General features: G+C 38.3%; 1 protein-coding gene and 3 non-coding genes across 4 annotated transcripts; 3 read left to right on the top strand and 1 right to left on the bottom strand.

The window, feature by feature from the left end:
• Positions 1-18,199: 18,199 nt before the first annotated feature.
• Positions 18,200-56,310, bottom strand: LOC148209761 (uncharacterized). The gene is given in 11 exon segments (XM_088126984.1): positions 18,200-18,256; positions 18,315-18,454; positions 23,038-23,976; positions 35,698-35,836; positions 35,838-36,406; positions 47,588-48,338; positions 48,468-48,895; positions 54,588-55,126; positions 55,658-55,798; positions 56,008-56,089; positions 56,193-56,310. Coding segments are annotated over 11 exon segments (3,903 nt in total).
• On the top strand, positions 26,418-26,524 carry LOC148209764 (small nucleolar RNA R71). Its single transcript, XR_015793331.1, has one exon. It is a non-coding gene; the product is annotated as a small nucleolar RNA R71 (small nucleolar RNA).
• Positions 38,827-38,933, top strand: LOC148209763 (small nucleolar RNA R71). Its single transcript, XR_015793376.1, has one exon. It is a non-coding gene; the product is annotated as a small nucleolar RNA R71 (small nucleolar RNA).
• Positions 52,144-52,250, top strand: LOC148209762 (small nucleolar RNA R71). The gene has a single exon (XR_015793335.1). It is a non-coding gene; the product is annotated as a small nucleolar RNA R71 (small nucleolar RNA).
• Positions 56,311-72,089: the final 15,779 nt, after the last annotated feature.

The raw sequence follows: 72,089 nt of genomic DNA, 5'->3' as shown, positions 1-72,089 counted from the left end.
AGTTGTGGAAGGCTCTCTATTCAACCTGGAAAAACAGAGAAGTGTTCTTCCTAGAAAATCGATTCACTCAATTCCCTTGCTTTTGATTTCATAAACCGTTGCTCCCATAAGTAGGATCGTCGTTCCTAGAGAATAGTGTGAAGACCCGATGATAGTGTTTGTTGCCGATCACTTGAAGAAAGGTTCTTTAAAAGTAAGTTCTTTTCCCATGTATTATCTTTTTCGTTTGTGCGTTTTTGTTCCTAAAAATTCAAGAACAAGGTCTCAGGTTCCGCTGCGGGATTAACGTCCTTTCAGTTACAGCTAAAGATTAATTATTTTGTGGTCCGATTTTATATAAACTCATTGCATAGGATATCCCAACTCGCATGTCTCCACATGAATGATTTGGATTAAGTCGTTTGTAACTGTTACAAAATGGGTCGTATCCATAGTGTTACTAGGATAAGGTACCCAACCTTACCCATATACTATACACCTTTTAGGTTATTACTGGAACATTATGCATTTATATTATCAAATATGTACTGTATATTAAATATATACGTTGTATATCAATTATATGTTGTATATCAGTTATACACTGTTCTAGTTACATGACATAACCTTGGATGTTAGTTTATTGAATTTGGGTTAATGCAAATCTAAAAGGAACTTCAATAACAACCGTATTGAAGAAATATTTGTTTTACATTTACAAACTACTTATCACCTACTAAAAAGATAGATCAATAAATCAGTTTAAGAGTCAACCAAGGTGTTGTAGCACTGCAGCAAAAGTAATTAATTAATTCTTTAATAAGAATCCTTGGTAAGAACGCCAAAAACTTGATACTGGCTAAACAATGCGCAAGCACACACATTCATAACAATGTAATAGTAGGAAATATTCCAAGATTCTCCCCTTGAAGATTCTATAAACAATATTGAAATGTTATTGTAGCAATTCTTAAAAGAAAGAAGGATTGGAAGAAATATGACTTGGTGATGTAAAAGTAAAAATGAAGCAATTGTAAATCATGCAAAGGTAAACAAACAAAAATGTAATATAGAAGATGTTGTTAATACACAAAGAGAAAAGCAAGGTTCAATTGGACGAATCTCCTGTTGTTAATACACAAAGAGAAAAGCAAGGTTCAACTCGACGAATCCCTAATTCCATATATATGTGACCATGGTTGTGGAATGCTATTGATTATGCTAATTGATGTAAATCTGGGCAACTAACTCCACGGGTTGCCTCTATCAAGGACCCTTGGAGTGGTTCCTAAACAATGCCATGTATCTATGTATCATTTTAGTTACCTTCCCATCTACAGTTCCACCCATAAGATTTTATAAACATCAAATAAGCCATATTTCGGTCAACTTATCTAACCTTTATATCAATTAATTCAGTTATATGAACTAGCCCCCTTAGGATCAATTGCGATCTACTGATAACTATCCAAAAGAGAGTTATTATGGCATTATGTTGGGCTTAATTGAGTGCAATTGAGAGTCGTAGCCATAAAAGCCCACAAAAATGAGGAATTAAGTGAGAAATAGAAAGGTCATATCAAAAATCCTTGTTCATTAATGGAGGATAAATTAGCTTATTTTGGTTGTTTTGGGACTGTTTTTAAGAATCTAGAATTATTGGAAGTACAGTAGTAGAAGTAGAAGGATTTGATAGGCCTTTTATATGCTAAAGCGCTTGATTCGGGAGCATCGCTTATTGTAAATATACCTGGGAAGGGCGGTAATATTTCATTTCACGTGAAAATTACACATTTTCATACAATTACTGCAAGTTGCCCTAAAATCAATGAGCGATATAAAAGCTCATGAAGTCCCAGCCGACACAACGGATCCTAAGGAGGAATACTATCCAAAAAGAGTAAAAAAGGCATAAGAAAGGGACATTCCACTTTCGAAGAGGGAGCTAACGAATGAAGCTTGAAGACCACTGGGTTTTTAAAGGAGCTAAAGTTTTTCTATGTATTTCTTAAACTTTTACCAAAATAAGTTGTTTCTTTCTCTTACCCATTGTATTTTCCCTTCACCCATGAACTAAGCTCCATTTCTGGAGGATTACTTGCTATAACTTGTGAATAGTACCCTTTTAGCTCAAATTTACTATTGATAAGTAGAGTTGGTTTTTACTCTTGCATCTCGCTGAATTTGTTGGCCACCATTTTTGGATTGTTATCTCTTGTATGACTCGGAACGGTATATGAAGTGCATGTTAGGTTTTATTTGTGGTTAGCCTACTATTTTTTTAGTAGGTTATGAATGCTTATTAATGAGATTAACCTAACTATACTTGATAAAATGTTCTAATGCATTATTATTTAGCAATGGAAGTTGTGAATATTCTTGTTTGGATATCTCATAAGAGAACCATGTATATTTAAGCATCAAGTAGTTTGGTTTGCTAGTGTGTCAACTGTGAGCACGTTTCCCCCGTGAAGTAACACCCCCTGTCTTCATCTCATTATCTGTACTACCCTATCACTATAGATTTCTTTGTCCCAACATCTTTTATTGACAGTATTTAATTTGTTTCATGCGTGTTACTTCTCTGTTGTTTAATTTTATTTGGTCCTTAGTTGATTATCATTTATTATTATTAAGCTCGATTCACCTAGTATTCTTATGCATATTTCTTAGTAATAGCTTAGTCTTGTGGATTTCAACCTTGTTTGTGCTACAATCGACAATATAGTATGCACTTGCACTAGGTTTAACATGATTGTGTGAGGCCGCTACCAATTTTTGGCACCATTGCTGAGACTGTGTTTTTATACTTTGAAACAATAAACCGTGTTTAAGAGTACGATGCTTAGAGAACTTTATCACTGCATTTATTACTTTTTCTTTTGCAGTAGGTGAATGAACGAATACCATGGTTTGGAATATTTACTTGATAACAAAGTTGAAAGAATCTTCCATTGATGTAGAAATGAGCAATGAATAAACCAAGTAGAGGAAGGTATGAATCAGCAACCAAACCCGCAGTAGCTGGAAGTGAATATTGATAAAGTGTAACAACCGAAAAAAATATATACATATATATTTAAATTATTATTATTTTTTAGTTGTTTTGTTTTATTTTCTCAAAGATAAACCTTTTTGTTTTAGAAATTACTTTTAAAAGATAATTTGTTATTAGAATTTAAAAAAAAAGAAATAGTTTTATTAAATCTTTATCTTTTTATTATCCTTAAGGATTCATTAGGGTTTATTATAAAAGCCCTTAAACCCTAAGTTTTATTTTTCTTAAACTGCTAGACCTAGTTTTCTCTCAAAGAGAAAAAGAAAAGAAAAGAAGAAGAATTTTGGTATTTTCTCTCTAAGATCGGTAAGTTTTTCTTCCTCATTGTTTTAGTTTTATTTTTCTTGATTTGTAGTTCTTTAATTCAATTTATTATGAAAAGTTTTGAGGTCTTTGTTTTTTTAGAATAAAAGATTTTAAGGACTTTTTACCCTAAAAATTTTCCATAATTTTTGGTTTGAATCTTTTTGTTTATAAGACTATTTTTGGGCTATTTTGAAACTCTTTTTGCATAAAAAGTTTACCTATTTTTATCCTATAAATTATAGTTTGTTGTTATGATTATTGCATGAAAAATTATATGTTTTTACCAAGTTTTAAAGGTTTTCTTTACGGTTTTCAGATCTGATTTTCCTATAAAAATTAGTTAATTGTTAATTGTTTTATGGAAAATTCTTGGAAGTTTTATTTTATAAAACAAAAATTTTTTCAGATTTAAAATCCCCAAATTTTCAACTATTTAGAAGGTTTTTAAGCTGGTTTTATTGAGAAACTTTTTGTAAATTTAGTTCGTATTGATTTATATCGATTCTTCTAATTTTAAAGTTTTGTTATTGTTCAATTTAGAGGCTTTTTAACCTAGTTTTCAGATCTCGTTTTGTAGCCCCAAATCCATACTTTCCTAATTATTTTGCATAAAAAAAGTGTTTTGAATGGGAAAATTGGGTAGATAAGATTTGGGTTAGTAATTTGTTGAATTTTAAATCCTTGGATAGGATTTAAGGATTGATTTTGGATATTGGTTGTTTCTAGGCCTATAAGTTGACAACTACCAAAAAAGAAGTTAATAAGATTTGTAGGATTTCTGAAAGAGGTAAGTAATTTACCATATCCTTTCGAAAAGTGTTGTAAGTAATTTGTCATATCCCTTCGAAAAGTGTTATAAGTAATTTTTCATATCTTTTGGAAAAATATTGTAAGTGATTTGCCATATCTTTTCCATAACTAAAATGTATTTTGGATTTGATACGATGATTTGAAATTGATATCTTGCATATGAAATTCAAGTTTTATTATGGATTTGAAAACTAATTTGGCAATTGAAATTATGTTTATTTGCAAAGTATTTGAAGTATTCTTAAATGATTTGATAAAGTTTTGTTTAGATTTATTTAAAGCTTTGAAATTGATATTTTGTTTATTTGTGAAATATTTGAAATCATGTTTTAGAGGATTGATAAAGTTTGTTTTAAATTAGTTCAATGTTTTGAATTAATTTAATATTGAAAGTAGTTTTGCATTTTATTTGAATGATATTTTGATTGATTTGATACGGCTATCCAGATATGCCATGATTTTGTTTTGAGGAACGTTTTGCTTATTTGGGGTAGTAGCCTAATTTGGAATTGATGGATTTCTGTTCTGGCTTATTTGTAGGAAGACACTTTTGTGGTTTGGCATTCCTTTGGAATGAAGATTCATGTGTGTGTTATTCACCCACATGGCCTCACACTTAAGTAACTCTATTCTGGCCAATATTATTTCGACAACTCTATTCTGGTCGATATTAATTCGACAACTTTGATAAAAGCTTCTGATTGTTTGGTGTTACCGACGGGTAACCACATATGTTTTGTAGGCTACCCAAATAATGCAACCTTCCACTCTGATTTTGAAAGTATGAATGAATGTAAGATTGTTTTGAATGTTTGAATGATTTAGTTATTCAAAAGTTTGAAAGTTGTACCAAATGTTTTAGAAGGAATTTTGAAAGTTTTGATTGAAAGAAAATTTGTTTTGAAGGATTTGAAGTTTGATCGAATGAAAGTTTGTTTCGAATGAATGAAAGATTGTTTTGAGTCATTAAAAGTTCGTTTTGAATGAATGCAAGTTTGTTTTGAAATAATGAAATTTTGTTTTGATTGACCAAAAATTTTATCTTATTTGAAGACTTTTGTTTATGAAAATTTAGTTTGTTTTGAAAGTTTTGAAAATTGTATTAAAATTTTTAAAGGACTTTAAAAGTTTTGATCTGTTCGTATTTTTGTTTACGAATGTTATGAAAGGAAAATGAATTTTGAAATTCGATATGGAAATTGCTTATTGAGTATTTTTGTACCATCTTTGTTTTCCTAAATGTTTTTAAGATGAAGGATTGAATGATCATTCTGGTAGAAGGTGAAGTTTAGCATACTGGCATGAGTTTGAAAGTCATCTTCCTATTTAGTTAAGTTAGTTTAGAAAAATTCTGTAAAGAAATTGCTTCCGCTGAATAATTTTAGTTCTTAAGGTTTCTTGAAAGTTACGTTTCCGCATTTTGTCAGAATGACCGTATTAGAAAATACAGGTTGTTACATAATTGAGGATGTAGATTGGCGACATGTTCCATCACCTACTCTGAATGTTGTTTTATTAGCAGATAATACAAATTGTGAAATAAGAGAATACATGGCTCCCGCATTCTATGACCCAATCATATTATTGCGGAGCCCAATACTGAGGCAAACAGGTCGAGCTGAAGTCTGTTATGTTTCAGATGCTGCAAAGAGTAGGACAGTTTCATGGGTATGATTCTAAAGATCCTCATCTTCATTTAAGGTTGTTTATGGGGGTATGCGACACCTTCAAAACTGCGGGTGTGTCTAAGGAGGCAACTAGGTTGAAATTGTTCTCATACTCTTTAAGAGATGAAGCTAGGACATGGCTGACCTCTTTGCCCTCAGAGTCCATTGCTACTTGTGACAAATTGGCAGAGAAGTTTCTTATGCAGTATTTCCCGTCGAGTAAGAATTTAAAGTTCATATCTGACATAAATAACTTCTAGCAGTTGGCAGGGGGAATCTGTGAACGAATCTTGGGAGTGATTAAAGCGCCTATTAAAGAAATGCCCATACCATGAAATCCCAAAGAGCATATAGATTGAAACCTATTACTGGGGATTAATGACGCAACAGAGACTTGTAAATGATGCTTATGCGAATGGAGCATTAATATAAAAGCATTAGGTTCAAGCATTTAACATGCTCGAATGAATCTCATCTAATAACCATCAGTGGTCAGAACCTTGTTCAACTACAACGAAGACAACTAAGGGGTTGCAGGTGTTTTTATCTGCTATTAATTCGAACATTGAAAACCTCACAAATATGATGGTGAAAAATATGTCTCATGTTGGAACATCCAATGCGAAGGTTAATGTGAGCAAATTCAATGAATTTCTTGCTCGTATTGTGACTGAGAGCAGTTCTACGATGAATGCCCTAGAAACCCATCATCTTTGTTTTATTTAGGGAACCCTCAAGGTTACAGAAATAATCCTTATTCTAATACTTAAAACCCTAGGTAGCGAAAAAACCAAATTTTAGCTGGGGTGGTAATCAAGGAGGGCAGATACAATCTGGAAACCCAAATGCACCAACGTATAAGCAAAAAGGAACGAATCGTCCAAGTTTTGTAGGACATAATCAACAAGCAACAAATAAGCAGACAGAGGGTACTTCTATGTCCTTAGTGTAGGAACAAACAATTCCTTATGCAGAGGAATTCTGATTTTCTAAACAGTTTAGAAATCTTGAATATACATTGAATTTCTATTTAGAACTAAATTATGAATTAGAAATTAGGAAAATTACATTTGTAGAATCGTCGTTTTTTTTTTATTGCTCCACAGATCTTCCTTGTTGTGACTCGAACAATAGACTAAACGTTGGTGGGAACCTCCTCGAAAGAAATGAAAGATGAACTTTTTTCGCTAAGCTGGCTTAAGGAAAATTATGGAGATATATAATTTTTCTCATAGAAAAGTGTGTCTCTTTGGCTTACCCAAAGGGTCATATTTATAGGACCTATGCTGAATGTTTTAATATCTAATATATTAAAAGTTTGATATTATTTGATTCTCATTCAAATAAGTATGTTATTATTATATCTCATATATTAATAAAATATTTATTTTTCTTTTAATGTTTCAAATACATGAATCATGATATAATCTTTAAATAATATATTTTAATATCTCATATATTAACATCTTATATTATTGGAATCCTACCAAATAAATATTTTATTAGTATATCAAACATATTAATAAAATATAATTTTACTTAGAATGTATCAAATACCTTAATTAGGACATTATCTTTAGCCAAATAAAATCTTTAAATATCTCATATATTAAAATTTTACATGTATTCAAATAAATATTTTATGAGTATATCTTATTTATTAATAATATATAATTAATTTGCTTAATGTATCAAATATATTAATTCACATCCCCTTCATTTATTAATAATATATAATTAATTTGCTTAATGTATCAAATATATTAATTGACATTCCCTTTTATTATTTATTCCACATAAATTAAATAATTAAATATTAATTTGAACATTTCAAATTCAAATGTTTTTTAATATAATTGATCCACTAATGTTCTTGTGAGCTAGCAAGGGGACCTTATGGACCTACAATTTATATGCTCCAATGATACAAATTGAATTATTTAAACTCATGAATTAATTAATCTTCATTCATTAACCAAGGTTAAGCCACTATAAACCGAGAGCTGCACTTTTATGTATTGTAGGACAAGTTATATCCATGGATATAATCACTACATGCAAGTCGACCCTTCACGAGTTGTTTGAAAATTACAACTAGGTCAAAATTTTGTTTTACCCCTGTAATTACATCTTATACCTTAAGTGCCACCGATCCTCTAATGAACAATCTATTTATGATTCAACCATAACTAAGTCCCTCTCGAGACAGTGAAAAGGTGGGGCGTTCAAGTCTCGAAACCAGCACTCTATAGAACTACTCATCTTCTTACCCTATAATGGGAACGACAGAATTCCATCCTGTGATATTATGTTCCAACTCCCTATTCGATCAAGTCCCCAACATAGTAAGCTTAGCTACAAAAGTCATTCTCGACCATGTAAATCAAAGGACATGTCCTCATAGGTAGGAGTTTATAAATCACTCAAGATTAAGATCGAGTTGCATATGATCATCTTGTGAAATACTTACCTTATCTTTTAACGGATTTACAAAGAAAGATTAACTATTTTGCAATCTAGTTTTTTACAAACTAATTGTATATTGATAAGCCTTGATTAAAGGCTAAAAAGTATAGTTTTGCATGCTTATTTGATTGTTATTTGGGATGAAAAATCTATGTTCATGCATATAATTTATGGAAAATGTGCATATTTTGTGATTAATGACTTTGAAATTGGAATTCAGTTATAGGTAAATGAAGGCTAATTTGTGTAAGTATGCTTATTTTCTAAGGAAAAGTGAATATTGATGAACACAATGCGTCAGACACATCGCAGGATCAGAATTTCTAGCTTACTAAAGGAATGAGTCAGCCAAGTTACTTTGAAAGTTCCAGCTTCACAATGCTTCAGCCACATTCGATGCCTGGATTTTCAAAACGGGAATAACAACTTTTGACAAAGTAATTGGCCTAAGATTTGTTATTAGTTCCTAAAATCTCTATAACTTCATTTGGTTCCAACCTCCCATGCATTCCTCAACATCTTGTTACCTCCATGGCCTAAATAAAAGGACCTTCCAAGCATCACTTCAAATCATCTCATTTCCATGCTTTTGTTCTTGCTTTTTACTTTGTTATCAACTTTAGTTTTTATGTTTTTTTCTTCAATTAATTTTTCTGCAATTACTCTTGTTTATTTTATTGCAATTCAACTTGTTACATTTTATACTTTCTTTCCAATTCTAATTAAAATGCATTCTTTTTGTTATCTTCTCTTGTGTTTTCATTTTTTCCATTTCCATGAGTAGCTAAATTATTTCTTCAACCCTCCTACGAATAGTTTAGTTCATCTATGTTAAATTACATCTATCAGTGAGCACGACGTATTACGCTCTCTTTGCTTATCTTGATTGATACAATTTATCCAATTGATTTTCTTGGTGGCCACTTGTTTAAATCCCATTATTTTGAATTTAATTCTGAGAATGTTTGAGTCAAACGGATTTCATCAAGGTAAAACGGGAAGTTACTTAAAAATAAGAACTAGAACAAGATCCTAGACATAGACTATCTTACCCGTTAAACGTAAGTTGGGATTGATTTATTTAGGATTCTAGAGTTGCATAGACATATGTAAACACCAGCTTAAGCTTCTAAACAAACCAAAAGCGGTATGGAATAGGAGTTGAACCAGTTTCCATAAATCGAGCATAATTACAGGCACATTTGGTAGGTGTAATTCATCTCCTTAGAACTAAATTTTAGTAGGGGGATTGGCTTTTTAATTCTTGTGTTTTCAATTCGTGTTCCCAACAAATTCACCAACTTTTATCCCAACTCGATTGTTCATTTAAGCAATTTACGAAATCAATTTTTAAAGAAAACTAGTCCCTGTGTAGACGAACTTCGAATACTTCCATATTATTATTTGTGACAGTGTGCACTTGCACTCTACCCTCAAGCTATTAAGCAGAGGTGCAACATATATGATACCCCCACTTACAAAGTGTGTCGTATCAATAGTGTTACTATAATAGGGCACCCAACCTTATCCAAATACTATAGACTCTTTAGATTATAACTTAAACATGATCCTCTTGTATGTCAACTACATACTATTCAAGAGTACATTTATAACATTGGATTTTTAAAAAAATGGATAATAAAAATTGCATATATAAAAATAATTAAATACTTATTTTTCAAATAAATGATAAAATATTTATTAATTACGACGCTTTAGGGCATAAATCCATGGCCAAGAATGATGCTATTGTCCTATGTCAGGCTGCATTATTGCAAAGCCAAGCAGCATCGCTCAGAAACTTAGAAGTACAAATGGCACAGTTTGATACTGAGCTGAAGAGTAGACCAGATGGAGCATTGCCTACAAACATGGAACATCCGATGCGAGATGTGAAAGAGAAATGCAAAGCTCTTACACTTGGAGTGGCAAGACATTGTCATCTGCCCATCCAAATGCTTTAGGAATAGAAAAGAACGTGCAGAGGCAAGGTAAGTAGAGGATGAATTAGACAGATCAATCAGAGTCGAGATACAAAGAGTGCCAACTACAACGCCAAAAGAAGCGGTTCCAAAAATCAGGAAAACGTGATAGTAGTTGACAGACCATGGAGATACTAGCTGAGGTATTAACAAGGGGAAAAGATAATCCAACAGTAAGTGTAGATCAAGTCTCCGCTGGCGCATCACACGTTGGAGCCTCAGAGGTCCAAACAACTGAGAAGTAGAAGAAATCATAGGTTGAACAGAGAAGTGTGCCTGCAGAATATTGACTGGCACCTCTTTACCATCACAGATTATAAAAAAAGAATTAGGATGCATAATTCATAAAGTTTTAGACGTCATAAAGCATCTTCACATCAATATACCATTGCTGCAAGCTCTATAACAAACCCCTAACTACGTGAAGTTCCTGAAAGACATCTTGACAAAGAATAGGAGGTTAGGAAAATTTGAAATAGTGGTGCTGACAAAGGAATGTAGCACCATTTTAAGCAGCAAAATCACAGCGAAGATGAAAGACTCTGGAAGTTTCACTATTCTCGTGTTTTTTGGTCAACGGAGCGTGGGCAGACACTTTGTAATTTGGGTGCCAGCATAAATTTGATGCCACTGTTAATTTATCATAAACTAGGAATGGGAGAAAAACGTCCCACAATAGTGACTCTTCAATTGGCTGATCATTTCATCATGCATCTAAAAGGGAAATAGATGGCGTCTTGGTACAAGTAGATAAATTCATTTTCCCTGCTGACTTTATAATTTTGGATTATGATGTAGATAAGGATGTTCCAATTATATTAGGGAGACAATTCATCACAATGGGGAAAACATTGGTGGATGTGCACAAAGGAGAATTCACAATTAGAGTTTAGTACGAAAAAGTTACATTCTCTATGTTTGACTCCATGGAATATCCAGGAGAATCTGAAGAGTTTTAAATCATGCAGGTATTACATGAAGTGCTGCTGGAGGAGCTAAGAGAAGAAATTGTGCTAGAACATGAATTTAGTGGCGATGCTGGAGTCCAAGATGCAACCAGCCAAGCAAGTGAGGAGATCACATATCTAAACAGTGACTTAAGTAAGGAATGGTCACTAAAGAGAGCATATGAATTATTAGACTTTGAGGATCGAGCTCACAAACAACTAAAGCTTTCCATCGAAGAACTATGTTGCATCCTCGCAACCATGATAGATAAAAATACAAGTGTACACTATATCCGTCGATTGTAGTACAAAACGAGGTCGGATCCACAAGAACCTAGAGAAATATTTTAAAATATGTTTGAAGATACCAAAAATACAAAACAAATAATAAAATAGTGATGTTAGTGTATAAACAGTAAAAGTAAATATCATAAAGAAAAGCGATAAACAAGTCCAACAATGAACACACTTTTAAATGTTGATAACAAGGAAAAGATTCAGCACAGAACAGCGGAAAAAAAAAGAGGTCAAACAGATATGGAGAAGTGGGGCAGGCTTAACATGCTTTCACTAATCCCAACATTTACTCTAGTACGAAATTACTCACTATTGCTCAACTCGACACGGTTCCCTTCCGAGACACCCAAACATGGATACCCACAACTCCCGTTGCTAAATACCCAAGCAATAAACAGAAGTTTTAAGCATGATTAGAAAAAAGTAGCTAATCATAAATAGCGCAAGTCAACTACCCATAAGCCCTTCCGGGTCATATAGAAGCTACCATACCAAACAAGGTGGCCAACATTGTTCAGTAAGATGAAGGAAATATGCATAACTTTATTTAATAATGAATTGAAAACAGCTAGAGTTTCAGTTGTTCAACAATAACATCATTTAAATGTCCCCAAAAAATGGGGTTTAGCTCAAGGAGGAAGGAGAAAATGATGTAGGTTAAGAAAGGTTACGACCTATTCTAGAGAAAAAAGATGAAAACTGAAGATGGCGAGAAGAAACCTTGTCTTTTCCAACACCAAAAAATATTCTCTCTTGGGGTCTGTGTGTGTCGACTAAGGTATTCTATCTCTTTTATATTGGGTCCCAATTTTAAGGCACCCAGCTGGTGATCGTACGGGCATGGTAAATTATCCCGTGTTTTGAGACAGCTATTGCACTGTGAATCCATGCTCTAGCGATTGACTGCTTAGGCTCATTTATGCTTTGCCTTGAACATGTTTCTCCTTTTTAGGCTCAGCGCTTTCTTCATGCTTTTATTTTCTTTTTCGAACCTGCACATAAAAGCCAATAACAGGAGAAATTAACACAATTTTAAGCTAAAACATTCAAGACAGTGGATTTCAACTCAGAATTCAATTTTCTAAGATTATTCATGATGTTTAAGAGCCAAAATATACACACTTTAACATTTCTTTGCACAAAAATTTCCCAAATAATAACTGGAATAACTCTATTTTTTAGAGTTATCACACCCCCAAACTTAAAATCCTGCTTGTCTCCAAGCAAGAGCATGCATTGCACCCTTTTACACTAAGAAAATATTAGTAGCTTGCGCATCTAACATACAGACCTATGCCCCAGCCTTTTACTTTGATCAGCAACGCTAAAGTTTACATAACTCTACTATAGTACTTCAGCTGGAGAAAAGAAAGGAACGTAACTTAAATTTTGTTCACATTCAAGAAGATGCTATTTTCTGCCCAACTCTAACTTTCTTCTACTTTCCAACCTCAAGCTTAACTTCTCCTAGTGATTTCTTTCTCCAACCCATTTCACTAGCCTAGACTTTTAACCTTTGCACTACCAACTTGCGATTCTTTAACCATGGGCTACTAGTCCTTCCTAATCCTACAACATTTTTTTGCTAACGATGCGAGCTACTAACCCCTCCTTTTGTGATACTTTACTTTTTTTTTTTTAAGGTTGTGCTGGATTACAGGATTAGAAATATTCATGCTTATATACAAATTAGCTACTAAATGTTTGTATACTAAATGTTCACTCCAAAACTTATAAGACTACATTGTCCTAAATGCGGCTGAGGACAACCAGAACAGAATGCTTCAGCATGCCCCCAAACTTAAAGCAAAACTAGGATAAGAAATTTAAAGAGTGTTCGCTAAGAGGATAAGTACGTGTGTAGGGATGACTAATGCTAAAAACTAAGGGGATCTATAAGAGGTCTAGGCTAGCTATACAAAGATAAAACTTGCTTTGGATAGATGGTCATTAAAATTCCTCTCTAAGCTCAGCGCTACTTGGGGCTAGTACTACCAGAGGGATGCTAGGGCATAGGTAGGCAAGCATGAATCAGAAGGTGGACAAAAGAAAGCAGACAAACATTTAAATGCTCTAGCATCAATAGAAATGACTGTGCACTAGCAGGCTCTAGCATCAAGACTACACACAAAGGACACGACAAGAGACAGATGCTAAGGACACAAGACTTATAAAGCTTTCTTTTTATCATTAATTTTATGCACGCTGGGGAAGATCCACATACTAACTAAAAGAAAAAAGAACGAACTAAACTATGCAAAAACATAAATTTAAAATGCATAGACTAAAAAACATATAAATTTAAAATGCATAAATTAAAATTGAACTAAACTAGACTAAGGAAACTAAAAATAACAACAACTGAGGGGGGGGGGGGGGTCATTTGTCAAAGCAAAAAGGAAAGGAACTTCCTTTTCCCGGGTCAAGCAGAGCTTCCTCCAGTGCTCTCTTCCTTTTCTGAAGAATCGCCCGTAGGCTGATCTTCCTCTTTACAGCTGCTCGAATGCTCCAGCAGATTTTTTAGTCCGACATCAGTGGCCGTAGACGACGATGTTGGCTTTTTAGCCCTTAATCTTTGTTAATTAATGTTTTGATGATAACAAACACCCTTAGTATTAACTGTTTTTGGTGTGTAAGAATTATTGTTATAAAGCATAAATTTATTATTAGCTTTAATCATATTATATGATTTATTGATAATATTTATATTTGTTTATTGATAATTTTAGTATTTTAAAGTGTCCACAGCAAAGTGCTCGTTACGACGATTCCAACGGTTATTGAATTATCCAAATCGGAGCTCAAACGAAAAAGTTACAACAAAAAGAAGTTGAAAGAACATGTATGACGTGAACGATGACCAATAACAAGGTGATTTGATTGAAAAAAAAAAGAGTTTTAGCCGTTGGACATGGGAAGCATGGGGAGGTTTATTGTTCTACACCCTTGATTTTTTAACATTTGAAGATAATCCAATGGCTCTAAATCAATTGTGATTTCAAACTATTTTCCCTCTATTTAAACAACTCTTCCCTCCAAAAATAAGAACGACTCTTTCCTACTTTTACTCTCCAATCTCTCTAAAATTTCAATGTTCTTACAATTTTTAGTGAGAGAAATCTTTAATTTGAGAGATCCTTGAGCTTCCAATTTTATTTCTCTTAGCCAAATTGTGAGCTTTATTTGTAAGAAATTTCTTAACAAAATTTATGAGCAAAAAATTGTGTATCCTCTCTTTTTAGAGAGTTTGTGAGATTGTATTCAAATTCCAAATCTTTGTAATGATTGCTCTTGAGTCCGTAAAAAGAGCGTTGTAACGGTTTGATCCAGAACAGTGGAAAGGATCTGGTTTCTTCTTGCTCCCAGAAAAAGGACATTGTATCGGTTGGACTCTAAGCCGTGGAAAGAGTCAAGTTCTTCAATTGAACATCCAAAAGGAGCTTGGGAAGTGGAGTACGTCGATTGTTGCCGAACCACTACAAATTTACGGTGTCATTTTCTCTAACCCTTCTCTATTTAATTTTTGCAATTAACTCTCTTCATCACAAATTGCATGAAATTAATTGTTTGAATTTGTTATTCATGTTTATGGTCAATATTTATATTTGAATTATTTGGGTGGTGAAACTAATTAGGTTGTTTATATTTTTAATTTGTTATTTAATTTTGTGTTAAAATCATTCGTTCATAAAAAGTTTACTTATTTGGTTAAATTGGGTCCACCGTATTAAAAAGTTTATAAAGTTTAATTAAACCCTATTCACCTCCCTCTAGGGTTGTCATACATATCCAACAGACAATGAGGCCTCCGTTTTCAAATGCTCCAGTGCAGCAATGATGCTAGCATCCCTCTTCTTTGCCTATGGGCAAAAGCAGATTGAGCCTCCTTCATATGCATTAGCTGCTTCTGGATCTTCACGAACTGAGCCATCATTTCATTGATGGCTGTTGTATGCAAAGCTCCCCACCTTGTCGGGTCTTGGAGCATCAAGGGCTCTAGCGTATGTTTATCTATCACCAGCTTGTCCTTGATGACCTCCTCGTTGTCAAGAAGAAGAACGTATAAAAGAAGTGGCGGCCTGTCTTATTCGATGCGGCATTGAGCCATCTCCTTGTGGATTATTTGCCCAACATCAATGATTCTGCCCTCCAAGATGCAAGCGAGTAATAGGACTCTGCCCTTTTTAACAGAAGAGTCATGTATGGTGGGCATAAGTTTGTAACAAACGACTGTGCACCCCACTCTTTATGGATCGAAGTTCGTGTAAAATTCGTGAACCAACTTTCACGAACTGCGACATCTCCTCCGGTTTGAAGCCTTCCTCCAAATATAGGTCTCTCGTCTTGGTTGCCTTATAGTTTGTATTAGATGTTTGGTCCACAAATTGTCTGTATGTCGCCTGGTGCGGTAGCACCACGTTAATATTCTTTGACGCACTGGATGATGGTGGGACCTGTAAAATAGCAGAGGGGCGCTTCCCTTTAGATGGGGAAGCGGTCTTTGCCGAATTCTTTTTCAGAGGTGGGGGCTGGGAAGTGTTGGAGGCCTTCTGTTTCTTGGCTGGTTTGGGACTGTGTAGAGAGGAAGAGGGCCGTTTACTTTTTCGGGTGCACGAGGCGGGCCCAGAAGTAGAGGCGTGCTTGGAGACCACTAGCGGATGGATTTCTTCGACGACAATGGGGGAGAAGGGGGTAGATATCGGTGTCAATTGATTTTGAGTGGTGGTGATAGTGGTTTGGGTGGGGGTGGGGGTGGACCATTGTGAAAGGAGGGCGATTTAGGGAAATGAGGAGCGGGAGGGTCGGTCGATTTTGTAGGGCTATCGACTTGAGGCTCCTCGGTGGGAGGGGGATTTTTGGATTGAGCTTGCAGGAGGCTAGTGTTGGAACGATGACTGGAGAACGATGAATTGGTTATTTTTTATCGAACTGATTTTTCGTTCTGGAAGGATCAGATAGTAGATTATCTACATTCCAAAGAATTGGAATTGCCATTAGACAAGAAGCCGGATGACATGGAATTAGCCAAATGGAAAAAGTTAGACAGTAAAGTGTTGGGTATGATTCGCCTAACATTAACAAAAAATGTGCAGAGCAGCGTAGCTAAGGAAACTACCACAATTCGGTAAATGAATGCACTGTCCAACATATATGAGAAGCCCTCGGTAAATAATAAGGTGTATCTTACAACTAAATTTTTTAATTTGAAGATTGATGAAGGTACATATGTGGCTGCCCATATAAATGAATTTGATACGTTGATTAACAAACTGGTTGCTGTGGATTTAACATTTACGGATGAATTAAATGCTATCTTGTTGTTGAGATCGTTACCTAACAGGTTGGAGCCTATGAAGGCAGCTATTCCAAATTCTTATGGAAAAGAGAAATTGAAATTTGTAGATGTCAGATATGCAACTCTTGGAGAGGAGATTCGCATAAAGGATTATGGTATTACGTCTACTTCTAGTACAACATTGAATGTGGACAGAGGAAGAAATAATAACAGAGACTATGGAAAACATGGAAAGTCAAGAAACAACAGAAGCAAGTCTAGAAACAGCATACTAGAATGTTGGAATTATGGTAAGACAGGACATCTGAGGAGGAACTGCAAAGCCTCAAAGAAAGCTGAGGGGAAAGAAGCTGGTGCAAATGTTGTTGCTGAAGAAATACATGATGCTCTAGTTTTTAGAATTGAAGGCGCTCATAACACGTGGGTGGTGGATTCAGGTGCGTCTTTTCACACTACAAAACAACGTGACATTCTTGAGAATTATGTTACAGGAAATCATGGAAAGATGTATCTTGCTGATGGAGAGCCTTTGGACATCATTGGGATTGGTGACGTTAATATAAAAATGGCGAACGGTTCAGTCTAGAAGATTTGCAAGGTACGTCACGTTCAGAATATGATGAAGAACCTGATTTCCATGGTGCAGCTAGATAATGAAGGATGTGAAATATCCTTCGGTCAAGGAAACTGGAAGGTTACAAAGGGTTTCATGGTGATGGCTCGAGGAAGAAAGTTAGGAACTTTGTATGTCAACGACAACGACAAATATAAGATAGCTGTTGTAGATCATTCAAGTCAAACCCAATTATGGCACAGTAGGCTAGGACATATGAGTGAAAAACGTATGAAAATTCTTCACTCTACAAGGAAGCTAGAAGGACTTAAGGTAGTGGAACATAAGTTATTTGAAGGATGCATATTTGGGAAACATAGTCGTGTCAGTTTCTTAAAGACAGGTTAAAGCCAAAGTCTTCAAAATTGGAGTTGGCTCACACCGATGTATGGAGGCCTTCTGAAGTTTCTTCCATTGGACGTTCCAGATCTATATAACTTTCATAGACGACTCAAGTAGGAAGATATGGACTTATTTTATTAAACATAAGTGTGATGTGTTTTCTGTTTTCAAAACATGGAATACTATAGTAGAGAATGAGACAGGCCTGAAAATCAAAAGCTTGAGGTCAGATAATGGTGCTGAGTATGTTAGTAGGGAATTCAAGAAATATTGTGAAGACAGTGGAATTGTGATGGCAAAGACTCTTCCAAGGACACCAACAACAAAACGGTATGGCGGAGAGAATGAACAGAACGTTGAATGAGCGTGCTAGGAGCATGAGAATACATGCTTAATTGCCTAAGATGTTTTGGGTAGAGGCAATCAATTGTGCGACCTATCTGATCAATAGGAGCCCGACCATATCACTAGACTTCAATTTGCCTGAAGAAGTCTGGACAGGTAAAAAGGTAAACATTTCCCATCTAAAGGTTTTTGGTTGTGTATCTTACCTTCACATTGATGCTGGAGACAAGAGTAAATTGGATGCTAAATCCAAGAAATGTTTCTTTATTGGGTATGGTGGAGCTGAGATAGGTTACAGATTTTAGGATGACCAAAACAAGAAGATTATCAGAAGCAAGAACGTGACCTTGAATGAGAAAGTCTTATACAAAGACAGAAATAAAGGTGATTCAGGAAAGATAGAGTTAGATGGAAGCACAGAGAAGACTCGGTATATAAGTCCTCCTGAGATTGAGACTAAAACAACAGAGATTTAAGATCAGAATACGATTACTCCTGAAGAAAAAACTGTGGGATTTGATGAAAAGGTTGTGGAATCTGATGAACCAGTTGTGGAAACTGATCAGGTTCAGAGAACACCACCACCAACAGTTAGAAGATCTAGCAGAACAACCATACCACCACAGAGCTATTCCCCTACATTAAATTACATTTTACTGACTGACAGAGGTGAACCTGAATGTTATGAGAGGCGGTTCTGCTGCAAGACTCTGTTAAGTGGGAGTTGGCCATGAAAGATGAAATTAGTTCTCTAATGATCAATCAAATATGGCAACTTGCTGAGTTACCAAGAGGTAAGAAAGCTTTGCAGAATAAATGGGTATATAGAATCAACCAGGAGCCCGACGACAGCAAAAGGTATAAGGCAAGGCTTATAGTCAAAGGCTTTCGACAAAAGGAAGGTATTGACTTTAATGAGATTTTCTCTCCCGTAGTTAAACTAACTACCATTAGGACTGTTCTATCGATAGTGGCAGAAGAAGATTTCTTCCTGGAACAAATGGATGTAAAAATAGCTTTTCTTCATGGTGATTTGGAGGAAGAAATTTACATGGTGCAGCCACAGAGATTTACAGTACAAAAACAAGAGAAAATGGTATGCAAACTTCAAGAAGCCTATATTGTCTCAAACAGGCACCCAGACAATGGTATAAGAAATTTGACAGTTTTATGTGCAGCAGTGGATTTCAGAGGTGTCAGGCAGATCATTGCTATTATATAAGACTCTGGGTAACTCATTCATCATTTTATTGCTATATGTTGATGACATGTTGATAGCAAGACAAAATAAAGAAGAAATTCTGAAGATAAAGGTTGAATTATCTAAAGAATTTGACATGAAAGATTTGGGAGCTGTGACTGGGCGTTTATGCTGAACGCACGCACTAAGCGTGGTAACAATTATATAGATGCAAGCGCACACCTGTCAGAGTAATATAAAATGGATGGAGTATCCAAGTATCGATCCTCAAGGACTTCTAAATAATTTCCAAACTCTAAAGTTTTAAAGAATAGTGAATGTTGAAATGAGTGATTCTTGTAAAATGGGAAGTGGTCACAAATAATGGTTTTGGATTTGGGATTTGGACTTATAATGATAAAACCTAGCCCGAATTACTTCAAGTTAGCCAACAAAGAATCAAGGACATGCTAAGGATAATATGCATTTTACTTTAGAAACCAACGACTACGCTTCTCACTTGACTTATGTCTAAGCAAGTTCAAAGTCCTAAGACATTCCCTAATATGTCTATTATGAGAGATATCTTAGTTTTAGGATGGAAATAGTCGCAACCTCGGGTTAAGGTCCTATGTCTAGGCTACTTAAGCGGAACCCTTATGTCTAAGGCGCTCCTCTCCTCGGTTTAACCACTCAACAATGCAAATAAGCAACCTTTTCAGTATTGACTTGTTAAGACTTACAGTGGCCTTCTCTAAATCCTAACTTTTTGGGAAAACATGTTGAGCAATGAATGGAAAGCAAAAACACTACTTCTTAGCAACCCTTTTTAGACATAAAAGGCTAACTATCCATAACCGGGCTAGAGACGGGAATTTAGAAAGACATATTGAAGAAAATACAGCAAGTAAAATGGTTGAATGTGGAATGCATGTGTGAAAAACAAAAGTTAACTAACGGAGAGTTTTTATCGGGATTGAGAGCTTCGCCCTTCTCTTTCAAGCAAGGGGGAGTGTCACATGCTCTTTCCTCCAAAAACACAACTCTCTTAACTAAAAATAAAGTAAAGGCAAAGAGAAGAGAAGCAAAGTGCTGGATTTTTATATATTTGAATAAGTAGAAAATAACTAAGTACAAATGGAAACAAAACAAGCTCAATAAAGGAATGTAAAGTGCTCGGGATTTAAAAACCAAAAGTAACTAATGAAAGCAACTCAAAAGTACTTAGAAAGCAACAAAGAAACACTAAAAATGATCAAGAGAAGGAAGCAAGGCTTGATGATTTTGGTGGAGAAGTTGCTGGAATTTATAGCTGTGCAGAATTGGTTAGGTAGGTCCTAAAACGATGGTGAATCACCCATTTCCAACTCTTTTGACTGACCAAATCGTGCTCAAACTGATAGTGGAACACTTCTTCTACACGTATGCATCGGTTGGAACCACCAAAACGCATTGGAAGACGCGTTTCATTAAGGGCAAAGTTGGAAGAAAACCAGTTTTTCTGCAGGCTTCCCAGGCGCCTGGCGCCTCCCATGATGCTTTTTTCGTCTTTTTGCTTCTTTTGATTAATTTGCACTCCCAAATGGTCCTAAAATGTCATAAATACAATATAAGTCAACCACAAACCATAATATATGAATTTTTGCATGAATTGGAACTCAAACGATCGAGAAAAATCCGAAACAAAGCTGAAACATAGTAAAAACAGCATCTAAAACCTTCTTTTTACACATGTAAACAAGCGTAATCACACCCCCAAACTTAACTTTTTGCTTGTCCTCAAGCAAAACTTAGCAACTTTACTCAGCTTTCTAACACATGGACAAGGAAAAGCAAAAGCAACCGAGATGTTCAATCATAAATTGTCTCAAGGAAAAGATGTCAAAGCCTACCATTCTATTGCCTTTGTAAACTTAGTCACTATAAACCAAGTTTGAAATGATAAAAACTTTCTCTTTCAAAATCCTTTTTCCTTTCAAAAACAGAAAACGTTTTCAAATACCCCTAAGGAATCTGCACACTCCCTCCTTACACTAAGACTTTTACATCTGAAAGACCAGCTACTAGCCCCTTGCAAAAGTCTTTTCCCAGTGAGGACACTGTCTCTCTTAAGTTTGGGCGGGACAGTCGTTGTTTCAGAAAGATAAGGTGTTATTTATTTAAAAAAATCATGCTATTTTCTTTTGAAAAAGAGTCAGTTGGAAAGAAAGAAAATGTTGAAAAAGCACTTAGCTAAAAAAAATAAAAAAGAAAAGAAAGAAAAAAAAAAGTTGCAAAAGAGTAAAAAAAAAAAAAAAAAAGTATTGTTGAGAGAAAATAAGAGTGGGGAAAAGACTTGGGTTAGAAAGAAAAGAGTGGTAAAAACAATGAGAGTTAAAGAAGAGAGTTGTGTGGGTTTTGGTGGAGTTGTAAAGCTTAGGCAATGAGTCTATTTAAAGCTTTCCCCAAACTAAATCCTAAATGGAAAGGGATTGAGATTTAAGTTCAACTAGGTTTCCTAAACCTAAAAGGAAAAAAATAAATTTGAATACAAAATAGGATTAGGGAAACAAAATTTGAAGAGAAGTTTTTAAAGCTAAATCATAGAAGATTAATGTTTGACCCAAGATAAAGCCCATATTATCGAAAATTAAAAACCCAAACCGTGAAGGAAAATATTTTCGAATTGCTGGAAAAACAGGGCAGGCGCCAGGCGCCTGCGTGATTTATTTTCGCAAAGGGCAGGCGCCAGGCGCCTGCGTAATTCTTCTTTTTTTTTTTTTCTTTCAACGTTTTTTTTCTTTCTTTTTTTGTTTCATTTTTTTTCAACGTTTTCAAAAACATTCTCTTAATAAGAAAAACTTTATAATGAAACAAAGAGAAAATACAAGATACAAAGACTTCCTTCCTTTACTTTTGTTCTTTCAAAAACGGATAAGAAGGAAAAAACATTTTTCGCAAAAATTTATTGACCTGAAAGTTGAATAGAGGTTTTTCCTCTATCCACTGGTTCTCCAAAATACGGCTTAAGTCTCTGCCCATTTACTTTAAAAACATTTCCCTTAGAGTCAACTAGATCCACTGCCCCATATGGGTAGACTTTAAAAATTTGAAAGGGACCAGACCATCTAGACTTAAGTTTTCCAGGGAAAAGTTTCAACCTAGAGTTGAATAACATAACCAGATCACTTTCTTGAAGATTGTTCGGCCGAAGACGCCTATCATGCCACTGTTTAGTTTTTTCCTTAAACAACTTAGCATTCTCATAAGAAAAGTGCCTGTGTTCTTCTAATTCCAACAATTGTAACTTCCTCGCTTCACCTGTCCGTTGGCATTTGTCACAAACCTGGGCAAACTTATGTGCATCTTTGAACAGAGTGGGCCAAAAGAACCCACTTTGCAAAACTTTGGCTGCGGTTTTGTGTCCTGCAAAATGTCCTCCATATGGAGACATATGACAAGCGTCTAATATCGCCTCGTGCTCTTCTTCTGCGACACACCTGCGTAAGATATTGTCAGGTCCTAGCTTATATAAAAAAGGCTCATCCCAACGATAACATCGAACTTCATTTAGAAATTTCTTTACCTGTTGCTTGTTGAACTCATAAGGAACTATTCGACTTACCAAATAATTGCTATATCGGCATACCACGGAACTGAATCAACTCGCAAGAGTTGCTCGTCAATAAACTGTTCACGTATAACAGTTCCATCATCACAGAGCGGGGATTCCAATCTAGACAGGTGATCAGCAACTTGGTTTTCAGTACCCTTCCTGTCCCTAACTTCAATATCAAACTCTTGAAGTAACAAAATCCACCGTATCAAACGTGGTTTAGCATCTTTTTTAGCAAATAAATATTTTAAAGCAGAATGGTCAGTAAAAACAATGACTTTTGTGCCTATCAAGTAAGACCTAAACTTATCAAAGGCGAACACAACTGCTAACAGTTCCTTTTCAGTAGTAGTGTAATTGAGTTGTGCACCGGTCAGAGTCTTACTAGCATAATACACAGGATGCAAGATCTTGTTTTTACGTTGTCCTAACATAGCTCCTATTGCATAATCACTGGCATCACACATGAGCTCAAAAGGTAAATCCCAATTAGGTTCGATAATTATAGGAGCTGAACTTAGAGCAACTTTCAACATTTCAAATGATTTTAAACAGTCATTATAAAAAACAAATGGTCTATCATGTTCTAACAATTGACACAAGGGTTTAGAAATTTTAGCAAAGTCTTTTATAAAGCGGCGGTAAAATCCCCCATGCCCTAAAAAACTTATAATCCCTTTGACATTTGTAGGAGGAGGTAGCTTTGAAATGATGTCTATCTTAGCGTGGTCTACCTCGATTCCTTGCTTGGAAATTTTGTGACCCAAAACAATACCCTCTTGTACCATGAAATGACACTTCTCCCAATTTAGGACTAGGTTTGTTTGTTCACATCTCTCCAATACTCTCTCCAAATTAACTAAACAAGCGTCGAAAGAATTTCCAAAAACAGAAAAGTCATCCATCAAAACTTCTAGAATATTTTCTACCATGTCAGAGAAGATGGCCATCATACACCTCTGAAAAGTCGCGGATGCATTGCATAGTCCAAAGGGCATTCGCCTAAAAGCGAACGTACCATACGGACACGTAAATGTTGTCTTCTCTTGGTCTTCTGGAGCAATAGTAATTTGATTATAACCCGAATATCCATCTAAAAAACAATAGAAATCCTTACCTGCCAGACGGTCGAGCATCTGGTCAATAAACGGGAGAGGAAAATGGTCTTTCTTTGTTACCTTGTTGAGTTTGCGATAATCAATGCAAACTCTCCACTCGCTCACAGTTCGGGTTGAGATGAGCTCATTCTCCTCGTTGGCCACCACGGTTATACCCCCTTTCTTTGGTACACACTGTACTGGGCTTACCCAGCTGCTGTCGGATATTGGGTATATAACACCGGCGTCAAGCCATTTAAGAATTTCTTTCCTTACAACCTCTTTCATCTTCGGGTTCAACCGCCTTTGACTCTCAATAGAGTTCTTAGCATCTTCTTCCAATAGAATTTTGTGCATGCAAAAGGCCGGGCTAATCCCTCGGATATCTGCTATCGTCCATCCAATGGCCTTTTTGTGCTTCTCCAAAATCTGCAATAAAGAATATTCATTAGTAGGTGATAAATTGGAAACTATAATAACTGGTAAAGTGTCGTTATCCCTTAGATACGCATATTTCAAATGCGACGGCAATGGCTTCTGCTCCAACGTGGGTGGTTCCCCTATGGACGGAAGTAACGACTTGCATTCTTCTTTTTGTATTTTTTCAATAGGATTAGCCACATCTTCTGGTCCTTCTGCTATCTTATCAAGCTCTTCTTCAATCTCTGTAACTAATAAGTCATAAAACTCATCAAACATAATAGGATTCAAGCTATTTATAGCAGAGCACTCTTCAAAGTCTCCTGGTAATTTCATGGCGTCTAGAACGTTAAATTTAACTTCTTCATTATTTACCCTCATTGTAATTTCTCCCTTCCTCACATTAAAAACTGTATCCCCAGTGGCTAGAAATGGTCTTCCCAAAATAATGGGAACGTCTAAGTCTGCCTCGCAATCTAGAATGATAAAGTCCGCAGGGAAAATGAATTTGTCCACCTGGACTAAAACATCTTCTATCTTTCCCTCAGGTCTTATGATAGATCTATCTGCTAGTTGGAGGGTAACCGTAGTAGGTCTAGCTTCTCCTATGCCTAAAGATTTGAAAACTGATAATGGCATAAGATTAATGCTAGCGCCTAGATCACATAATGCCCTACCTAAGTTTTTTCCTCCTATGGAACATGGAATGGTAAAACTGCCAGGATCATTACATTTCATGGGTAGCGGGCTGCCTACAGCTTCACTACTACATTTTGTCATGGCTACCAGTTCATGCTCTCCTATTTTTTTCTTCCTAGAAACTATATCTTTCAAAAACTTAGCATAATTTGGCATCTGTTCTAGAGCATCTACTAATGGTATATTTATATGCAGTTGTTTTAAAATATCTAAAAATTTTCTAAACTGGGAATCATAATTTTTCTTAACTAATCTTTGTGGAAACGGGGGAGTAGGGGTAAAAGAAGGCTGTACCTGTGGAGGAACACTCGGGGTGTCCTCATTACCTTTTCTAATATTTTCTTTTTCTGGTGTTGTTGGATTTTCTGGTATCTTTACAATTGGTTCAGTGGACGGAATCTGTACATCTGTTGTTGGCATTGTTGGTCCATCATATGCCAGTCCACTCCTGAGGGTGACAGCTTTGCACTGTTCTTTCCCTTCTCGTTTTGGTAATTCAGTATGGCCTGGAAAAGAACCTTGTGGTCTATTCTTCAATTCATTGGCGAGCTGTCCCAATTGGGTCTCGAAATTCCACATTGATGCCGCTTGGGATTGTATCACTGCGTCGGTTCGGGCCATGTACTCCTTCATCATATTCTCAAGATTTGAGTTGTTATTTTGAACTGGTGGAGTCTGTGTTCTCTGATTGTACTGCTGTTGCGGTGGTGGGATGTATTGATGTGTAGGTGGAACATAGGGCTGCTTGTTCTGCTGGCTCTGCCCTTGATTAAAACCGCTCGAACCTCCTTGTCCTCCCCATGAGAAATTAGGGTGGTGCCTCCAACCTGGGTTGTAGGTGTTCAAATATGGGTTAAAGTTCCTATTGTTCCCATGTCCTACATAAAAAACGGAAGCAGGGTTATGTGGACAATTATCATAAATATGGTTTTCACTGCAAAATGAACAAATGAGATCGTTGACTTGGCAAGCAGGGGCAGGAGTGCAAAAATCCGACTGCACAGGTTGTATCGGCGTGGCTAATGGATTTTTTATTCCCAATGCCATCTCTTTTAGCCTCTGGTTCATTGTAACCATTTCTTTTTGCATCGAGGTCGCAATGTCCAGAGCCAAAACTCCAGCTGGATCTTGCTTCTTTGGTGCTCCCCTAGATCTTTGCGAACACCATAGTTCGTTGTGTGAAGCTAAGTCATTTAGGATGTCAACTATCTCGTTGAATGTCTTCTTTGTAAAGGCTCCGTTGGCAGCATTGTTTAGCATCATCTTAGTAGGATGATCTAAACCTCTAAAGAAATGTTCTATCTGGATGCATGCCGGCAAGCCATGGTTCGGACATTTCCTGATTAGTTCTTTAAATCTCTCCCACACCTCGTGAACAGGTTCACGATCATACTGTCTAAAGAAGATGATCTCCTCTCTAATATCAGCATGGCGAGTAGGTGGGAAGAATTTTGTTAAGAACTTCTCCACTAACGACCCCCATGTGGTGATGGATCCCGGTGGAAATGCATTGAGCCATGCTCTAGCTTGGTCCTTCAAAGAAAATGGAAAAAGTGTTAGTCTCAGAGCATCGTCTGTTATACCAGGTAATCGAAATGCTTTTGCAATTTGAATGAATGATTTCAGATGATCATGTGGATCCTCATGTTCCTGCCCTCCAAAATGTCCAATTGTCTGCAACATTTGGAACATCATTGGTTTAAGCTCAAAGTTTGCGTGGGCTGGAATAGGGTTGACTATCCCTGAATCAAAGTTCTGAAAAGCCGTGGCGGCATATTCTCGCATTGCCACGTCTCTGTTGTCCGCCATCTGGATATGGTTGAATTCATCATTTCTTGCATGATCCCTCATATTACCGTTAACAGCAGGTGGATCAACGGGATCACGAGGTGGAATATCTGCCATTGATGTGCTCGTACTCTCTACCTCACTTTCAGGACTGATTTCACCTTCTCTCTCTTTTTGCTTTTCTAGTTTTCGAAGTCTTTGCTCCTTTCGAGTTTTTCGAAGGGTCCGCTCAATCTCAGAGTGAAGGGGTAGAAGAAAAGATCTTGTGCTCATGCACTTTAACTCACCCTTGTGAGATAAACGACCAAAAAATATAGAACAAAAACGGTGGATGGAAATTACACCCAACAACAATTCACAAAAATAAAAACTAAAAGAATTTGAAAATAATTTTAAAACTAAAGTCCCTGGCAACGGCGCCAAAAACTTGACTGGGCGTTTATGCTGAACGCACGCGCTAAGCGTGGTAACAATTATATAGATGCAAGCGCACACCTGTCAGAGTAATATAAAATGGATGGAGTATCCAAGTATCGATACTCAAGGACTTCTAAATAATTTCCAAACTCTAAAGTTTTAAAGAATAGTGAATGTTGAAATGAGTGATTCTTGTAAAATGGGAAGTGGTCACAAATAATGGTTTTGGATTTGGGATTTGGACTTATAATGATAAAACCTAGCCCGAATTACTTCAAGTTAGCCAACAAAGAATCAAGGACATGCTAAGGATAATATGCATTTTACTTTAGAAACCAACGACTACGCTTCTCACTTGACTTATGTCTAAGCAAGTTCAAAGTCCTAAGACATTCCCTAATATGTCTATTATGAGAGATATCTTAGTTTTAGGATGGAAATAGTCGCAACCTCGGGTTAAGGTCCTATGTCTAGGCTACTTAAGCGGAACCCTTATGTCTAAGGCGCTCCTCTCCTCGGTTTAACCACTCAACAATGCAAATAAGCAACCTTTTCAGTATTGACTTGTTAAGACTTACAGTGGCCTTCTCTAAATCCTAACTTTTTGGGAAAACATGTTGAGCAATGAATGGAAAGCAAAAACACTACTTCTTAGCAACCCTTTTTAGACATAAAAAGGCTAACTATCCATAACCGGGCTAGAGACGGGAATTTAGAAAGACATATTGAAGAAAATACAACAAGTAAAATGGTTGAATGTGGAATGCATGTGTGAAAAACAAAAGTTAACTAACGGAGAGTTTTTTTATCGGGATTGAGAGCTTCGCCCTTCTCTTCAAGCAAGGGGGAGTGTCACATGCTCTTTCCTCCAAAAACACAACTCTCTTAACTAAAAATAAAGTAAAGGCAAAGAGAAGAGAAGCAAAGTGCTGGATTTTTATATATTTGAATAAGTAGAAAATAACTAAGTACAAATGGAAACAAAACAAGCTCAAAAAGGAATGTAAAGTGCTCGGGATTTAAAAAACCAAAAGTAACTAATGAAAGCAACTCAAAAGTACTTAGAAAGCAACAAAGAAACACTAAAAATGATCAAGAGAAGGAAGCAAGGCTTGATGATTTTGGTGGAGAAGTTGCTGGAATTTATAGCTGTGCAGAATTGGTTAGGTAGGTCCTAAAACGATGGTTAATCACCCATTTCCAACTCTTTTGACTGACCAAATCGTGCTCAAACTGATAGTGGAACACTTCTTCTACACGTATGCATCGGTTGGAACCACCAAAACGCATTGGAAGACGCGTTTCATTAAGGGCAAAGTTGGAAGAAAACCAGTTTTTCTGCAGGCTTCCCAGGCGCCGGCGCCTCCCATGATGCTTTTTTCGTCTTTTTGCTTCTTTTGATTAATTTGCACTCCCAAATGGTCCTAAAATGTCATAAATACAATATAAGCCAACCACAAACCATAATATATGAATTTTTGCATCAATTGGAACTCAAACGATCGAGAAAAATCCGAAACAAAGCTGAAACATAGTAAAAACAACATCTAAAACCTTCTTTTTACGCATGTAAACAAGCGTAATCAAGCTGCCAAACAAATCTTAGGGATGAGGATAGAGAGAAAAAAATGGTATTTTGACACTGTCACAGAAATAGTATGTTAAGCAAGTATTGAACAAGTTTAACATGGGAAATGCAAAACCTGTGACTACTATTTTAGCTAGTCATTTTAAATTATCTAAAGAGCACTGACTACTGAGCAAGAAATAGATCATATGGCTATAGTGCCATATGCTTCAGCTATAGGAAGCTTGATATATGCCATATGTTTATACAAGACCCGATATTGCACATGTAGTGGGAGTTGTCAGCAGGTATATGAGTAACCTAGGAAAGCAACATTGGGAGGCTGTGAAGTGGATATTCAGATACTTGAGGAAGACGACTGATTATGTTCTGCACTTTAAAAGATCAGATTTTAAACTGTAGGGATATGTAGATGCAGATATGGCAGGGACACAGATGGTATAAAGAGTACTATCGGGTATGTTTTTACATTAGGTAATACTGCGATTAGCTGGGTCTCAAAACTTCAAAAGATAGTAGCACTTTCTACTACAGAAGATGAGTACGTTGCAGTTACTAAAGCAAGCAAAGAACTGATATAGCTTCAGTATTTCTTGGCAGAACTTGGCTTGACATTGGGAAAGGGGCTTTTCATTGTGACATCCAGAGCGCTATTCATTTAGCAAATAATCCAGTGTTTAATTCGAGAACGAAACATATACAGATAAGATACTATTTTATTAGATCAGCTTTGGAAGATGAAATGTTGTTGCTCGAAAAGATTCCCAAGTTGTCAGAATCGAGCATATATGTTTACCAAGATTATCCCTGTTGATAAACTAAAGTCGTGTGCAACTTGAGTTGGACTCCTCCACGAATAGAGAGGAGTCGCTACCGTTGCAGATGAGACATATTACTTACTTTGTCTCCAAGTGGGAGATTGTTAGGATTATGGAGCCAAACCAAAGAGAAAATCTTTTTCCTATAAGGAAAAGGTCCATTTAAACTTTTCCTTGTCCAATTTAGTTTGGGCATTTTTTTATTTTCCCTTTCCCTTTTAGTTTTTTCCCTACCATCTATTATAAATAGAGATAGATAGGTCATTTGATTGGTGTGCACAAATAGAGAGTCATGAGAATTTCCCCAAGAAGAGAGAGTTTGAGAGCTAAATACCTGTGTATCCGTTCGAGAGTTTGAAAGGCTTGTAGAGTGATTCGTGAGGGTTTTATGTGTGAGGAAAAATTGAGACAAATCATTGTAAGGAGCTTGTAAACTCTTGGGAGATTCCTACATTTTTTCACAACAAGTGGTATCAGAGTCATGGAAACCTAGCAATGTGGGAGAGAAATCTTGGGGGGATGTGATCATATTTGACCCAACACTCCAAAACCACACCTACACCAACAAGGAAGAAGAGCTTCAGGAAAGACCCCCCAAACGAAGGAGACTTCATTGGACACATCGAGAAATTATGACTATTTTGGAAGCTAATGAAGAAATCACTGGGATCAAAAGGAAGCGTGGAGAAGAAGAGAGGTCAAGCAAGTTGCCCCATTTCAAGGACAAGCCTATCGAGAGGCCACCCGCACGCAAGTACCGATAGTCGCACCATACTGCGCGCACGCCTTTGCCTCGCATGCCAACGTGTCGTGAACCTCACAACAACCATGCCATGCGCGCGCTGTTGCCCGCCCACGCCTGTGCCAGCCGCCTTCGCCCGAGGGCCAAAGCCTCCTACACACTCAAGCGCCCGCGCGTCCTGCCAATACTCACTTCCATGCCTGCACGCGCCACACGCTCACCAGCATCCCTGCCGCCCAACGCCTATGCCTGCCGCCCAGCACCAACGCCCTGCCGCGCATCGCCAGCGTCCTGCCGCGTATCACCTAGCACACCTGCCAAAGCTCTGCCGCACATCACCCAGCGTACCTACTAGCGCCCCAACACCCAATGCCTACGCCGCACATGACTGGGCGTTTATGCTGAACGCACGCGCTAAGCGTGGTAACAATTATATAGATGCAAGCGCACACCTGTCAGAGTAATATAAAATGGATGGAGTATCCAAGTATCGATCCTCAAGGACTTCTAAACAATTTCCAAACTCTAAAGTTTTAAAGAATAGTGAATGTTGGAATGAGTGATTCTTGTAAAATGGGAAGTGGTCACAAATAATGGTTTGGATTTGGGATTTGGACTTAGAATGATAAAACCTAGCCCGATTTACTTCAAGTTAGCCAACAAAGAATCAAGGACATGCTAAGGATAATATGCATTTTACTTTAGAAACTAACGACTACGCTTCTCACTTTACTCATGTCTAAGCAAGTTCAAAGTCCCAAGACATTCCCTAATATGTCTATTATGAGATATATCTTAGTTTTAGGATGGAAATAGTCGCAACCTCGGGTTAAGGTCCTATGTCTAGGCTACTTAAGCGGAACCCTTATGTCTAAGGCGCTCCTCTCCTCGGTTTAACCACTCAACAATGCAAATAAGCAACCTTTTCAGTATTGACTTGTTAAGACTTACAGTGGCCTTCTCTAAATCCTAACTTTTTGGGAAAACATGTTGAGCAATGAATGGAAAGCAAAAACACTACTTCTTAGCAACCCTTTTTAGACATAAAAGGCTAACTATCCATAACCGGGCTAGAGACGGGAATTTAGAAAGACATATTGAAGAAAATACAGCAAGTAAAATGGTTGAATGTGGAATGCATGTGTGAAAAACAAAAGTTAACTAACGGAGAGTTTTTATCGGGATTGAGAGCTTCGCCCTTCTCTTTCAAGCAAGGGGGAGTGTCACGTGCTCTTTCCTCCAAAAACACAACTCTCTTAACTAAAAATAAAGTAAAGGCAAAGGGAAGATAAGCAAAGTGCTGGATTTTTATATATTTGAATAAGTAGAAAATGACTAAGTACAAATGGAAACAAAACAAAGCTCAATAAAGGAATGTAAAGTGCTCGAGATTTAAAAACCAAAAGTAACTAATGAAAGCAACTCAAAAGTACTTAGAAAGCAACAAAGAAACACTAAAAATGATCAAGAGAAGGAAGCAAGGCTTGATGAATTTGGTGGAGAAGTTGCTGGAATTTATAGCTGTGCAGAATTGGTTAGGTAGGTCCTAAAACGATGGTGAATCACCCATTTCCAACTCTTTTGACTGACCAAATCGTGCTCAAACTGATAGTGGAACACTTCTTCTACACGTATGCATCGGTTGGAACCATCAAAACGCATTGGAAGACGCGTTTCATTAAGGGCAAAGTTGGAAGAAAACCAGTTTTTCTGCAGGCTTCCCAGGCGCCTGGCGCCTCCCATGATACTTTTTCGTCTTTTTGCTTCTTTTGATTAATTTGCACTCCCAAATGGTCCTAAAATGTCATAAATACAATATAAGCCATCCACAAACCATAGTATATGAATTTTGCATGAATTGGAACTCAAACGATCGAGAAAAATCCGAAACAAAGCTGAAACATAGTAAAAACAGCATCTAAAACCTTCTTTTTACGCATGTAAACAAGCGTAATCACACCCCCAAACTTAACTTTTTGCTTGTCCTCAAGCAAAACTTAGCAACTTTAATCAGCTTTCTAACACATGGACAAGGAAAAGCAAAAGCAACCGAGATGTTCAATCATAAATTGTCTCAAGGAAAAGATGTCAAAGCCTACCATTCTATTGCCTTTGTAAACTTAGTCACTATAAACCAAGTTTGAAATGATAAAAACTTTTTCTTTCAAAATCTTTTTTCTCTTTCAAAAACAGAAAACGTTTTCAAATACCCCTAAGGAATCTGCACACTCCCTTCTTACACTAAGACTTTTACATCTGAAAGACCGGCTACTAGCCCCTGAGGTTTCCACACACTAACATCGGTTTCAACCACAGCTACTCGTAGAAAGACTTTGAAACTAACAGCTAGGTCATAAAACGACGACAATGAGAAACACGAAGTCACTTATCACCATCATTACTGCTATTTTCAAAGTCAACACCCAACCTAAAACTAAATGGGTGTCTACAGTAGGACTCGGAAATCATAACTACATTTTCTTTAACTCTCATTGTTTTTACCACTCTTTTCTTTCTAACACAAGTCTTTTCCCCACTCTTATTTTCTCTCAACAAGACTCTTTTTACTCTTTTGCAAATTTTTTTTTTTTTTTCTGTTTTGTGTTTTGTTTTTCCTTTTCAACACTTTCTTTTTTTTAATAGCATTTGTTTTTCCAACTGACTCTTTTTCAAAAGAAAATAGCATGATTTTTCAAATATAAATAACACTTTATCTTTCTGAAACAACGACTCACACAACGACTGTCCCCCCCAAACTTAAGAGAGACAGTGTCCTCACTGGGAAAAGACTTTTGCATCGGATGAAAAAGGCTTAACAATAAAAAGGACAAGGACTTCCTATATAGGGGCAAAGAAAAAGCTTAAAGTTTGTAAAGATCAAAAAGACATACAAGAAAATGAGTTTATCACATAAACAAAGGAAATAGCTCCAAGCTTAGTCAGGCATAGAACAGAAAACTCAACAATCTCTTATAATCATCATCGACATGAAATCACATGCACAGCACAGATGCTTCAAAATAGGCATGTGAAAAGCTAAACTAAGGTTAAGTGAAGGCATACTTTAAGTGATCAGAAGATAAACGATACTAATTTATTCATGCTTCAACTGAGCTCGAAACATAATCAATACAAAAAAAAAAACATGCGTAGTAATGCTAGAATATGCAAACTACGTCATTAACCGAAAGAAGAAAACACAAAAAATAGCAAAGAAGGAACCTCCCCTTCATGAAATCGGAGGTTGTGGACTAGGATCAGTGTCAGTACTGGGAGATGGATGACCAAGGATAGCAGCTAGCGCTGGAGGCCATGAAGGTAAAACCGCAAAATCCAATGAAGCCCTTAAGTTGTAGATATGTTGCACGACTTCTCGAACCTGAGAGTTTTCGAAATGCTGGAAAAACAGGGCAGGCGCCAGGCGCCTGCATAATTCTTTTTTTTTTCAACGTTTTCTTTTTTTCTTTTTTTTTCAACGTTTTCACAAACATTCTCTTAATAAGAAAAACTTTATAATTAAACAAAAAGAAAATACAAGATACAAAGACTTCCTTCCTTTACTTTTGTTCTTTAAAAAAACGGATAATAAGGAAAAAACATTTTTCGCAAAAATTTATTGACCTGAAAGTTGAATAGAGGTTTTTCCTCTATCCACTGGTTCTCCAAAATACGGCTTAAGTCTCTGCCCATTTACTTTAAAAACATTTCCCTTAGAGTCAACTAGATCCGCTGCCCCATATGGGTAGACTTTAAAAATTTGAAAGGGACCAGACCATCTAGACTTAAGTTTTCCAGGGAAAAGTTTCAACCTAGAGTTGAATAACAGAACCAGATCACCTTCTTGAAGATTGTTCGGCCGAAGACGCCTATCATGCCACTGTTTAGTTTTTTCCTTAAACAACTTAGCATTCTCATAAGAAAAGTGCCTGTGTTCTTCTAATTCCAACAATTGTAACTTCCTCGCTTCACCTGCAGCCAACAAATCAAAATTTAATTTCTTAGTAGCCCAAAATGCTTTATATTCTAGCTCAAGAGGCAAATGACATGCTTTTCCAAAAACTAGCCTATAGGGGGACATGCCGAGGGGAGTCTTAAATGTTGTCCTATATGCCCAAAGTGAATCATCAAGCTTAAAAGACCAATCCCTACGGTTAAGATTTACAGTTTTTTCTAAAATGTTTTTTATCTCCCTATTAGATATTTCGGCTAAACCATTCGACTGAGGATGATATGCTGTTGCAACCCTATGACGCACATTGTATTTAGTCAGCAACTTTTGCATAGACCTATTCACAAAATGAGCCCCCCCATCGCTTATCAGACAACGCGGGGTTCCATAACGCGTAAAAATGTGCTTTTGCAGAAAACGAATGACAACTTTGGAATCATTGGTAGCAGTTGCAATGGCTTCTATCCATTTCGAAACATAATCTACTGCTAACAATATATAAAGCTTACCATTAGAAGATGGAAATGGACCCATAAAATCTATACCCCACACATCAAATATTTCAATCTCCAGGATCGGGGTTTGAGGCATTTCGTGGCGTTTAGATATATTACCTGTCCGTTGGCATTTGTCACAAACCTGGGCAAACTTATGTGCATCTTTGAACAGAGTGGGCCAAAAGAACCCACTTTGCAAAACTTTGGCTGCGGTTTTGTGTCCTGTAAAATGTCCTCCGTATGGAGACATATGACAAGCGTCTAATATCGCCTCGTGCTCTTTTTCTGCGACACACCTGCGTAAGATATTGTCAGGTCCTAGCTTATATAAAAAAAGGCTCATCCCAACGATAACATCGAACTTCATTTAGAAATTTCTTTACCTGTTGCTTGTTGAACTCATAAGGAACTATTCGACTTACCAAATAATTTGCTATATCGGCATACCACGGAACTGAATCAACTCGCAAGAGTTGCTCGTCAATAAACTGTTCACGTATAACAGTTCCATCATCACAGAGCGGGGATTCCAATCTAGACAGGTGATCAGCAACTTGGTTTTCAGTACCCTTCCTGTCCCTAACTTCAATATCAAACTCTTGAAGTAACAAAATCCACCGTATCAAACGTGGTTTAGCATCTTTTTTAGCAAATAAATATTTTAAAGCAGAATGGTCAGTAAAAACAATGACTTTTGTGCCTATCAAGTAAGACCTAAACTTATCAAAGGCGAACACAACTGCTAACAGTTCCTTTTCAGTAGTAGTGTAATTGAGTTGTGCACCGGTCAGAGTCTTACTAGCATAATACACAGGATGCAAGATCTTGTTTTTACGTTGTCCTAACATAGCTCCTATTGCATAATCACTGGCATCACACATGAGCTCAAAAGGTAAATCCCAATTAGGTTCGATAATTATAGGGGCTGAACTTAGAGCAACTTTCCCACATTTCAAATGATTTTAAACAGTCATCATCAAAAACAAATGGTCTATCATGTTCTAACAATTGACACAAGGGTTTAGAAATTTTAGCAAAGTCTTTTATAAAGCGGCGGTAAAATCCCCCATGCCCTAAAAAACTTCTAATCCCTTTGACATTTGTAGGAGGAGGTAGCTTTGAAATGATGTCTATCTTAGCGTGGTCTACCTCTATTCCTTGCTTGGAAATTTTGTGACCCAAAACAATACCCTCTTGTACCATGAAATGACACTTCTCCCAATTTAGGACTAGGTTTGTTTGTTCACATCTCTCCAATACTCTCTCCAAATTAACTAAACATGCGTCCAAAGAATTTCCAAAAACAGAAAAGTCATCCATAAAAACTTCTAGAATATTTTCTACCATGTCAGAGAAGATGGCCATCATACACCTCTGAAAAGTCGCGGGTGCATTGCATAGTCCAAAGGGCATTCGCCTAAAAGCGAACGTACCATACGGACACGTAAATGTTGTCTTCTCTTGGTCTTCTGGAGCAATAGTAATTTGATTATAACCCGAATATCCATCTAAAAAACAATAGAAATCCTTACCTGCCAGACGGTCGAGCATCTGGTCAATAAACGGGAGAGGAAAATGGTCTTTCTTTGTTACCTTGTTGAGTTTGCGATAATCAATGCAAACTCTCCACCCACTCACAGTTCGGGTTGAGATGAGCTCATTCTCCTCGTTGGCCACCACGGTTATACCCCCTTTCTTTGGTACACACTGTACTGGGCTTACCCAGCTGCTGTCAGATATTGGGTATATAACACCAGCGTCAAGCCATTTAAGAATTTCTTTCCTTACAACCTCTTTCATCTTCGGGTTCAACCGCCTTTGACTCTCAATAGAGTTCTTAGCATCTTCTTCCAATAGAATTTTGTGCATGCAAAAGGGCGGGCTTATCCCTCGGATATCTGCTATCGTCCATCCAATGGCCTTTTTGTGCTTCTCCAAAATCTGCAATAAAGAATATTCATTAGTAGGTGATAAATTGGAAGCTATAATAACTGGTAAAGTGTCGTTATCCCCTAGATACGCATATTTCAAATGCGACGGCAATGGCTTTTGCTCCAACGTGGGTGGTTCCACTATGGACGGAAGTAACGACTTGCATTCTTCTTTTTGTATTTTTTCAATAGGATTAGCCATATCTTCTGGTCCTTCTGCTATCTTATCAAGCTCTTCTTCAATCTCTGTAACTAATAAGTCATAAAACTCATCAAACATAACAGGATTCAAGCTATTTATAGCAGAGCACTCTTCAAAAGTCTCCTGGTAATTTCATGGCGTCTAGAACGTTAAATTTAACTTCTTCATTATTTACCCTCATTGTAATTTCTCCCTTCCTCACATTAAAAACTGTATCCCCAGTGGCTAGAAATGGTCTTCCCAAAATAATGGGAACGTCTAAGTCTGCCTCGCAATCTAGAATGAATTTGAAAAAATATCTAAAACATCTTCTATCTTTCCCTCAGGTCTTATGATAGATCTATCTGCTAGTTGGAGGGTAACCGTAGTAGGTCTAGCTTCTCCTATGCCTAAAGATTTGAAAACTGATAATGGCATAAGATTAATGCTAGCGCCTAGATCACATAATGCCCTACCTAAGTTTTTTCCTCCTATGGAACATGGAATGGTAAAACTGCCAGGATCATTACATTTCATGGGTAGCGGGCTGCCTACAGCTTCACTACTACATTTTGTCATGGCTACCAGTTCATGCTCTCCTATCTTTTTCTTCCTAGAAACTATATCTTTCAAAAACTTAGCATAATTTGGCATCTGTTCTAGAGCATCTACTAATGGTATATTTATATGCAGTTGTTTTAAAATATCTAAAAATTTTCTAAACTGGGAATCATTATTTTTCTTAACTAATCTTTGTGGAAACGGGGGAGTAGGGGTAAAAGAAGGCTGTACCTGTGGAGGAACACTCGGGGTGTCCTCATTACCTTTTCTAATATTTTCTTTTTCTTGTGTTGTTGGATTTTCTGGTATCTTTACAATTGGTTCAGTGGACGGAATCTGTACATCTGTTGTTGGCATTGTTGGTCCATCATATGCCAGTCCACTCCTGAGGGTGACAGCTTTGCACTGTTCTTTCCCTTCTCGTTTTGGTAATTCAGTATGGCCTGGAAAAGAACCTTGTGGTCTATTCTTCAATTCATTGGCGAGCTGTCCCAATTGGGTCTCGAAATTCCACATTGATGCCGCTTGGGATTGTATCACTGCGTCGGTTCGGGCCATGTACTCCTTCATCATATTCTCAAGATTTGAGTTGTTATTTTGAACTGGTGGAGTCTGTGTTCTCTGGTTGTACTGCTGTTGCGGTGGCGGGATGTATTGCTGTGTAGGTGGAACATAGGGCTGCTTGTTCTGCTGGCTCTGCCCTTGATTAAAACCGCTCGAACCTCCTTGTCCTCCCCATGAGAAATTAGGGTGCTGCCTCCAACCTGGGTTGTAGGTGTTCGAATATGGGTTAAAGTTCCTATTGTTCCCATGTCCTACATAAAAAACGGAAGCAGGGTTATGTGGACAATTATCATAAATATGGTTTTCACTGCAAAATGAACAAATGAGATCGTTGACTTGGCAAACAGGGGCAGGAGTGCAATAATCCGACTGCACAGGTTGTATCGGCGTGGCTAATGGATTTTTTATTCCCAATGCCATCTCTTTCAGCCTCTGGTTCATTGTAACCATCTCTTTTTGCATCGAGGTCGCAATGTCCAGAGCCAAAACTCCAGCTGGATCTTGCTTCTTTGGTGCTGCCCTAGATCTTTGTGAACACCATAGTTCGTTGTGTGAAGCTAAGTCATTTAGGATGTCAACTATCTCGTTGAATGTCTTCTTTGTAAAGGCTCCGTTGGCAGCATTGTTTAGCATCATCTTAGTAGGATGATCTAAACCTCTAAAGAAATGTTCTATCTGGATGCATGCCGGCAAGCCATGGTTCGGACATTTCCTGATTAGTTCTTTAAATCTCTCCCACGCCTCGTGAACAGGTTCACGATCATACTGTCTAAAGGATATGATCTCCTCTCTGATATCAGCGTGGCGAGTAGGTGGGAAGAATTTTGTTAAGAACTTCTCCACTAACGACCCCCATGTGGTGATGGATCCCGGTGGAAATGCATTGAGCCATGCTCTAGCTTGGTCCTTCAAAGAAAATGGAAAAAGTGTTAGTCTCAGAGCATCGTCTGTTATACCAGGTAATCGAAATGCATTTGCAATTTGAATGAATGATTTCAGATGATCATGTGGATCCTCATGTTCCTGCCCTCCAAAATGTCCAATTGTCTGCAACATTTGGAACATCATTGGTTTAAGCTGAAAGTTTGCGTGGGCTGGAATAGGGTTGACTATCCCTGAATCAAAGTTCTGAAAAGCCGTGGCGGCATATTCTCGCATTCCCACGTCTCTGTTGTCCGCCATCTGGATATGGTTGAATTCATCATTTCTTGCATGATCCCTCATATTACCGTTAACAGCAGGTGGATCAACCGGATCACGAGGTGGAATATCTGCCATTGATGTGCTCGTACTCTCTACCTCACTTTCAGGACTGATTTCACCTTCTCTCTCTTTTTGCTTTTCTAGTTGTTTTCGAAGTCTTTGCTCCTTTCGAGTTTTTCGAAGGGTCCGCTCAATCTCAGGGTCAAGGGGTAGAAGAAAAGATCTTGTGCTCATGCACTTTAACTTACCCTTGTGAGATAAACGACCAAAAATATAGAACAAAAACGGTGGATGGAAATTACACCCAACAACAATTCACAAAAATAAAAACTAAAAGAATTTGAAAATAATTTTAAAACTAAAGTCCCCGGCAACGGCGCCAAAAACTTGACTGGGCGTTTATGCTGAACGCACGCGCTAAGCGTGGTAACAATTATATAGATGCAAGCGCACACCTGTCAGAGTAATATAAAATGGATGGAGTATCCAAGTATCGATCCTCAAGGACTTCTAAACAATTTCCAAACTCCAAAGTTTTAAAGAATAGTGAATGTTGGAATGAGTGATTCTTGTAAAATGGGAAGTGGTCACAAATAATGGTTTGGATTTGGGATTTGGACTTAGAATGATAAAACCTAGCCCGATTTACTTCAAGTTAGCCAACAAAGAATCAAGGACATGCTAAGGATAATATGCATTTTACTTTAGAAACTAACGACTAGGCTTCTCACTTTACTTATGTCTAAGCAAGTTCAAAGTCCTAAGACATTCCCTAATATGTCTATTATGAGATATATCTTAGTTTTAGGATGGAAATAGTCGCAACCTCGGGTTAAGGTCCTATGTCTAGGCTACTTAAGCGGAACCCTTATGTCTAAGGCGCTCCTCTCCTCGGTTTAACCACTCAACAATGCAAATAAGCAACCTTTTCAGTATTGACTTGTTAAGACTTACAGTGGCCTTCTCTAAATCCTAACTTTTTGGGAAAACATGTTGAGCAATGAATGGAAAGCAAAAACACTACTTCTTAGCAACCCTTTTTAGACATAAAAGGCTAACTATCCATAATCGGGCTAGAGACGGGAATTTAGAAAGACATATTGAAGAAAATACAGCAAGTAAAATGGTTGAATGTGGAATGCATGTGTGAAAAACAAAAGTTAACTAACGGAGAGTTTTTATCGGGATTGAGAGCTTCGCCCTTCTCTTTCAAGCAAGGGGGAGTGTCACGTGCTCTTTCCTCCAAAAACACAACTCTCTTAACTAAAAATAAAGTAAAGGCAAAGGGAAGATAAGCAAAGTGCTGGATTTTTATATATTTGAATAAGTAGAAAATGACTAAGTACAAATGGAAACAAAACAAAGCTCAATAAAGGAATGTAAAGTGCTCGAGATTTAAAAACCAAAAGTAACTAATGAAAGCAACTAAAAAGTACTTAGAAAGCAACAAAGAAACACTAAAAATGATCAAGAGAAGGAAGCAAGGCTTGATGAATTTGGTGGAGAAGTTGCTGGAATTTATAGCTGTGCAGAATTGGTTAGGTAGGTCCTAAAACGATGGTGAATCACCCATTTCCAACTCTTTTGACTGACCAAATCGTGCTCAAACTGATAGTGGAACACTTCTTCTACACGTATGCATTGGTTGGAACCACCAAAACGCATTGGACGACGCGTTTCATTAAGGGCAAAGTTGGAAGAAAACCAGTTTTTCTGCAGGCTTCCCAGGCGCCTGGCGCCTCCCATGATACTTTTTCGTCTTTTTGCTTCTTTTGATTAATTTGCACTCCCAAATGGTCCTAAAATATCAGAAATACAATATAAGCCATCCACAAACCATAGTATATGAATTTTGCATGAATTGGAACTCAAACGATCGAGAAAAATCCGAAACAAAGCTGAAACATAGTAAAAACAGCATCTAAAACCTTCTTTTTACGCATGTAAACAAGCGTAATCAGCACACCCAGCGCCCAGCGCACATGCCGCACGACCAGCGGGCCCCACTTTAGCGCCCATGCGCGCGCACCGTCCGTGCCAGCACTGCCCTCGCGCGGGCCAGCCATGCCTTGCCGCCCACTCCTCCCAAATAAGGAATATATTTCCTTATGATTTTGGTTTATTCTTGGGAGATTCTATTTAGGATTTACTTTTGATTTATTATTTTATTTATCAAATTTAAATTTCATCTTTAGGCAAGTTTTAGACATTTTAGGAATTTATCGATTTTTATTTTTCTTTTTTTAATTTTGTTCTTTTCCTTAGAAGGCCAAGGGCCTTGGCATATATATAGGCGTGTTCCCTTCCATTGTAACACACTTGTGAGTGTTTTCACCCCTTGCCTCGTGCAAACCCCTTCTAAAATTTTGAATCCCTTTGTGTGCTTAAACTTAAGCCAATCCCTTTATGTGGTTGAACTTAAGCCGTGATATTTGAACTATTCGAAGCATGCTTGTTTGATTGGTCATCAAACTAGTGGAGTGTTTCCGGCCTCGAACATAGTGAGTAATCTGTTTGCTTAAGATAATGACTGCAAAGGTAATCCCTCTAACCTTGGCCTTTCGGGTTGAACCATCTCGACGATTGGATTCAAGTGGCTTGTGGCTCGAGTAGCTCAATACGCTTGGTTGTCATGTATCAGGGGTCGAACGAGTGATTGAGGTAAGCCTAATAGCCATTACGGAACTTGTGGATGGATCTCAAGATCTAACAAAAAGTGCTCGTAATGGGACCACATATTCTTAAAGTAGAACATACATAGATTATTTCTGTATAACAGTCATACTACGGTACTTCAGGAAAAATATGAGCTAAATGCGGTCAAAGTTGGAAGAAAATAATAGAATTCTATTTTTTGCAGGACAATTTTTATAGGGCAATTTGTCAAAACGCACATTTTGATTAATGAAGGGCAAGGAGGACATTCCCCACATGTTCAAAACTGTGAGTCCAAGTCCAATTGAGGTGGTTGGGTGAATCTCAACCCTTTTCCACCTAAAATGGAAGGGAGTTTCAACCAACCTATAGTCTATAAAAGGATGCCATCCATTCCTCAGCAAATCATCCCTTCCAAGCTTCATTTCATCTTCTTTTAGACGCTCTATAGTTGTAGAACACGTTTTTAGGGTTTATGTTCATGTTCTAGTTGTTCATTTCTTCGTTTTTCACGTTTTTACCTTTCGTATTGCTTTTAATTCAAGTTCTTACTTCCGTTCTTTGTTCATTCTGTTATCTTAAAGTTCTTTAGCGAGTTTCAACTCCCCTCACGCTCGAGAGAGAAGAGGGTCAAGCTAGAACTCTTTGTACGTCTCATTTATTCATTTAAATTCAATGAAAAATACTTTCTTTATGTTTTCGTGCATTTACTTTCATTTAATTATGTTCTAAATTAGTTATCAACCTCCTTGTGGAATGCCTTAGTCAAATGATTTGATTTTCAAAACGCTCGGGATTTTGGCCAGATTGCGCCTGACACTTTTTTGGGTTGGTTTCTAAAAACTTCTCTTTACGTCTTTTTTCCATTTGGCCAGTGGGAACTTGATTTATACACTAAAGCCCAACCTTTGGAAAGGTGAGTTAGGTAAAATAATAGGAAACTAATATGGGATGTGACTTAGGAATAAGCACATAAAACATGGTCGTAGGCATAGGCCCTCTGACCCATAATGCAAATGAGTTGGTAGATATTATCTAGGATTGTAATCACACATAGAAATATGATTGTAGGTTACCCTAGCCTCTGCAACAACCAAAAGCGGTAGTGAAAGAGTATAACTCAAATCCCAAGAAAAGTCAGTAATTGTGCCTGGTGTATTTTCCCAACATAGTGTGTTTTCCAGGTTTTGCATCAAATCTAAGGTAGGAGACAAGGAGGTTGAGTTTCATTAAATTGCTTGTTAGTTAAAACCTCAAACGATAACATTTCATCACATTTTTATTCCTAAATCACAATTGCATATTTGAACCATTTCACTGCATTACTTGATTTTGAAAAGCAACAAGTCCCTGAGGATTCGACCTTGGATTACTTCCGAGTATTACTTGTGACCGTGTGCGCTTGCACGAGTCTCTAATCTTTTTAAAGGTTTCCACACACTAGCATCGGTTTCAACCACAGCTACTCGTAGAAAGACTTTGAACTAACAGCTAGGTCATAAAACGACGACAATGAGAAACACGAAGTCACTTATCACCATCCTTACTGCTATTTTCAAAGTCAACACCCAACCTAAAACTAAATGGGTGTCTACAGTAGGACTCGAAAATCATAAATACATTTTCTTTAACTCTCATTGTTTTTACCACTATTTTCTTTCTAACACAAGTCTTTTCCTCACTCTTATTTTCTCTCAACAAGACTCTTTTTACTCTTTTGCAATTTTTTTTTTTGTGTTTTTTTTTTCTTTTCAACACTTTCTTTTTGTAATAGCATTTGTTTTTCCAACTGACTCTTTTTCAAAAGAAAATAGCATGATTTTTCAAATATAAATAACACCTTATCTTTCTGAAATAACGACTAACACAACGACTGTCCCCCCCAAACTTAAGAGAGACAGTGTCCTCACTGGGAAAAGACTTTTGCATCTGATGAAAAAGGCTTAACAGTAAAAAGGACAAGGACTTCCTATATATGGGCAAAGAAAAAGCTTAAAGTTTGTAAAGATCAAAAAGACATAAAAGAAAATGAGTTTATCACATAAACAAAGGAAATAGCTCAAAGCTTAGTCAGGCATAGAACAGAAAACTCAACAATCTCTTATAATCATCATTGACATGAAATCACATGCACAGCACAGATGCTTCAAAATAGGCATGTGAAAAGCTAAACTAAGGCTAAATGAAAGCATACTTTAAGTGATCAGAAGATAAACGATACTAATTTATACATGATTCAACTGAGCTCGAAACATAATCAATACAAAAACATGCGTAGTAATGCTAGAATATGCAAACTACGTCATTAACCAAAAAAATAAAACACAAAAAATAGCAAAGAAGGAACCTCCCCTTCATGAAGTCGGAGGTTGTGGACTAGGATCAGTGTCAGTACTGGAAGATGGATGACCAAGGATAGCAGCTAGCGCTGGAGGCCATGAAGGTAAAACCGCAAAATCCAATGAAGCTCTCAAGTTGTACATATGTTGCACGACTTCTTGAACTTGACCTCGCAGCTGTTGATTCTCCTCTCGAAGACGACGGATCTCCGATGTAGGAGACATCCCAGTACCTTCCCTTCTTTGTAACGCATGGGCGATAATACGCCGAATATTCTTCTCTTCCACAATTGGGGCATCTCTCTTAACTTGATCCTCAAGGAGCTGTACACCTTGTCGCAAGCATAAAGAAGTGACCAAACGTGGGTGATAAAGCTTACCACGTGTTCGGTGGGCACACTCATGGATACTGGTATTGATCAATTCTCCATAATTCACATCTATGCCCCTTAGCATGGCATAAACCAGCAGGGCCCTATCCTGAGTGACATGCTCATCATGCTCCGTTGGAAGAATTCTGTTTTTGAGTATGTATAACCATCCTGCAGTAGCTAGGGAAACATCCTCGGGTTTTAGTCGTACATTACCATGAGTAGTCAAATCCCAAGTGGCAGAGGGCTTCCCAACACATTCTAGAGCCTCATCAAGCTGTTCCAGAGTCGGAGTCACTAAAATCTTATTGCCCACAGCATCTCTGATATTCTTAATGTTGAAGGTGTAGTTGATCTGAGTGGCATCAAACCGTATTTCCTTCCCGCGCACTATGGCTATATGTGACTGGGGATCGACAGCAGCATAGAACTCTCTGACTAACTCCAAAGCCTCACATTGTATGGGCTGAATGAGTGGTCTCCATTCTTTATCTCTAGCGGTCTCCCTCCAATCATCAGGCACATCTCCTAGAGTGAGATCGAAACCCAATTCTGTCATAATCTTACGGGATTTCATTAATGAATTTCGAGTGGCTAAATTTGCCGCGTTCCATTTTGTCACGACCTCCTCTCCCTCAGACAAGTCCAGTTCAATTGTATCAACTGGCCCAGGTGCCACTACCTTCTTCTTAGCTTCAGCTGCTTTAGCTTTCACAGCTGTCGTTTTAGGTTCATTCCTAGGCACTGTCGGCTTTTTAGCTTGAACTGCACGACGTTTTGAACTCTTTTTCTCCCACCTTGTATTGGAACATTTCCCTTATCGTCTACGTGTCCTCGAGATCTTCTTCGCTGGTAGGTTTTTGAGTACTATTCTCCCCAACCTTGGATCTACCTGTATCACACCCAAGGGGGTTAACTGCATTAGAAGGAATAGTGTGAGCATCCCTTACCCCTGGTAGAGTGGCCATCGGTGTGACATACTCATCCGTTGCCAACGGAGTAGATCCAGTTGCCCCAGTAGGCAACTCTTGGTGACTACAAAATGCTCCTTCTGTAGGTGTATCCAATGGGGAAGGTTCCTGAGTATCTGTTCTCACCACTTCGTTGTCGGTGTCCTCTGTTTCCGGCATATTTGAACAATGGCCTCGTGAAACCAGTAGAAAATCATCATTACCATCTTCCGGTGTAATAATCAATGGAGATGAATAAAACTGCTCCTCATCCCTGTTCTCCATAGACAAATCCTTAGGAGTCGGACGCCTACTACTCCCATCTTCTTCAATTTCTGGGTCTGTCATCACCTTCTTACCCTTCATCTTTTGCCCTATCGAAACCCCGGGCTCTAGCCTCTGGCTATGGCTCTTCTCTTGTTCTCCTCCATGCTCAACTCCTGCATCCATTGGCATATTGGTTGGGGTTTGCATCCTAGGAGGCTCTAAGGGTTTTAGGTGTCCCATGTTGAAGGTACTCAATATGTTAGGGTTCAATTGGGGTGCTTGAGGTCCTCTTTCTAGGAATGGATGTTGAGGTGGTGGGGGAACCCTAGGTGAAATCATCCCATAATTGGTTGGAGGTACCCAATGACCCATTCCATAATAAGGTGGAAGACTAGGAAATAGAGTAGATGGGTTTGGCATTCCATAAGGATGAACACTAGCTGGAATTTGCATTTGGGACAAGGAAAAATGATAGGAAGGAACCGGGTTAAACATAAACGGTTGGTACATACCCAGATTGATCATTGGAGGAAGTTGTTGAGGATTTTCAGCCCTAAACTCACTGTTTTGAGGTATATTAAGGGTGGGTAGTTGCTGAAAATTAACATAACCATGTGGGCTCATTATAGGATGTTGTGTAGGAGCTTGGGATGGAGGACATTCAAATGTTTGAAGCGGCTTTCCTCCCCTAACAACAGCTAGCCTAGAATCTGAAACCATGTGGTGTTGGAAGTTCTCCAATGGTGGAAAGGGAATGCTTGTGGCATTTGGAGCTTGAGTAGAAGAGGTAGGAAGTGAAGTATGTTGAGAAGAAGAAGCCATAGATGTAAGCAAATGCTGGAAATTTCTTCTTCTTTTTGGTGGTGGCTGAAAATCGAAAACAAGGGTGATGAAGGGAGTGGTTTTTGCCGAAAAAAAAAAACAAGGGGAAGAAGAAAGTTGTGTGGGTTTTGGTGGAGTTGTAAAGCTTAGGCAATGGGTCTATTTAAGCTTTCCCCAAACTAAATCCTAAATGGAAAGGGATTGACATTTAAGTTCAACTAAGTTTCCTAAACCTAAAAGGAAAAGAAAACAAATTTGAATACCAAATAGGATTAGGGAAACAAAATTTGAGTTTGAAGAGAAGTTTTAAAGGTAAATCATAGAGGATTAATGTTTGACCCAAAATAAAGCCCATATTATCGAAAATTAAAACCCAAACCGTGAAGGAAAATATTTTCGAACTTCTCAAAAAACAGGGCAGGCGCCAGGCGCCTGCGTAAAATAAAGTTTTTTCAACATTTTTTATTTTTTTTCTTTTGTTTTTCAATGTTTTCAAAAACATTCTCTTAATAAGAAAAACTTTTTATAATTAAACAAAAAGAATGTAAGATACAAAAACTTCCTTCCTTTACCTTTGTTCTTTCAAAACAGATAAGAAGGAAAAACATTTTTCGCAAACATTTATTGACCTGAAATTTGAATAAAGGTTTTTCCTCTATCCACTGGTTCTCTAAAATACGGCTTAAGTCTCTGCCCATTTACTTTAGAAATACTTCCCTTAGAGTCAACTAGATCCACTGCCCCATATGGGTAGACTTTAAAAACTTTAAAGGGACCAGACCATCTGGACTTAAGTTTCCCAGGAAAAAGTTTCAACCTAAAATTGAATAACAGAACCAGATCACCTTCTTGAAGATTGTTCGGCCGAAGACGCCTATCATGCCACTGTTTAGTTTTTTCCTTAAACAACTTAGCATTCTCATAAGAAAAGTGCATGTGTTCTTCTAATTCCAACAATTGTAACTTCCTCGCTTCACCTGCAGCCGACAAATCAAAATTTAATTTCTTAGTAGCCCAAAATGCTTTATATTCTAGCTCAAGAGGCAAATGACATGCTTTTCCAAAAACTAGCCTATAGGGGGACATGCCGAGGGTAGTCTTAAATGTTGTCCTATATGCCCAAAGTGAATCATCAAGCTTAAAAGACCAATCCCTACGGTTAAGATTTACAGTTTTTTCTAAAATGTTTTTTATCTCCCTATTAGATATTTCGGCTAACCCATTCGACTGAGGATGATATGCTGTTGCAACCCTATGACGCACATTGTATTTAGCCAGCAACTTTTGCATAGACCTATTCACAAAATGAGCCCCTCCATCGCTTATCAGACAACGCGGGGTTCCATAACGCGTAAAAATGTGCTTTTGAAGAAAACGAATGACAACTTTAGAATCATTAGTAGCAGTTGCAATGGCTTCTATCCATTTCGAAACATAATCTACTGCTAACAATATATAAAGCTTACCATTAGAAGATGGAAATGGACCCATAAAATCTATACCCCACACATCAAATGTTTCAATCTCCAGGATCGGGGTTTGAGGCATTTCGTGGCGTTTAGATATATTACCTGTCCGTTCGCATTTATCACAAACCTGGGCAAACTTATGTGCATCTTTGAACAGAGTGGGCCAAAAGAACCCACTTTGCAAAACTTTGGCTGCGGTTTTGTGTCCTGCAAAATGTCCTCCATATGGAGACATATGACAAGCGTCTAATATCGCCTTGTGCTCCTCTAATGCGACACACCTGCGTAAGATATTGTCAGGTCCTAGCTTATATAAAAAAGGCTCATCCCAACGATAAAATCGAACTTCATTTAGAAATTTCTTTACCTGTTGCTTGTTGAACTCATAAGGAACTATTCGACTTACCAAATAATTTGCTATATCGGCATACCACGGAACTGAATCAACTCGCAAGAGTTGTTCGTCAATAAACTGTTCACGTATAACAGTTCCATCATCACAGAGCGGGGATTCCAATCTAGACAGGTGATCAGCAACTTGGTTTTCAGTACCCTTCCTGTCCCTAACTTCAATATCAAACTCTTGAAGTAACAAAATCCACCGTATCAAACGTGGTTTAGCATCTTTTTTAGCAAATAAATATTTTAAAGCAGAATGGTCAGTAAAAACAATGACTTTTGTGCCTATCAAGTAAGACCTAAACTTATCAAAGGCGAACACAACTGCTAACTGTTCCTTTTCAGTAGTAGTGTAATTCAGTTGTGCACCGGTCAGAGTCTTACTAGCATAATACACAGGATGCAAGATCTTGTTTTTACGTTGTCCTAACATAGCTCCTATTGCATAATCACTGGCATCACACATGAGCTCAAAAGGTAAATCCCAATTAGGTTCGATAATTATAGGGGCTGAACTTAGAGCAACTTTCAACATTTCAAATGATTTTAAACAGTCATCATCAAAAACAAATGGTCTATCATGTTTTAACAATTGACACAAGGGTTTAGAAATTTTAGCAAAGTCTTTTATAAAGCGGCGGTAAAATCCCCCATACCCTAAAAAACTTCTAATCCCTTTGACATTTGTAGGAGGAGGTAGCTTTGAAATGATGTCTATCTTAGCCTGGTCTACATCTATTCCTTGCTTGGAAATTTTGTGACCCAAAACAATACCCTCTTGTACCATGAAATGACACTTCTCCCAATTTAGGACTAGGTTTGTTTGTTCACATCTCTCCAATACTCTCTCCAAATAAAATAAACATGCGTCAAATGAATTTCCAAAAACAGAAAAGTCATCCATAAAAACTTCTAGAATATTTTCTACCATGTCAGAGAAGATGGCCATCATACACCTCTGAAAAGTCGCGGGTGCATTGCATAGTCCAAAGGGCATTCGCCTGAAAGCGAACGTACCATACGGACACGTAAATGTTGTCTTCTCCTGGTCTTCTGGAGCAATAGTAATTTGATTATAACCCGAATATCCATCTAAAAAACAATAGAAATCCTTACCTGCCAGACGGTCGAGCATCTGGTCAATAAACGAGAGAGGAAAATGGTCTTTCTTTGTTACCTTGTTGAGTTTGCGATAGTCAATGCAAACTCTCCACCCACTCACAGTTCGGGTTGAGATGAGCTCATTCTCCTCATTGGCCACCACGGTTATACCCCCTTTCTTTGGTACACACTGTACTGGGCTTACCCAGCTGCTGTCGGATATTGGGTATATAACACTGGCGTCAAGCCATTTAAGAATTTCTTTCCTTACAACCTCTTTCATCTTTGGGTTCAACCGCCTTTGACTCTCAATAGAGTTCTTAGCATCTTCTTCCAATAAAATTTTGTGCATGCAAAAGGTCGGGCTTATCCCTCGGATATCTGCTATCGTCCATCCAATGGCCTTTTTGTGTTTCTCCAAAATCTGCAATAAAGAATATTCATTAGTAGGTGATAAATCGGAGGCTATAATAACTGGTAAAGTGTCGTTATCCCCTAGATACGCATATTTCAAATGCGACGGCAATGGCTTCTGCTCCAACGTGGGTGGTTCCACTATGGACGGAAGTAACGACTTGCATTCTTCTTTTTGTATTTTTTCAATAGGATTAGTCACATCTTCCGGTCCTTCTGCCATCTTATCAAGCTCTTCTTCAATCTCTGTAACTAACAAGTCATAAAACTCATCAAACATAACAGGATTCAAGTTAGTTATAGCAGAGCATTCTTCAAAATCTCTTGGTAATTTCATGGCGTCTAGAACGTTAAATTTAACTTCTTCATTATTTACCCTCATTGTAATTTCTCCCTTCCTCACATTAAAAACTGTATCCCCAGTGGCTAGAAATGGTCTTCCCAAAATAATGGGAACGTCTAAGTCTGCCTCGCAATCTAGAATGATAAAGTCCGCAAGGAAAATGAATTTGTCCACCTGGACTAAAACATCTTTTATCCTTCCCTCAGGTCTTATGATAGATCTATCTGCTAGTTGGAGGGTAACCGTAGTAGGTCTAGCTTCTCCTATGCCTAAAGATTTGAAAACTGATAATGGCATAAGATTAATGCTAGCGCCTAGATCACATAATGCCCTACCTATGTTTTTTCCTCCTATGGAACATGGAATGGTAAAACTGCCAGGATCGTTACACTTCATGGGTAGCGGGCTGCCTACAGCTTCACTACTACATTTTGTCATGGCTACCAGTTCATGCTCTCCTATCTTTTTCTTCCTAGAAACTATATCTTTCAAAAACTTAGCATAATTTGGCATCTGTTCTAGAGCATCCACTAATGGTATATTTATATGCAATTGTTTTAAAATATCTAAAAATTTTCTAAACTGGGAATCATTATTTTTCTTAACTAATCTTTGTGGAAACGGGGGAGTAGGGGTAAAAGAAGGTTGTACCTGTGGAGGAACACTCGGGGTGTCCTCATTACCTTTTCTAGTATTTTCTTTTTCTGGTATTGTTGGATTCTCTGGTATCTTTACAGTTGGTTCAGTGGATGGAATCTGTACATCTGTTGTTGGCATTGTTGGTCCATCATATGCCAGTCCACTTCTAAGGGTGACAGCTTTGCACTGTTCTTTCCCTTCTCGTTTTGGTAATTCAGTATGGCCTGGAAAAGAACCTTGTGGTCTATTCTTCAATTCATTGGCGAGCTGTCCCAATTGGGTCTCGAAATTCCTCATTGATGCCGCTTGGGATTGTATCACTGCGTCGGTTCGGGCCATGTACTCCTTCATCATATTCTCAAGATTTGAGCTGTTATTTTGAACTGGTGGAGTTTGTGTCATCTGATTGTACTGCTGTTGCGGCGGCGGGATGTATTGCTGTGTAGGTGGAACATAGGTCTGCTTGTTCTGCTGGCTCTGCCCTTGATTAAAACCGCTCGAACCTCCTTGACCTCCCCATGAGAAATTAGGGTGGTGCCTCCAACCTGGGTTGTAGGTGTTCGAATATGGGTTAAAGTTCCTATTGTTCCCATGTCGTACATAAAAAACGGAAGCAGGGTTATGTGGACAATTATCATAAATATGGTTTTCACTGCAAAATGAACAAATGAGATCGTTGACTTGGCAAAGAGGGGCAGGAGTGCAAAAATCCGACTGCACAGGTTGTATCGGTATGGCTAATGGATTTTTTATTCCCAATGTCATCTCTTTCAGCCTCTGGTTCATTGTAACCATCTCTTTTTGCATCGAGGTCGCAATGTCCAGAGCCAAAACTCCAGCTGGATCTTGCTTCATTGGTGCTGCCCTAGATCTTTGCGAACACCATAGTTCGTTGTGTGAAGCTAAGTCATTTAGGATGTCAACTATCTCGTTGAATGTCTTCTTTGTAAAGGCTCCGTTGGCAGCATTGTTTAGCATCATCTTAGTAGGATGATCTAAACCTCTAAAGAAATGTTCTATCTGGATGCATGCCGGCAAGCCATGGTTCGGACATTTCCTGATTAGTTCTTTAAATCTGTCCCACGCCTCGTGAACAGGTTCACGATCATACTGTCTAAAGGAGATGATCTCCTCTTTGATATCAGCGTGGCAAGTAGGTGGGAAGAATTTTGTTAAGAACTTCTCCACTAACGACCCCCATGTGGTGATGGATCCCGGTGGAAATGCATTGAGCCATGCTCTAGCTTGGTCCTTCAAAGAAAATGGAAAAAGTGTTAGTCTCAGAGCATCGTCTGTTATACCAGGTAATCGAAATGCATTTGCAATTTGAATGAATGATTTTAGATGATCATGTGGATCCTCATGTTCCTGCCCTAAAAAATGTCCAATTTTCTGCAACATTTGGAACATCATTGGTTTGAGCTCAAAGTTTGCGTGGGCTGGAATAGGGTTGACTATCCCTGAATCAAAAGTCTGAAAAGTCGTGGCGGCATATTCTCGCATTGCCACGTCTCTGTTGTCCGCCATCTGGATATGGTTGAATTCATCATTTCTTGCATGATCCCTCATATTACCGTTAACACCAGGTGGATCAATCGGATCACGAGGTGGAATATCTGCCATTGATGTGCTCGTACTCTCTACCTCACTTTCAGGACTGATTTCACCTTCTCTCTCTTTTTGCTTTTCTAGTTGTTTTCGAAGTCTTTGCTCCTTTCGAGTTTTTCGAAGGGTCCGCTCAATCTCAGGGTCAAGGGGTAGAAGAAAAGATCTTGTGCTCATGCACTTTAACTTACCCTTGTGAGATAAACGACCAAAATATAGAACAAAAACTGTGGATGCAAATTACACCCAACAACAATTCACAAAAATAAAAACTCAAAGAATTTGAAAATAATTTTAAAACTAAAGTCCCTGGCAACGGCGCCAAAAACTTGACTGGTGGTTATGCTGAACGCACGCACTAAGCGTGGTAACAATTACACCTGTCAGAGTAATATAAAATGGATGGAGTATCCAAGTATCGATCCTCAAGGACTTCTAAATAATTTCCAAACTCTAAAGTTTTAAAGAATAGTGAATGTTGAAATGAGTGATTCTTGTAAAATGGGAACTGGTCACAAATAATGGTTTTGGATTTGGGATTTGGACTTATAATGATAAAACCTAGCCCGAATTACTTCAAGTTAGCCAACAAAGAATCAAGGACATGCTAAGGACAATATGCATTTTACTTTAGAAACCAACGACTACGCTTCTCACTTGACTTACGTCTAAGCAAGTTCAAAGTCCTAAGACATTCCCTAATATGTCTATTATGAGAGATATCTTAGTTTTAGGATGGAAATAGTCGCAACCTCGGGTTAAGGTCCTATGTCTAGGCTACTTAAGCGGAACACTTATGTCTAAGGCGCTTCTCTCCTCGGTTTAACCACTCAACAATGCAAATAAGCAACCTTTTCAGTATTGACTTGTTAAGACTTACAGTGGCCTTCTCTAAATCCTAACTTTTTGGGAAAACATGTTGAGCAATGAATGAGAAGCAAAAACACGACTTCTTAGCAACCCTTATGAGAAATAAAAGGCTAACTATCCATAACCGGGCTAGAGACGGGAATTTAGAAAGACATATTGAAGAAAATACAGCAAGTAAAATGGTTGAAATTGGAATGCATGTGTGAAAAACAAAAGTTAACTAACGGAGAGTTTTGCTCGGGATTGAGAGCTTCGCCCTTCTCTTTCAAGCAAGGGGGAGTGTCACGTGCTCTTTCCTCCAACAACACAACTCTCTTAACTAAAAATAAAGTAAAGGCAAAGGGAAGATAAGCAAAGTGCTGGATTTTTATATATTTGAATAAGTAGAAAATAACTAAGTACAAATGTAAACAAAAAAAAGCTCAATAAAGGAATGTAAAGTGCTCGGGATTTAAAAACCAAAAGCAACTAATGAAAGCAACTCAAAACTACTTAGAAAGCAACAAAGACACACTAAAAATGATCAAGAGAAGGAAGCAAGGCTTGATGCCTTTGGTGGAGAAGCTGCTGGAATTTATAGTTGTGCATAATTGGTTAGGTAGGTCCTAAAACGATGGTGAATCACCCATTTCCGACTCTTTTGACTGACCAAATCGTGCTCAAACTGATAATGGAACACTTCTTCTACACGTATGCATCGGTTGGAACTACCAAAACGCATGGGAAGACGCGTTTCATTAAGGGCAAAGTTGGAAGAAAACCAGTTTTTCTGCAGGCACGCAGGCGCCTGGCGCCTCCCATGTAGGTTTTTCCGACTTTTTGCTTCTTTTGATTAATTTGCACTCCCAAATGGTCCTAACATGTCATAGATACAATATAAGCCAACCACAAACCATAATATATGAATTTTGCATGAATTGGAACTCAAACGACCGAGAAAAATCCGAAACAAAGCTGAAACATAGTAAAAATAGCATCTAAAACCTTCTTTTTACGCATGTAAACAAGCGTAATCAAAATCCTCAAGTTCCAGCAATTGCATGCGACGCAAGTCTCCTGCTGCAGCATAATCTAAGTTTAACTTCTTAACGGCCGAGAATACCTTATGCTTCAACTCCAATGGGAGGTGGCATGGTTTCCCAAAGACCAATTTGTAAGGAGAAGCGCCCAATGGGGTTTTAAATGCTATATGGTAAGCCGAAAGAGCATAATCAAGTTTCACTACCCAATCTCTCCTATTAGTGTTGACTACCTTCTCCATAATACTTTTTATCTCTCTATTTGATATCTCAGCTTGACTGTTCGATTGGTGATGGTATGTTGTGGAGACTTTGTGCCTGATGTTGTATTTTGCCAGGAGTGATGCTACAGCTTTGTTGATAAAGTGGGAGCCTTCATCACTTATCACAGCTCTAGGTGTGTCAAATTTTGTGAATATGTTCTTATGTAGAAACTTGGCTACCACATTTGGATCACTACTAGGACAAGCTATGACTTCGCCCCATTTTGACACGTAGTCAACTGCTAACAAAATGAAAAGTTGTCTGTTGGAAGGGGGAAAGGTCCCATAAAATCCATGCCCCACACATCGAAAAGCTTCACCTCTAAGATGTATGTGAGTGACATTTCTGAGCTTTTGGAAATGTTTCCAACCTTCTGGCATTCATTGTAATGCTGAACTAGCTCGTATGCATCCTTAAAGATAGTTGGCCAAAAATATTTGCTTTGAAAACCTTTGTCGTTGTGCGTTGCCCTCCAAAATGGCACCATATGGTGCAGAATGACATTTGGCTAACACATGGTGTGCTTCAGCATTTACAACACACCTTCTTACATTTTATCTTGGCAAATCATATAGAGGAATGGATCATCCAACATATAGAATTTACTCTCATGCAAAAACTTTTTCAGTCGTTATTTATTCAGCTCGGTTGGCAATACCCTACTACCAACATAACTAGCCATATCAGCAAACTATGGTTCATCCTCCACTTCATTCACAACCTCGATTGCCAACAATTGCTTATCCGAAAATGTACCTCTAATTTATGTTTCTTCCCTGGAGCTTTCTAAACCTGTCAGCCTGGATAAGCGACGAGCAACTAAATTCTCTACTCCCTTCTTGTCCTTGATCTCTATATCGAACTTTTGCAACAACAGGATCTAGCGAATCAGCCATGGCTTGGCGTCCTTCTTTGTCAATAGATACTTCAATGCTGCATGGTTTGTATACATTGTCACCTTAGACCCTACCAAGTATGCTCTGGACTTTTTGAAAGTGAACATCACTACTAACAACTCCTTTTTAGTTGTGGTGTAATTGATCTGCGCCTCTATCAAATTTTTGCTTCCATAATAGATCGGATGCAGCAGCTTCCCTTTGCATTGAACAAGGCTACTCCCACAACATAGTCACTGGCATCACACGTCAATTCGAATGGCTGTGTCCAGTCTGGTGCTATTATTATTGGCGCATGAATGAGAGCATATTTCAGCATATTGAAAGCCTGCAAGCAATCAAATGTGAAGTTAAACTCCTGATCATTTTCAAGCAAATAACAAAGAGGTTTAGAGATTTTCAAAAAGTCCTTGATGAATCTGCGATAGAACCCAGGATGCCCTTGACATTCACAAGGGGGGGTAATTTCTCTATTGCCTTGTCCACTTCGATGCCCTTGCTAGATACCTGTGCCCTAGCACAATTCCCTATTGTACCACGAAGTGGCATTTCTCCCAATTCATGACTAAATTTGTTTCTTCATATCTCTGCATCACATTCGTCAAATTTTCTAAACATTCTGTAAATGACTTTCCAAATACTGAAAAGTCATCCATGAACACTTCTACAACTGATTCCACCAAGTCGGAGAATATGAGCATCATGCATCTTTGAAAGGTTACTAGGGCATTGCAAAGCTCGAATGGCATCCTTCTCAAAGCCAATGTCCCTTAAGGACATGTAAATGTGGTCTTCTGCTGGTCTTCAGGAGCTATCGTAATCTAGTTATACCCACTGTATCCATCTAAAAACCAATAATATTCCTGACCTGCTAACCTATCCAGCATTTGATCGATGAAGGGAAGAGAGAAATGATCCTTCTTCGTGGCTTTGTTCAACTATCGGTGATCCATGCATATGCGCCACCCTGTCACTGTCCTAGTGGGGATCAACTCTTTCTTTGCATTATCCACTATAGTCATGGCTCCTTTCTTAGGCACACACTGCACTAGGTCACCCACTCACTATCTGAAATAGGGTAGATAATTCATGCATCTAACCACTTGATAATTTCCTTCTTCATAACCTCCTTCATTTCAGGATTGAGTCGACGTTGGGGCTCGATATAGTTTTTGCTTGCTTCCTCCAACTCGATCTTATACATACCAAAGCTGCTCCTTTTCTGAAATGGTCCACCCAATTGCTCTCTAATGGGCCCTTAGCACACCCAACAACATCTGCTCTTTTTCCTTAGATAGGTTCGTTGCAATGATGATTGGCAATGTTTCTAATGAACCTAAGTATGTGTAACGACCCAGAATTTCCCACACACTTCTAGGATACGTTAACTACTCATCTAATTAAGCTTAACCCCAAGTACGTCCTGCCAACTCCCTATTCAAACAAATATATATAAAATCAAGTTCCAATTCTCATCAATTTAACGATAAATCAATCCCATAGAATATCATTCAACAACACTCGGGGACCACTTCACGAGACAAGTCTATTATTCAACTAGGCGAAACTCAATGAATAGAATAAAGCTAAAATAGGCACCTATCCCGAAATGAAACTAACAACAAGGGAAATCTCCCAATTATTCAAATATGAACAATTCGTTTATTGGCCATAACATAAGGCCTCAACCAATGACTTAAACTAAACAGGAGTAACTAAGCAGCCTATGGTCCTCGCTCGTCATGTCTCTTCCGTCCCATCACCATGGTCGCCCCCGAGTCCTTCACCTGAAACAATCATTGTAGAGGGGGGGTGAGTATATAAAATATACTCCGTAAGTAGCCCTCACCAACACACACACACATCATGCTCAATAATATCATGAAACAATCGTAGTCATGCCTTTCAACACCTTATACATTCAAACATAAACACATTCCATAAAAATTTAGTGACAATCACAACCAGTAAACACATTAACAACCAACCTCTAGTCTCCCTAACACCACAAGTACCTCCATACTTATCTCAACTATCCTAACCTTCCACAGTTATCCACTTCGAATAGAGTCGGCCCCTGACCATTTATACCCAGGGCCCCGACACTACTGCATCGGCCCTCGACCATTTATACCCGAGGCCCCGATGACTTCACCGTCTATTGGCCCTCGACCATTTATACCCAAGGCCCCAATAGTCTTCCTTCCAAAGGACTCCTCGTATCGACCCTCGACCATTTATACCCGAGGCCTCGATACTCCATTAGTGACGTATCAGCCCCCGACCATTTATACCCGAGGCCCTGACACTCATACATTCGTTTCCTCCAAGAATCCCACTCTCACCAGAGTTTTACTGTATACTTTCTTAAGCCACTACCCATGCATCTTTCAACTCACAAATACAATTCAGCATGCTTCCACAATCTTAACAACTTACTAATAGCGAGATAATAAATCAATCATGCTTAATATCCAACATCATCATATTAACACGCATTACTAAGTATCCTAACTCAGAACACACGCCGAACCATTTATGCTTATCCAAGCAACCAACATTACCACAACAATACTCAACAGTTTAGCAAAGCAGAAATCTCAACATTTTCATCAACAAACATCCAACACGACTCCAAATATATCGACTGACACATCGAGAATTATTTAACACAACGCATAACAAAATTAGCATAAAACTCTACAAAAATCAGCACGTTAGAGACCATTTAACATCCATTAATGCACGCACAGGCCCCCTGTCTACTTACACACAATCGCGCCCTTAAGTGTTGCGCCGACTTCACACCTAAGCACACCAAAACAGAAAATACAGCACATTACGCTCCCTATTTAACCTTCGAAATATACTCTAAAAGGGTTCGAATGACGCATTACCACCAAAACCGACTTCGTATGGATGTGGGTCACCTAGATCTAGCTCGCCAAGGTGTGGGTAGCCTAAATCGAGCTTCGAACGGATGTGGGCCACCGCCAAACGTTCTAAACACCGTTGTAACGTACAAATCCCGTCGCTGAAGTTGTTGTTCGTCGGATCGTAGCAGCAAGTCGCCACCTTTCCGCTGTTGTACCGCCTGTTCGCCGTGCGCCGCCGCGAGGAGGAGGCCGCGCTGGTTCGTTGCAGATCGCCAGGGCGCCGCCGTTGCAGGGTATCGCCGAAACTGCTGCAAAACCCGCGCGCCTCTCGTCGGACTTGCCGTTCGCGGAGGAGCGCCAAGGCTTTGCACGCAGAGATGCCGAAGAACGACTCGCGCCGCCTGCTGAATGTAGCCGGAACCGAAGACGTCGCTGTCGGAGCCGGGTCGCCGTCGAAGATCGCTTCACGCCGATTTGTGTCTCGCCGCCGCCGCCGTGGGTGTCGTCGCTCCGTTCGGAGTGGGCCGGATGTGCTGCCGGAAAACAGAGATGGGGGCGGTGGGATTGGAAAACGAGGAAGAAATCGGGGGGGGGGGGGGGGGGGCGGCTGGGTTAGAAGAAAGAAGAAGAAGAAAGAAAAGCTTGGCTAGGGTTTCATTTTGTTTTTCTTTTGTTTTGTTTTAAAACCAAATTACCTGAAAGGAGGCCCAACAAGTCCAAGCCGAAAAGATAAGAAATCTACCCCCCTCCTAAACAAGACCCACCACACGGGATCCGGTAAATATTAATTTAAATGGGATTTTAGAGCCCGATAAATATAGATAAATTCAATTAACATTCACTTTAAAATTAAATGAAAAATATCCTGATTCGAGACTAACTAACCTGAGGGACACGGGGCGTTACAGACTTCCCTCCTTCAAAAACTTTCGTCCCCGAAAGTTGACTGTTCTAACAGTTCAAGGTATCTCGCCTCGATATCGTCCTCCCGCTCCCAAGTATCTTCTTCCACTTGGTGGTTTCTCCACAAAACCTTAACCAAGCAAATCGTCTGGTTCCTCAACAACTTGGTTTCTTTTGCCAAAATTTTGACGGGTACCTCTTCGTATCACAAAGACTCATCCAGTTGCAATGGTTCAGGGTCCAAGACATGCGAAGGGTCATGAATGTACTTCCTCAGCACAGACACGTGAAACACATTGTAAACCGCTGCAAACAATGGTGGCAAGGCCAACCTATACGCAACTAGGTCGATACGTTCCAAAATTTTAAAAGGCCCAATGAACCTTGCGCTGAGCTTGCCCTTCTTCCCAAATCGTAAAATCCCCTTTACGGGTGCCACACGAAGAAACACCCACTCACCTACCACAAACTCAAGCTCCCTACGCTTGACGTCTGCATAACTCTTTTGACGGCTCTGTGCAACTTGCATCCTTCCCCTGATCTTTTGAATGGCACTGTTAGTCACATGCACCAAATCCGGTCCCAAGAGAACTCTTTCTCCGACTTCGTCCCAATTAACCGGAGACCGACACTCCTTCCCATATAGTGCCTCGTATGGGCCCATCTCAATCGTGGCCTGAAAACTGTTATTATAAGCAAACTCTATTAGGTAGAGGTACTTGTCCCAACTACCACCAAAGTCTAACATGCAAGCTCTGAGCATGTCCTCTAAAACCTGGTTCACACGGTCCGTCTAACCATCGGTTTGGGGGTGAAACGCCGTGCTAAAGTCCAACTTAGTGCCTAGGGACTTGTGAAAACTCCGCCAAAAAGTCGAGGTGAAACGCGGGTCGCGATCGGACACTATGAATACCGGTATACCATGTAGCCTGACAATTTCCTGTAAGTACAGTTCCGCCAATTTTTCTACGGTATACGTGGCCTTGCCGGGAATAAAGTGAGCAGACTTGGTTAAACGATCTACAACTACCCAAATCACAGTGAATCGCTTAACCGTCCTTGGTAGTCCTGTAATGAAGTCCATAGCCACATCGTCCCACTTCCAAACTGGTATGCTCAAAGGTTGCAGCAATCCAGCAGGTCTCTGCCTTGAAGCCTTTACCTGTTGGCACGTCAAACACTTGCTAACAAACTGAGCTATTTCCCTCTTCATGTTATGCCACCAGTAATGTTTCTTGAGGTCTTGGTACATTTTGGTACTTCTTGGATGGACCGAGTAGGGAGTATTGTGTGCCTCTCCCAGTAAGTCTTTCCTCAAACCGACTTCGTATGGATGTGGGTCACCTAGATCTAGCTCGCCAAGGTGTGGGTAGCCTAAATCGAGCTTCGAACGAATGTGGGTCACCGCCAAACGTTCTAAACACCGTTGTAACGTACAAATCCCGCCGCTGAAGTTGTTGATCGTCGGATCGTAGCAGCAAGTCGCTGCCGTTCCGCTGCTGTACCGCCTGTTCGCCGTGCGCTGCTGCGAGGAGGAGGCCGCGCTGGTTCGTTGCAGATCGCCGGGGCGCCGCCGTTGCTGGGTATTGCTGAAACTGCTCCAAAACCCGCGCGCGTCTCGTCGGACTTGCCGTTTACGGAGGAGCGTCAAGGCCTTGCACGCAGAGACGCCGAAGAATGAGTTGCGCCACCTGCTGGATGTAGCCGAAACCGAAGACGACGCTGTCAGAGCCGGGTCGCCGTCGAAGATCGCTTCACGCCGATTTGTGTCGCGCCGCTGCCGCCGTGGGTGTCGTCGCTCCGTTCGGAGTGGGCCGGATGTGCTGCCGGAAAACAGAGATGGGGGCGGCGGGATTGGAAAACGAGGAAGAAATCAGGGGGGGCGGGGGGCGGCTGGGTTAGAAGAAAGAAGAAGTAGAAAGAAAAGCTTGGCTAGGGTTTCATTTTTTTTTTCTTTTGTTTTGTTTTAAAACCAAATTACCTCAAAGGAGGCTCAACAAGTCCAAGCCGAAAAGATAAGAAATCTACCCCCCTCCTAAACAAGACCCACCACACGGGATCCGGTAAATATTAATTTAAATGGGATTTTAGAGCCCGATAAATATAGATAAATTCAATTAACATTCACTTTAAAATTAAATGAAAAATCTCCTGATTCGAGACTAACTAACCTGAGGGACTCGGGGCGTTACAGTATGAATACTTCAGATGTTACCGCAGTGCTTTAAGCTTCAGAACTGGCGACTCTTCTATAGATGGCTTCAACAATTTGTATTCACAGGTTGCAAGTTCTAAGGACTCATACACGTGCTTGGCTGAATTTTCACTACTATTTACACTTTCCCGGTTAATAAACTCAAGATCTTCTACTGTTTCACCAACATCGCTTCCAAAGTCAACAGCTTTTAGATGCTCTAGCGTTGTTTCTACTTCTAACTATTTTATTAAAGCTTCATCCATAATCTTAAGCACTGAACATTCTTTTGATTCGGTAGGGAACATCATAGAGTCGTACACTGAGAACTTCACTTTCTGATCTTGAATACGCATTGTCAGCTATCATTTATGGACATCACGATTGCTCTTTCAGTGGCCATGAATGGTCTTCCATGGATGATAGGGACCTCCTTATCTGCATCATAATCCAAAATAATAAAGTCAGTAGGGAAAATAAATTTATCTACTTGTACCAGAACATCTTTAATTTTCCCTTCTAGATGCGTGATAGATCGATCCGCTAGCTCCAAAGTGACAGTGGTTGGTCGTGCTTCTCCTATTCCCAGCTTGTTATATATAATGTTAGCCCTATTGTTTGTCCTCCGCTTGAGACGGGTATGGTAAAGCTCCCAAGATCCTTCGTCTTTGTTGGAATCTTGCTTGTATGGATAGTACTGCACGCTTTAGTCATTGCCACCGTTTCATATTCCCCCAGCTTCCTTTTCTTTGTCAGTATGTCCTTGAGAAACCGTACATAAGTGGGAATTTGCTCCAATGCTTCCACAAGTGGTATGTTGACATGCAACTGCTTCAGCACGTCAAGGAACTATCCGAATTGCACATCTTGCTCTTTCTTTTGCAGCCATTTTGGATATGGCGGTGCAAGACGAAACTCAACCGGATCATATTCATGCTCTACCTGCTTCCTTTTCTCATATGCTCTTGCCTGCGATGCTCCAACAATTGATGCATTAGCATTGACTGGGTTGACCTCTTTACTCACGGTGTCCTGATTATCCTTTGGTTGTTCACTATCCTATGTCAGGGTGCTGGAAAATACTTCTTTTTTCTAGCTCACTATCTTTTGCAACATGAGATTGTCCTTGTCTCTTTTGAGTAAACTCACTCTCGGCTCCTAGAGCTTTAGGATCCGCTGGCGGTAATGCTTTTCCACTTCTTAGTGTGAGAGCCTTACACTGCTCTTTGCCATCCCACTTTGGTAGTTCAGTGTCACTCGGTAATGCTTCATAGGGCCTACTCTTCAAATTTGTTGCTAATTGACCCACTTTCATTTCCAGATTCCTCAACGATGCTGCCTGACTTTGCACCATGGCATCATTATTTTCCGTATACTTCTTCATTAGATTCTCTAAAGATGCGAATTATCCTTCAGATTGCCTTTGTCTTGCTCCTTCCCTTGGTTAACAAATCCTGGGGGATAGTTTCCTTTTGGCTGATATGCTGGAGCATTGAATGTTCCAACATTATTTCCTCCCTGATTTCCACTCCAACTAAAGTCGGGATGGTTCCTCTAGCCTGGGTTTTATGTATGGGAGTACTAGTTGTTTCTATTGTTCTTAGTATTTCCCAAGTAGTACACCAACTCTGGATTGCCAGGGTAATTGTTTTAATGTGCTCTCCCTCGCAAAAAGAACGGGAGATCCCTTGGATGTGGCTGAAATTTGCTTTAGCAGAGGCTTCCGCCGCATTTTGTTTCGTCATACTCCTTATAACTAGATCTGTTAAATTCTCAATTTTTTAATTTAAGGTAGTATAGGATTTTGATTTATTTAATCTCTTGCCTCATTTTCCATGAATGGCTCTAGGGTCAGACCATTGATGATTATTCGATGATATCCTCTCCAAGATGTTGAAAGCTTCAGCATAAGGTTTTGCTAGTAATGCACCATTTGCTGAGGCATCGATGACCAGGTGTGTGGCGTCATCCAACCCATTGTAGTAAGTCTCTATCTGGATGCAGTGAGAGAGTCCATGGTATGGCCATTTTTGCAAAAGCCTTTTAAACCGCTCTCATGACTCACTAATTGACTCCTCAACAAATTGCTGAAAGTTGTTGGTCCCACTTTGATATTTGGCGTTCTTGCTTTGTAGGAAGTACATCATCAAGGATTTTTTGGCCAAATCGTTCCAGCTTGTAATTGACTCGGAAGGGAGTGACTCTAACCAAGTCCTGGCTTCGTCTCTAAGTGAGTAGGGGAACAACTTGAGTCGTGGCTGTTCCTTGCTACATCCTTCATCTTTAAATGAATTTCAAAATACCATGAAAAACTTCACGTGCGAATATGGTCCTCAATAGCATGTCCATGAAATTGACCCATAGTCTGGAACATCTAGAACACTACTGGCTTTAGTTCAAATCTGGGAGCTTCGATTTCTGGCTCCGTAATAATTGGGTTGAAATTGTAAAATGTTGGAGCCGCATATGCCCTGATTTCTCTGTCGGTGTCATCTGCTAGTAGAACAACATTGAGAGGAGAAATTGTTGTCTCAGGGTCAGCAGCAACAGAAACCTCATCTACTATTTCCTCGATCCTCACATTTTGTGGAATAGGCGGGCGCGGAGGTGGGTTAGGTGGATTCATATTTGCTTCAGCTTGGGTTCTCCATTATTCTCTTTTATTCCTATGTAATGTGCTCTCTATCTCGCGATCTATAATATATTCCACGCTCTCAAAATCGTTCATGCACCTACAACAAGACAAAAATTTGAGAATGAGGAAATTCGATTACGCTCTATATCCTCGAACACTACGACTTAAAATAAAATCAATTAAGTCCCCAGCAACGGTGCCAAAAACTTGTTACGTCCTTACAACCGTGATAGATACAAGTGCAAGTGTACACTATATCTGTCAATTATAGTACGAAACGAGGTCGAATCCACAGGGACTTAGGAAAATATTTTAAACTATGTTTGAAGATACCAAAAATACAAAACAAATAATAAAATAGTGATTTTGTGTATAAACACCAAAAGAAAATATCATAAACAAAAGCAATAAGCAAATCCAATAGTAAACACACTTTTAAATGTTGATACCAAGGAAAAGCTTCAGCACAGAAAAACAAAAAAAAGGGGTAAAAAAGATATGGAGAAGTAGGGGAGACTTAACATGCTTTCACTAATCCCAACCTCTACTCTAGCATGAATTCGCTCATTATTGCTCAACTCGACACATTCCCTTCTGAGACACCAAACATGGATACCCACAACTCCCCATTGCTAAATACCGAAGCAATAAACACAAGTTTTAAGCATGATTAGGGGACCCCAATCTTGAGTATCCACGAGCCTACTAGAAAAAAAAGTAACTAATCACAAATACAGCAAGTCAACTACCCATAAGTCGTTCTGGGTCATACAGAAGCTAGCATACCAAACAAGGTGGTCGACATTATTCGGTAAGATAAAGGAAATATGCACAACTCTATTTAATAATGAAATGAAATAGCTAAAGTTCGGTTGTTCAATAGTTACAGCATTTTAATCTATCCCAAAAATGTGGTTTAGCTCATGGGGGAAGGAGAAAGTGAAATGGGCAAAAAAAGGTTACAACCCATTCTAGAGAAAAAAAGATAAAAACCAAAGATGGAGACAGCAGCACGTGATAGCAACAGAAGCTCCTCTCTGTCGTCGGCTCTCTCCCGACAATGGTGAGATTCTTCTCTCTTGTCTTTTCCAACACGAAAGAATGTTCTTTATTGAGATTTGTGTTTGTCGGCTAGGGTATTCTGTCATTTCGGGTCCCAATTTTAGGGCACCTAGCTAGTTATTGTACGTCATGGTAAATTATCCCGTGTTTTGGGATAGTTACTGTGCTGTGAATCCATGCTCCAGCGATTGCTCCAGATCATTTATGATTTTCCTTGAACATGGTTTATCCACTTCTTTCTAGGCTTAGCGCTTTATTCATGCTTTTATTTTATTTTTTCGAACCTACACATAAAAGCCAATAACACTATAAATTAGCAAATTTTAAGATAAAGCATTCAAGACAGGAGACTTCAGCTCAAAATTCAATTTCTAAGATTATTCATGATGTTTAAGAGCCAAAATAGACACACTTTAACATTTCTTTGCACAAAATTTCCCAAATAATAACTGGAATATCTCTATCTTGGAGATTTATTAAACTATCGCAGCTAGACCTGAAAAAGCTACTGCAACATCTTAAATATGCCTATTTGGGTAATTTGAAACCCTTCCTATTATCATTGTTGCTGACCGATTTGAGGATAAGTAGCAGAAACTGCTAACATTACTAAGAGAGCATAAGAGAGCCATATGGTGGACAATCGCAGATTTTAGAGGCATAAGTCCCAGTTTTTGTATGTAACTTGTCAACATTACTCGTTTAGCTCAAATTTTATATTGATAAGTACAGTTAGTCTTTACTCTTTCATCTCTTTGAATTTATTTGTCGTCATTTTCGTATTGTTAACTCTTGTATGACTGGTAAGAGTGTTTGAGGTGCATGTTAGGCTGTATTTGTGATTAGTCTACTCTTTTTTAGTAGGTTGTGAATGCTTAAGAATTACATTCACCTAACTATGCTTGATAAATTGTTTGAATACTTGATTATTTAGCAATTGAAGTTCTGAATATTCATTTTGGGTATCTCGGAGCGGAACCATGTTTTTTTAAGCATTAGCTAATTTGGTTAGCTAAAGCTCAACTGTGAGCAAGTTTCCCCAGTGAAGTAACCTTCTTCGTCTTCATCTCATTATATGTACTGCCCTTCCACTAGAGCTTCCTCTATCGTAACATCTTTAATTGACCGTATTTAATTTGTTCATGTGTGTTACTTCTCTGTTGTTTAATTTTTCCTAGTCCTTAATTTATTGTCCTTTATTATTATTATTAAGTATGGTTCAACCGGTATTTTAAGCATATTTCTTAGTAATAGCTTAGTCCCTATGGATTTTAACCTTGTTCGTGCTATAATCGATAATATAGTGGACACTTGTACTCGATTTAACGTCATTGTGTTAGGCCACTACATCTACTCACTTGTCTAGAATGAATAAACACTATGAATAAAGCACATAATTAAGAAAAAATCAATCATTATAATAAAGCAATACTACATCATTATTGAAACGTACTAGAAAATGTTCATCGCCTAAACAATATTTCTCATTTGCTCACACTCAACAACAGCATATCTCAGCTCTGCACATTCTTAGAAATTTATTCTTTCTTTCAGCTAAAGCTTGTTATCATCTGGTATGAGAGTCCAGGTTATGCGCGGGAAGGCCCAGAGATCATAAAGGATGTGATAGGAATGAAGGCATTCCAGCTCAACATACTCCGGTGAATGGGTCGAGAGAGATAGGGAGTCGACCTTTCAGACCGGGCAGGTGCAGACTCTATACATCGTGTTACCACTTAGCAGAGTCCTGTGTTTTTAATAAACAGTCGCTACCGCTCAGAGAGTAGGTCAAAAAGCTTTTATTTTTTTTAGAAAAGTAAAAAGCTTGAATCCGAGAAAACAAGACCCGAAGAACTGGCCTTGGAAGGAAATCTTTATTCAAATCATAATCTTTCAGAAGCTGGCATCTAAGATGGCGCCTCGCATATGGGTAGCAAAAGGGCGCTTATGCCCCGACGGTGGGGCCTTACGGGGAAGGGTGGGTTACGCTCCATAACAATCAAAATAATAGTAATATGACTGAAGTACGGATAAACATGAACCGAAATTGAAAAACAACAAAAAGTATCCACTTTTAAAAGAACTAGAAGACGCCTCTCAACAGCTTGAGCTATTAGGGAAACGAATCTTCAGTTAGAATCGCCTACGAAGTGATCTCTGCAACTGTAGGAATTCTTTTAATGGATGTTACTCTCCTCTCGAATCCTATCCCTTTGTGATGGAAGAACTGTCGCCTAACTCTCTCCTTCGAGCTTCTTGTAGCATAATTTGCTAACCGCAAGTGTACGGGTTAAGTTTTAATATAGTTGATACGCAAATACCAATATCATCCTTAATACTGGACGTCTAGATCACTTCAAATACCATAGATACTTTTGTCCAATTTTATTTAGAAACTCAAATTGGAATGTTGGAATTTGATTAAAGTTAATCAACATAAACTATTAAAGAATGTAAAATCAACGGGAAGAACGATCTTAGGGAGTAGATTTCACCAATTAAATCTATGGACTAATTATTTAATTAATCAAGATTGAACACATTATCAATTCTATAGGCCAAGAAGTCTCAAATCTCAACTGCCTCTCCTGAGCGCAAGCCAAGTCTTCTTACTAAATTACTAAACCAATATCCCTATCTAGTTTTGTAACAAGTAAAGGTTTTAACGAACAAGCCTCTTAACGACCTATAAAGGAATTCTAAATCTTTCGACTGAAAACTCATTCAGTTATGAATCCCAGTTCTCAACCCTCAACCACGTCTCCCGAGCATAAGATTGCAAGTCTAAGATCAATTAATATGTGGCCAGTAGATTAAAGGCATGAAGCAAAGAGAAACATAAATTGAATAATGAAATGCATTCAATCAAAAAAATCAAACAATAAATATAAACGTCAATGGCACATCAATCCCTAAGACAAGGAAATTTTAGCTGCTCATGTTCATGATTAAACTAGCAAAATAAAAGAAAATAGACAGAAAGCGAATCTGTCGTGTTGATTCATCATCCCTGACTCAATCTCCACGATCAATCTTCAAAACTCAGCTTCTTCCTCGAAATACGATCCAATTTTCCCTTGTTGGATCTCCCCTTTAATTGATCACGGAGGTCTTATTTATAGAAATTTTTACAGCAGTGTTGAGACACTAGGGACAGGGTTTCAACACTTTGTGCTCTCGCAAAAACCAAATGTTGGCGTCATATCAAGTGAGACGCTACAACATGAAGCGCTAATAACGTGCTTTAACACTGTAGCATTGAGATGCTATGCGGTAGTGTCTCAATGCTACCATTGCTGGTCGTCTAGCTAGGCTTCATCATTTGAGCATTGAGACATCCCTATAGCGTCTCAATGCTACCCATCGGGTCTTCCTGCTCCAAATTATGTTGTGGGACCTTCTCAATGGTGGCTTTTCTACCGTTAATCCAAATTAAAAAATTTTCATTAATTAATTAATGTTTGATGATAACAAACATAATTTTTATTTATTGATATTTTTATTATTTTTAAAGTGTCCACAGCGTAGAGCTCATTACAATGATTCCAACGACTATTGGATCATCCAAATCGGAGCTCGGACAGAGAAGTTACGATCGAAACAAGAAAGGAAAAATACCCGAGCGCAGATAGAAGTTTATTGTTGTGAGGATTGAGTTTTTGTGAGCTCAAATTTTTACATTCACTCTATTTGAGAGTTTATAAGTGTGTGTTTCAAAATTTCCTACTCATTGTAACAGTGTGATCCTCACCATGGAGATGATCGTCTTTGCTTTTGATAAGGACAGCGTACCGGTTTGACTCCTACTGTGTAAAGAGTTAGAATTTCAATTTACAACCCAAGAGGTGCTTGGGAAGTGGGGTAGGACAGTTGTGCCGAACCACTACAAAAATTTCCAATGTCAATTTGTCTAACCCTCTCTCTTATTTATGTTTGCAATTAATTTTAGAATTTTATTGTTTGCTTTAAATTTCTCTTATTTGCCTTACAATTTATTTTATCTTTGTTAAAATTGCATATCTCAAAAAGTGTATTATTTTTGTAAATTTATCATAAAGAAATGGAAACTAACAATTAATTTCATTATAATTATTATAAAATATAGCTCGAATCGGAGGCTATCAACACCCCAAAAATTAACCTTTTGATTGTCCTCAAGCAAATATAGCCCTCTAATATCAAACAACCAAGGATTAATTTGGGTGCACATTTTACAACTTATTCATTATAGCAACTTCCCTTTCTACTCCCTTTCGTTCTTCCCAACACTAAAAATACAAGTAAAATTAATCATGTATCCATGAGATAGAATCAAAATAGCAATCAAGAAATAAGCGATGATAAGATATAATTTGTAAAAGAACTCAAGCATCTCATCAATTTCTTGGAATCCAATGCAAAGGACTTGACACCCTCACAGTAATTCATTCTAATCTCTCAATATGATTTATGATTCTTTTTACTCTCAAAATCAAACATATCATGTTATTACCATAGGCTTGCAAATGAATCCAATTTCCTCACTTTTAGATGAACAAAATGCAAAAATCGAAGGGACTTTAATAATGATTGCAACGGGACTTAAGTAAAGGTGGGATAGGAAGAAATTTATCGGCTCAATAATCAAGACGGTAGAGATATTAAATTGCATAATAACATACAGCAGTACATTGTATTCTTGACATCTTGAACTGTCCACCCATATCTTTGACTACCAATTATTTTGGAGTAGTAAAATTCTTGGACTTTTTTGAAACAATAACCTCTAAGGACTGTTTGAAAACCATTTCATTTTTCGTTTTTGATTTTTGGTTTTTAGTTTTTTTTAAAAACAGGGTTATAGCCAATTCAATTTTCTGTTTTTTTGTTTTTCAAAAACCATTTTGAAATCCTATATAAATTTCAAAAAAAAAAAGTATAGTTTTCAAAAATAGATTTCTGTTTTTCAAAATCTAATTTTTTCGTGTAATACTCAACTTTTTTTGTCTCATATTTATCTATAAAAAATTTCTTTCTCAATCTAAAATTTTTTTCTTTCTAAATTTCTCTCTCTCAAATTTTCATATTTTGAATATTTATTATTATTTGTCTCTCTCCATAATTTTCATCTCTATTGATTTTTATTTATTTTATTTTTTTAACAGATCAGTTTTATTTCTCTCTCTAAAAATTTAATATTTTTCCGAATTTTTCTCTCTCTGAAATTTCGTCTTTTATGAGTTTTTTTTCTCTTCCTAACATATTTTTCCTCTGAAATTTATATCTTTTTTTATCGTTCAATTTTCTTTCACTGTAACTTTTATTTATCTCTGAATTTATTTAATTTTTCGAAAAATTATATTTTGAATCTTGTTTTTATCTCTAAATTTTTTTCCACTGTAATTTTTCTCTTTCTTTCTAATTTTTTCTTTAACATATCTTTTCCTCTGGACATTACTTTTTTTCTCTAAAATTTTTATCTTTTTGTCTTTAACTTTTCTTTCAATATTTTTTTCTAAATCTTTTTATTTATCTATCCAAAATTTATCTTCCAAAAATTTATTTACATGTCTCTAAACTTGTATTTTCATGTCTCTACAGATGATAAAAATTTCTCCATGGTTAGGTCCCAAAAATAGGAAATGCATGTCCCGACCCTGTCCCCGATTCCATTCCTTAAACAATTAACTAATTCTAAAAATAATTAAAAAAATTATAAAACAAATAATTTTTCTCGAGCACATCTCTCGGACCGAAGAATGAGGTGGAGAAGGGGATTAAAAATTTTCGAGAGCACGAGAATGAAGGAGGTCATCCTCACTCGCACCCACACTGTTATCGTCTCCACTCTACATGAATTTTCTGTAACGCCCCGAGTCCCTCAGGTTAGTCTCGAATCAAGAGTTTCATTTAATTTTTTAATGAAACTTTAATTAAATTTGTACATATCGGGTTCCGCGGGATTGGTTTTATCTTAAGTTGGGATGGGTTTCTTTTTCTCTTGGGCTTGGTCATGTTGGGCTTTTATTGGGTTGGTTTGGTTTTAAAACAAAGGAAAAGGAAATTAATAAGGAGGAAAAAAAAACACATTTGGTTTTCCATCTTCTTCTTCCTTTCTTGCCCTAGCCGTCGTCACCCCCCCTCGTTGAGTTTCTTCTCCGGGGACCACACCTCACGGCGGCAACTGTAGCGGCGGCGTCTCCTCGAATCAGCAGCAGCGCGACCCCTCGGCGACATAATCTCCATCGGCGGCGGTTCGCGAGCAACGGCAGCGTTCTTCTTGAACTTCAGCGGCAGCGCGACTTTGAAACTCCCTTCGGCAGTCGTCGACGGCAGCAGCGGCGCGTTTCCAGCCAATTCCGGCGTCTCACACGGTGTCTTGAACCCAAACCCAGGGCGGTTCTGGCGTTTTTGGCAGTGGTAGTGGCGCTTCTGCGGGGTCCCGACGGTGACCCTTGGCCGTGTGTACTCCGACGACTTTAGACACTTTACCCACACCTATCCGGAGTTCGATTCGCGGTACCCACCCTTATTTGGACTCAAACCAGCATTACCCATCGCTTTTTGACATCGGAACAGCAAGCCTAAGGACATTCGAACTCAGTTTTGGAAGCCCGAACCTCTTTGACGTTGACCCACTCTTAACTCAAGAGGTTTTGGTGTGAGTTAGTAGGTAACG

This window comes from Momordica charantia, assembly GCF_013281855.1.
Source record: "Momordica charantia cultivar OHB3-1 chromosome 8 unlocalized genomic scaffold, Mcharantia_2.0 BLBB01000008.1, whole genome shotgun sequence".
Lineage (NCBI taxonomy): Eukaryota > Viridiplantae > Streptophyta > Magnoliopsida > Cucurbitales > Cucurbitaceae > Momordica > Momordica charantia.
Note: the sequence above shows the minus strand (reverse complement) of the source record. Positions and strands in the feature narration are given on the sequence as shown.